Here is a 60,948-nt window from a genome sequence, read left to right as displayed (position 1 = left end):
ACCCGGAAACGTACCAGCTTCAGGATTTTAGTCTGAAAAATTAAATGCCGTGTTCTTTATTCACATAGCTAATCTATGCTTATATTCGATTCGTTTTTCCAGAATCTTCCCTTAAGACGGCTAAGCCGGGATTCTAGAAAAGGGATTCCTGCCTCGCCTGCCGAGAAAACTGCGAACGCTTCAGTAGCTAAAACACCTGTCAAGAGACCCGAAACTTCCGGTGCTGTGCCGGGAGGACTTAAGCAGCAAGAAGAAATGGCCCGTCTTGCAACAGATGCACCTTCCAGTGCGACTCAGCTCTTGCGCCAGGGCGCCATGGGGCCACCACTCTGGCCGTCTCCTCTCAGAAATCCAATGTTTAGGTCCGTTCAGAAATATTCCAAAGGAGAACCACGGAGAGAACCAGTTGTGGAGGAGCGAATCATTCCTAAAACGGCTCCTCAGACCGGAATACGGACGATATACGAATATCCCATTCGTGGTCGGCCGGCCGGACCGCCGGTGAAGGCTAATCCATAAGATGTGAGGCCCGTGGCTCGAGATGCGTCCTGCGAACATCCGCAGGTCCCTGCTTTGCCTAAAGCCTCTTCACCCGGAAACGTACCAGCCCCGGGATTTTAGTCTGAAGAATAAAATGCCGTATTCTTTATTCACACCACTAATCTATGCTTCCATTGCTCCCGCTCAAATGTTCCAGGTGAGGGCATGAGATATGCGAAACCTTTTTATAACTGACAAAAATCGGTTAAGATCTTCTAACACAGATTTTGCTCTCAAATTTGCTCTCCATAAATCACTCGTACTTGATGCGTAGAGGCAAAGTGTAAATGATCTCAATAGAAGAGATTTTTCTTCTGCCACTGCGGTTTATTTAAATTTGGCGATGTTGGAGCACAAGAAAGTGGGTGACGTCTAGTGTTTTCGCATTGAATTATAAGTAGACAGGTATGCACAAACACAATTCGCGCTTTGTGATGCCGCTATTGCGTATAAGGTGCGAAATTTGCATACCCAAAAAGGATATAAACTCGAACAAATTGCCCTGTGTACTACTACGTTGGCTAAAGCGCTGCAGAGCGGGCTGCTTTTAGGATTGGTTGGATGCGTATACGGCTCGGGAAATTCTCGAAAATTGCTAATAAGTATTGCGTGCCGTTATATCATTCCTACATGCGTTGCCTCACCGGTACATCGCATTTATTGCAGTCATGGATTCGGCCACCATCCTGGCCTTGGATCTCACTAAGGCTTTTGATAGAGTTCCACACACCGCCATTCTGGGCGGATTAAAATCTGTAAACCAGGGATAGCGCACATACAACTACGTTCGCAGCTTTCTCACGGCACGCACGGCAATTCTCCAAATCGGACACATCACATCAGACACCTTGAATTTGCCATCGATAGGTACGCCGCAAGGGCTGTGTTATCACCCATGCTCTTTAATCTGGCCTTGCTAAATATCCCCAAAGAATTAAAGAAAGTTCCCCGTTTGCGCTTCAGTATGTACGCCGATGACATCACTCTCTGGGTGACAGGTGGCAGTGATGCGCACATTGAAGAGACCTCACAAAATGGTTCAATTACTGTAGTTAAACGAGCAGAGTCAGCAGGCCTTACATGTTCTCCTAACAAGTCCGAGCTGGTCATTTTGCCACCCAAAAGAGCAGCCCGCAAAACGTCAGATATCTCCATCTCTATCAGTGGTTATTCAGTCCCGGAAGTTCAAACACTAAAAGTTCTCGGGCTCCTTATACAACGGAATGGAACCAATACACAATTAGTCACCCAGTTAACTAAGAATGTTGTCCAAACAATTGGTCTCATAAAAAGGATTGCCAACCGCCGGGATGGGCTGTGTGAGAGTGAGAGATCGCGACTCATTCAGGCCTTCGTGATCAGCAGAATAACATACTGCCTCCCCTACCTTCATGCCAGTGCTGCTGAGTTTCAAAAAATCAATTGCCTTATCACAAAAGCCTACAAAGGGGCACTTCAGATACCCCTGTACTCTTTCACTGCCAAATTAGACCGTCTGGGTATCTATAATAATGCCGAGGAGCTTGTGGAGGCGCACCTTACAGGACACCTAGCCCGCCTATCCACTACCTCAACCGGTTTGCACATCCTAGACCAACTCGAGATTCGTGCCCCTACTTTTCCCGCTCATAAATCCCCAATTACTCGCGCTATTCACTCTCGACTTGTCGTCCGCCCTGTACCACGCAACATGCACCCTGTGTATCATGCGGGTCGCAGAATGCAACGAGCGCAGGCACTTCAGCGACGCCTACCTGTAAGACCAGATATTTTATACGTGGACGCGGAAGAATACCGTCACCACGATGCTTATGCTCTGGCCATCGTGAATCGGCCGGATGACCCCCCGTTATACTGCCTTACAGTTCGCACCTCTTGCCGTGTCACGGCGGAGGAGGCGGCAATTGCGCTCACCCTGTCACAAAGGCCGACCCCCACAATCGTAATCTCTGATTCAAAGACGGCCGTTCAAAATTTCGCCCGTGGTTTCATTTCGCGCACTGGCACTCAAAATTATCGCTCAAAATCCTCCAACTTCCGCGGTAGAACTGCTATGGATCCCGGCGCACTCGGGACTCGGGGGGAACAAGGCGGCCCATGACGCCGCTCGAGGATTCACAATCCGAGCGGGAGCCAGCCTAGTTCCTTACCATGGGGCCCGATCCGCCAGAGACCGCCTAATTGCGTATCATGACATACTCACACATTACCACGTCGCCCGCCGAAAATACCCCCGGCACATCCCCAGCTCACCAATGAGCAAGCGCGCACCTGGCGACTTCTTCAGGTTCATTCCTTTTCCTGCAGGGTGGTGCTCCACCACATCCACCCTTCTCTATACCCCTCACCTCATTGCCCCGCATGTGGCCAGCGCGCCATACTTGCCCACTCTATGTGGGCATGTCCTTCCAATCCCTTCCCATTAATCACCCGTGACGAGCAATGGGAGGGTGCGCTGGGTAGCTCCGACCCGGGCGTTCAGATCGCCTTGGTGGAACGAGCTGCCATCGTCGCCGCCGACCTCCAACCGGCGGCCACCACGCTTCTCTAACCCCAGTCGCTCAATAAAAGTTTTTCTCTCTTCTCTCTTTCTCTCGGCCAAATTGAATCTTTAAACGCCCCATATAATGGCTAATTCGATAGATGAAATGCACGTTGTATACACTGTGGTATAACAAGCAAATTAAACTACCTGTAATAGTGGGCTCAATGTGGTTTGTTGGTGCCAGCTGAATCGAGAAAAAAAATTCCTGAACAGGAAATAGGTAAGGTGGCACGGAGCACCGACAATTAACAGTGCCTTGAGTTTTCTTGTCTTTTTACATCATATTGCTGTTTTCACAGATACAAAATGTGTGACTCCCGTAGGTCCAGGTACCACTGCAAAAATATGAGTTAAGAAACTGTCGCCATGACTGCTTCTAACAACCGTTCCGACGAATTCTGGTGGCGGGGACGCGCGGAAACGTGGATGGTCTCGCTGCAGAAAACGGATCGGGTATTTTATAGCGACAATTTAAAAAAAAAAATGTGCGCTAAGATTCTTCGGCGCTATTTGCAAATGCGTGAAAAATGACCGCTCGCATTTGTGTCGCTCATTTTTTCTTTGTGAGACAAATACTCGTGAAAGTATTTGATGTGAACTTTTAGACAATCAGTGGCTCCAGCATTCGTTACGTTAACAAATTAAAGTGCTAAATGGCATATCCAAGTGCTTTTCTGGGAGGAGTTAAATCAGAAGTAGCAAAACGGAAAAAATCGAATTATTCCTTGGAGCCAATATTGGCGCTCATTAAATATATAATTACGTTGTTCTTCTCGCTTCTATATTAAGGAAACTGTCTGGAAAGTTCACTGTCAGGTGGAAGGGGTCTTTTTTGTTATGTAAGCATGGTTCCTTCCAGTGTCTGGTCGCCATTACCTCACAAAGAAAACAAAACGAGATAACCTGAGGTAAATCATTAATTCAAATTCACAATTATAAGGCTCGTGCCTTAGGCCGAAGTGTTTCTTACAGTGCCGCATGGTAAGCGTAATATTTTCGTATCCTCACATCATGCCCAGCAGCCAGCGCGGGTAACTTAATACTGTGTTCTAACCCGGAACCTTAGTGTATGTATTAACTGTAACGGCATTTAAACTTCTGAAGCAAAAATGATTTTTCTTGGTAAAGTGCCTAAAAAGCGTGTTGTATTCAGGTAAGGTAAGAAGAATTAGCCAAAAATTGTTTTCAACACAACATTAGCCCGCGCGAGGCTCCCAGCTCAGTCAAATCAAGTGTAGGCTTTTTTCTTTTTTAAGGAATGCAACGCTTGGACACTCACCCGGAGTTCTGAGTAGCGTCAAAGTCTGCATTTTAAAATGCAATTCATTTTTAAGCTTCACAATAAGGAGTAAAAATTATTGCTGTCTCAATGTTAGCTGGTAAAACAACTCACTTCCTTCCTGGCCACTCATGTCTACGTCAGAGGTGTCTCTTAATTGCCCGCGCCATCCTGGTGGTCTCTTGTAAACACCAAACAAATTTCAGGCGTTCTAAGGAGGTCCAAAACACGCTTCTTCTTTACGGCTACTACTTATCCTATTTTAGGCAAAATTCGGAGCTGTATTCGAGCTCAATATCTACGTTTATTCTATGTCACGTCGTAAGTGGTGGCGATGTATATATACTTGGCAACTTCAACACACCTGTTCCCTCTGCAATTAAGAATGAACACTGGATGTCAGCTCCCTTGCCACTAAGGTAGGAGAGGTGGTTTTCTTAAAACTGGACATAGTTGGCATTCAACGTTTTGCCTTGCGTACCTACAAAAATAGATTTGCTTCAGCGCTCAGGACACAGCAGTCGCCAACCGCTTTCACCATTAGCGTACACAAATTGTACAGACCTACAAATCTGTGCACAACATAGCGTTTTATTTATGTCTGGTATTGTACAGGATCGTTCTTCTTAGTCCAGAATTCACGCCTGGTACCAGGCGCACCCTATTCACAGAACCCCACAAAGTACACTAAATCACATGTTATTTGTTCTTTTCTAAATGCCTTGCTGAAGTAACCACTATCCCTGGGTGTTCGATATTTTGTTCCACTTTAAAGATAATTTGAAAAGCAGACGAAAATTATTGAAGCCAAATCCCCAGCTTTCCAAACCACATATTTTTACGTAAACGTTTGTTTTTCACTTTTAGAGCACATCACAACACGTTTTTCTTCGACGGTGACCACTCGGCCAGCCGAGGCACAAATCAGGTCTTTCGCCAGTTTTCATGTTTGAACGGTAGTCACAGTAAAATCTGTTTTCTGTCTTAGCGGCCGTATCCGTATCCACCATATCCGCCGTATCCGCCATGACCTCCATAACCGCCATATCCACCATAGCCGCCGTAGCCATGGGGTCTGTGGTGGTGGTGATGGTGATGATATCGGTTGCCGTAACCATAGCCGCCACCTCCGTAACCACCATATCCTCTATATCGTCCATAGCCGCCGTATCCTCCGTAGTGTCCACGTCCGTAGCCGCCATAGCCATGGGGTCTGTGGTGATGGCCGTATCGTCCGTAGCCTCCATGTCCACCATAGTACCCGCGTCCATAGCCTCCATAGCCACCGTAGCCACCATAGCCTCCGTAGCCTCTTCGGTGGCCCGCCAAGACTAAGGCCACTACGGCCAAAAACACCACAAGGACCAACTGTTGGACAAAAAAGACAGAAGATATACAGGTACACTGGTATAACATTTATTAAGTAAATAAAGCTGCCTGTGCACCTGAGATTTCAGTGATTCTAAGGAATGGGTGGAGGTTCATAACAGACGCGGCGGCCGAGGATCATCCTTCTAATTGATTTTGCAGTCACTGAAACCCAGAATTGCGCTTTCCTAAGTGCGATCCAACTTGGTATAAACCGATTAAACGCTGCAATATTTAGAAAACAACCAAAAACGGAAATGTGAATACGATGCTTATACAAAGGTTCTGTAACCTCCACTTTACAACCCAACAGCCAAAAATAGTACGGGCAGAGTTTAGTGTACGCACGAGTACGAGAGAGGTCCAGAAACGCAAAATAAAGCCCCCATGAAAAACGTTACAGCAACGGTGAAGAGCCTATTTGCCACGGCAATATTTTTCGTAATAATGGACGGTTATACTCTACGAAGTTTCTGTAGGGCTCCAATGCTTCATAATGACCATTCGAAGTAGCCTAGTGTCCAAATTCAGAAAATGACGTGGCTGGAATTAAATTTAGGGGAAAACGACATGCTTGCTAGGACATTTCGCAAGGCAGAACGCCCTTGCAGGCCTTGCGTGTTGTCTCTGCGCGCATGAATTATTCAGTGAAATCGTGTTAGGCTTCTTCATTCGTCGAATTCGCACGCTAGGCCACTTAGATCGGTCATTCTGGAGCATTGTGGGGGAGGCTCCCTACAGGGACTTCTTAGAGTGTAAAACATGGCCGCAGTGATAGCGGATAAGGACATGGCGCGAAGTTCTGACTGTTCAGTAACAGTTTACAATCGCGTGAACATGCCAATGTATTTTGCTATTATCGATTATTAGATAAACCTCGTTCATCATTCACTCATGCGGGAACCCTACGTTGTTCGCAATTGTATTGTGCGGCTATTTCAATAAACAAAAAAATGTTTGGGGCCACCAAAGGAGATTCCTCTTTTTATTATAGGTTATCATCAAGAGCTTGTGCTTCGTGCCTAATAAAGCAGTTAAGACGCTATGGTTTAGATTTAACTGTGGACATACTCGTTAATGAATTGTTGGATCATGAAGATCTGTCTGGGCATAAAACATAGAATATTTTCTTATTTTTACTGCCGACGACAAAATACCACATGCCCGTTTAAAACTGACAATAATTAGACATGATACAAGTTCCTGACGGCCTGAAAATAAATTGTTGACGAGAGTGCAGGCGCCCACCCCAAGGAAAACAGAACGACAAAAAATGTGCGCATATGTGTCAGTGTGTAGACATGACTTATAACTGGACGATTATTTTAGCGACATGATTTTATTTCAACAAGCGAGTAAGCACCGTCGGGTATTTGTTTTTTGTTTCGTTTTCTTGTTTCGTGAATTTCCAACCTTGCAACCATGTACATTTTTACTGTGGTCCGAGAACGGGGACGGAAATACGGGCCGCTTATGTGGGCTTTAATTCCGCGTACTACAGTTTCACTTTATATAAAATAAGGGTCAAGAACAAACATTTGAGACTAACACGCGATGCTTGCCCAACTTCTTTTCCGGCCTTTTGATTTATTGCAACACCAGCGTCCCGTTACAACGCCAGTCATCGTTCGCCGCGTCGTTGCAGGTGAGTGCTCGGCCATAATGAAGCCGGTGAGGCGCCTTCATCCGCTCGTTACTTTAGGGTCATTGCGGAATACTTCGACGCTGGCCAAGCCTATCACGTGCTGCACGTTGGACACGCCCGAACGAAGGTCCGGCCGGCGCCTTGTGACATCCTGTTGTTTTCAAAGCCATATGTCTGGGCTCTTGATGGATCAGTTGAACGCCATGTTATAACATATTTTACAGTTTAGGTATATCTTGCCATGCATAACGTTTTCCACGCTTATCGGGTGCTCTGGAACCACTAATGCTTGCAGCTCGGTCTTTTGAAGCAACACAAAAGAATTAAAGTTATTGTCAAAATTTTCTAGGCCAACCTGAGCCTTCTGGACCACAAAAATTTCAACGAGTAAGTTTAACCATTAATGGCGACAGAATTAGTTTATTATAGATAGAAAGAAAGGCGTTTTCTCTATCTAGCTTTCGGGCATAAAACGTTTCCGCATCGCTCGAAACGTAAGCTTGTACATCGAATTTTTCCAGGCCTGTGCATTTCCGTCATGTCATAGAAATGTTTTACAAAGACTGGACATGGTGTCATATTTTTGTCACTTGCTTCTCGTATTATAAAATGTCCTCCAAAGACGTTGCGATAGTTCCGCTAGTCAATTTCGCAGCACGAAAACATGATCCCAAAGCTTGACCAAGAATCATTGAAACTACTTCGCGCACGGCGAGAATGAACAGTGAACGTTCCATGCTCAATTGCAGAGACGTAAACTGAGGAAGGACACAGGGTACTTTGCAGGGTTTTTCCGACTTTCGTAATCACTGTTTGAGAAGTTTTTACGGGACCTATTCAATAACTCAATACTGCAAAAATTTAAATATGGCATCACTGTTACCCTTATGGTATATTGCTATCGGTATGTATTGGCATATTTGAGAAAGGTGACGAAGAAACAGGGAAAACATTAACACACCAAAAAACGTAACCTGCCACTCCATCCAACAGCTACAACGCATTCAATCCTTAGAAATGAAGAGGGTTGTGTCATCTCGTTCCGGTGTGAAAAGCTGCAGAATTCTCACTCAGAAGTGGCAGGGGGATATGTTTGGTAGCTGCTTCAACAGTTATTATATTATTATGCCTGTTAAGATACTACAATAAAAACTTTTGTATGGTATCTATACTAAGTGGACGAATTCCCACTAAGCATGTTTGATGTATAAAACTGTTCTCACGCCGACGCCAAGTCAACTGAACCTGTAAATATTGTAGTGCTCCCTTGAAGGAAGAGCTGAAAGCGCTTCACTTTACTTCATTTTCCAATATTATATTAAAACAATAATGCGTAATTCCCTATCTTCCAACACCTATTATTTATTCCAATAACAGTCAAACCATCATCATTGCTCTAGCAACATGAGTAGGCAGGCTGGTAATGCCGAATGATGCCTTAAAATAAAACTTCATAAGCAAAACTCCGGCGTAAGCTCAAAACTATTCACTAGAAATTGGCCATACTAGGAAGGTAGTGAGGGGCAACATTTTTCGGTCGAGAAAACTATCAGCATGTTTGCCCTGAACATAACTTTCGACCAGTTTTCCTCTGCCACCCCATTTAAAGGCAATGCTGTACTTGTATTACTTCCATCTTACCGAACCTCTTCGCTTTCGCTTTGTACCTGTTAGCGGACAAACTTACCGTAAGTCTCATGGTGTGTGGGATGCCGCTGCACGTGCTGCTGATGTTTCTCGTGGGCGTGCGGAAGGGTTTCGCTTTCGACGCCCCCTCCATGCGAGCATGCCCGTTATATAGACTCGGTCGCGCTCCTTTGCGGCCGTGGCGAGTGCAGACAACGCTCTCTCTTCGGCGGCCCACTTTCATCCTCCTGTACGGTACTTCCCGGCCTAGACCCGCCACGACGTCTTCGACTAGGGGAAGCCCCTCGCCGGGCCCTCGGTGTTGCGACCCGTGCTTCAAGCAGGCATTTCAAAACAATTCACTCGTCCCGTCAAATATTCCTTTCCCTACAAAGTCTGCAGTAGTCATCATTTTTGTTATGTGTGTTTGCATTTGCAATGTACAGTCGGCCAAACTATCGCTCAGGAGGGGCGACTTTTCATGCGTATGCGGCGTATGAAGGAAGGCAAGTTGCAAGCAGGTCGGAGGCCAAGTTGCGAACAGGCCCATCGTCTGCTAGGCTGTTCGTTCCTAAGAGAGTCAAAGTTTGACAAATCGTCGCTCGCGCATGCTAGTTAAACATTTGGCCGGCTGTACATTCCTACGTCGACAAACGCCTTCCTTAAAATTGGGGACCGTCACCTTGCAACTGCTCTGTGTGTACTCTGACAAACTAAACTGAGGTTATGAAAATAAGGCTGGCATGCTTACAAGCTGAGCTGGATATAAGCATGCCGTTTAAACGCTGCGAGGCGGCTAGATATGCTGAAATGAAAGGAAACTCTACTTCCCCAACGCAATATTCTGTTAAATTCACATGTAATATCTGTAACGCAGTCAGATAACACTTCATGGTAGAGACAATTTCAGCGACAGGTCGGTGAAAATACATATGTCTCCTGTAACAAAACAAACTGGTGGTGCGCACTACGCTTGCTACTTTAAAGGAACACTTCGCAAAAATGCATACATTCTTGTCCCTTTATAATGCACACGGCTTCACAAAAAAGGTCAGGGAACGCCACAAGACGCAGTGTTTTCACAAAATGCATTCGTTTTTCGGAGCCGACCACTGTATATTTGGCCGGTTTCACCAAACCAGCAAAAAAAAAAAAGAAAGCTTAGTTGTAGTGAAGGCTGAAGTGGTGCTGTGTCAGGAACGACGGGCAGGAATATAATACAGTGGACTCCGGTAAAGACAAACTTTATGGTTAAGACGGACAACATTTTGGCTCTCTTGTAATGTCACCAATGCAAAACAAAACCTCCGATTAACACTAACTTCTGATCATACACGCAAATCTTTACGATCCCTTCGAGTTGGTCTTGGCGGGAGTCTACTGTATGTGCAGAAAGCACAACGACCAGGAGAAGGGAGATTCTGCTGCATGGCAAGGCTTCATGCCACTCGGCATGGGGAGCATTGAAAACCTTACGGTGAAATTTCGGCCACCCAACATTTACCGCCTATGGGTCAGAAAATTTTCTGGTTCCTAATGCGCGCCATTGCATTGTTTGCCCGACAAAAAATCAAACCACAAGCTGTTTACCTCCCCTGGTGTCTCGAAATGCTGAAGATAACTTGGGACGCGGTAGAGCCTGACAGTAAAGTGGATTCCAACCAATAACGCTGGAACTAAAGAGGAGGATACGGAGAGTGACCTTCCCCTCACGGCCCTTCCTGAAGCTCTTTGTCGCTTGGCGAAAACAACTCAAATGACCACGGGCCGGCCTTTTCAGACGATGACGCCGACACTTGAGAGCCTCCAAGTAACGAGAGTATCCCGAAACCTGTTGACGGATCCAACCGGCAGGCACATCTAGAAATGAAAAATTAGGCGCCGTCGGAAGCAGGCGATGTAGAAGAGAGAGATCAAGAGTCACACATCGAACCGCTCGTCTTGGCTTTGAGACAGCTATCGCCTAATCAACAAGAGGACATGTTCAACATGCCGTTGAAGTAGCTGCCGCTTTGTTACTCCTGGATGCTGAAGTTGTGTTGAAATCAAATCGGAAATGCAAACCCCCTCCCTTATACTTTGGCGGGATGAGCGATGGATGTCTTCAGGCTCCGCCTATTGAATGCTCTGATTTTGATACGCTAATATGAACCTGTCGCATTCTTCAAAATTTTTCTTCAGAACGGAATTGTCATTAATGAGACATGTCTTCATCAACGCAAGCGTCCGGCTTCTGCTTTAAATTGTTTTTGAACTATTGAACTGCAACTGCACGTTTTTCACACTCTTAAAAAACTCAAAAATAGAAAAAAATCGAAATATATGTTTCAGGGAATTTCAAAGCAGGAGAGCGGTAAATATGATTTCAAAAGCTGCATAATGTCGTCTCACTTCGTGAATAAGTATCACGTGGAAGTTCGTTGATTGTTTTGTGTTTTTACACGGCGATTTCGCTAAGCTAACCCCGGAATATTTGTCGAAAGGAACAAACATTCTTGCTTGTAAAGCGTTCGTCAATATGTCATCGCTTGCAGCTATTACTCTGGGTGTGTGCAAAGCTTTGCAAGGCTTTATTGTGCGCTTACGCTCCATTCTATTAACAGCAGAGCTGGCGTAGGTCGAGTAGAGTCGTAAGTCTGGTCAACGTCATGCGTCACGCAGGGGTAGGAGCAGGTTCCCAGACCCACCGGCGGCCTCGCAGAAACCGGTTCTCAGACCCCCGGATAGAGGGCGCAGTGGTTTCGCTAGAGGCAGGTTCGTCTCCAGGCCACCAGAAGAGGGAGAGGGGAGGCAGCTTCCGCCGGTGACGTTCAGCTGCGGATTAGTTTGCACGAACCGTTGAATTTGCTCGGCGACGGCGCTGCCATTCTCGGGCGAGCATGCATTAACATTCAAGCCGACACAAGAGAGCCACAGCTCCATGTTTCATTAGATTTCACGCTGGATGGAACTGTGTTTAATAGTTTTCTCAGCACTATAGAAACTGGCACTGGCTGGGAGGTTAAATCATTAGGTATCTCAGGTGATAAGTTGCACACTTTACCTGAAGCAACTTAAAACATACCTAATCACTGTTACATATTTTTTAATGCGATAGATTGCCCTACGGCATAACAGGGAGGTTTAAAGGTACAACATTGCACCAGTTGCACGCACATCTGGTACATTTTTACATTACGCATCACTTGAATTCAAAATATAAGCATTTAGAATTTTGTGGCCTTGATCCAAGAATGTTAAAACTGGAACCAGAGCCTGTTGCACCTCAAATGAGTCTGTTTTAGCGGTTGGCCAAAAGCATGTCGCTAGTGTTGAAAGCGAACAACTGGGTGACGCTATGTGCGTGCAGGATGAGCCAGTTTTGTATTGTTTAGGAAGCCTGATGTTGCCACGCGTACAAGACTCAAAATACGGCTGCACATTTCTTGTGGTCGACACTTCGATCGCTTAGGCTATAAGTGGACTGGCTCGTTCGTTGACTGCTTGGGGCATTCCCTAGGATCACCTGGAGCAACACCCGTTGCAGTGGCATACATTTCTGTTTGTAGCGCAGTTACATCCTGATACGTCGCAACTGCGACAGCCCACAAATCCAATACAGTGCAAGCACACGAGAACTGTGTGCCTATATCAAAACACTTCCGATTAAGATGCGAAATTCAAGAAAAATCACAACATCTAGAACAGGGCCTCAGCGAACTCCCACTCAAAAAGGCCCAAAGGGGTCTCCTACAATTGCGTACACCTACACAAAAGGGCCGCCTACGCCTACCTATTTGCAATGAAGCGCCTATTGCGTGCTTCATGCCCAATACGTTCGACAAGAAGTGGTGTTTCTCCCTTAGCCGCGAGACGATCTAAAATGTCGATACATAGATATCGATTGCATGGACGCGATAGTATCGCGTCCCGTTTCTTAGCGCATCTGCCCCCCTACACATCTAAGACCGCATTTGTGGAATGGGCTTTCCTATCGCATTAGTTCCGTCTGCCTGAATGCGATGCGCTAACAATACCAATGCGATGCGCTACTGTTGCATTCTTGTCAACGCGTATCAACTGTGGGTGCGCACACAACAATTCGCAGTTATTAAACAGCATGATTCTGTAGCGTTAGCCTTCGTTATTTTTCCCACGGCATTATCTAAAGGAGAATATTCTGTGACACTATCTCTATCGTCTCCATTAAGCACCGGCACCTTTGCTCTCTCGCTCTCTACTGCTATTGTCTCCGTTCCGGTATTGGCAAGGCCAGACTTTTAATGACCTCGCCTTCAGTGCAGCTATTACTCTGTTCTACATCTTGCGATTACACTTGCGATTACACTCGTATTCATGCGCTTCGCTGAACGCGTCTGCTTTGTCGCTCAATCAAAGCGCTGCTGTGACCCTTTCATTATGTGCAAGCGAGCAAATCAAATGTTCTTGTCTTCGATCAAGATTTAGTGTACACGCTCCCAGCGCGTCATTCCGGACTCTGAAATTAATTTGATTGATTGATTGATTGATTGATTGATTGATTGATTGATTGATTGATTGATTGATTGATTGATTGATTGATTGATTGATTGATTGATTGATTGATTGATTGATTGATTGTTGGGTTTAACGCGCCAACGCAACGCAGGGGCTGAGGCGTGCCTTAGTGGAACTACTCTAGGTTAATTTTAACCTCTTGGGGGTCTTTAACGTGAGCCGAAATCTCGTCCACACGGGCGCTTTTGCTTTTCGCCTCCATCATAAAAGCGGCCGTAGCGGCCAAGAATCGTACCCGCGTCCTCGGGCTCAGCAGCACAATGCCTTAGCCACTGAGCCACCGCGGCGGGTGGAAACTGAAATTTCTGCGCGTTTGTTCACTGCACGATTTGGTGAGGTCAGAATCTCTGCGCCAGAATTATAAATGATATCGCGGCTACAATAGACCCTTTGCAAAACGGCCAATCGTTGGCGGAAAAGCAGCAAGCCACTCTGGCAACCCTGTGCACGCGCTGCGCCGCCATCAGAAAGGAAGCGAAAAGGCTGCGAGAACGGAGTTTCTATGGAGTAGCTACCGTCCACCGTCCACGTAATTGCATACGCGTCCCGCGAAGTGGTGTTTCCCACTGCAGGATGGGAAAATAACTTTGCCGCCCTTCCTTCGAAAGAACAGCGGCATATTCACGATTTTTATTCTTCGAGGTCGACCACTGAAAGGTCCTACGAGTACGAGCGATCATACGTCAGCGTGGAGTCCTACGTTAAGCCATCGTCAGTGTTGACAAACAGCAGCAAGCAAAGGTAGGATTTGTTGCTAATAAAGAATAGCCTTAGCGCTGCCTCCTTGTTTGGTTGTCGAGTTTTAATTGTGTTTAATCGATGCGCCCTTGCCCCGTGGTAGCGGCGGCTGGCGGCTATGAACGGGCCATGAAGGGCTATGAACGGTCTATGAACTGGCTATGTAGGGCTATGAACGGGCTATGAACTGTCTCTGCTGAGCGCTCACTTTGCGTATGTTCAAACTTTCAAAATTTCGCGAAAATGACCAAAGCATGCATAAGGAAACTGATTTTGAGGTCTCTGCTAGGGGTCATGTTTGCGATTCACCGCCTCTGTATTTGCGGCGCTTAATTTTTCCGTCGATGAATGCGGTGCTAATGCGGGAGCGATAGGTCGCACGCGTGCGTCAGCAGCGAGCAGAGGCAGTCGACCTTGAGAGGAACTCAGAGGAAGGAACAAACACAGAAGAAATAGGAGAAAAGAAGGGCACGTCTCGACTCGCCCCAGACGAGCCGTTGTGCAGCGGGGTAGATAAGCGGAAGCGATTTGACCAGCGTTAGAAAGGTACCGCAAAACACCACTTCAGGAGAGAAATATGACTACGGCGATGGGGCAACAGATTCGTGGGGCAACAGACTCGTGAAGCCGTGGGCGAAAACGTGCAACCGCAACGGCGTTGCTACAACCTGCTTCCTTTCTAATGGCGTCGTAGCGTTCACCATCAGTGTTACCACCGCTGAATTCTCAGTGTTGTCCGCCTTTTCGCAAAGGGTCTATTATGAACGTTAGGGAGCTGGGTAGGATTACTCAGTGTTTATTCACCGCATTCGTACAGGATTGTACGAACACACTACACTATATAAAAAAAATACTATCCGGCGCCTGGTTTCGATCCCTCGACCCTGCGGGCGGAACGCAATGTACATGGTGCTCTACCCACTGCGCAACAAAGCCGACAAAGAATGGGAGGCTACCAACGCGCCTTATATCCTTGACTCATTTAAACTACGTCAAGAAGCTGCTGATACAACACATTCACTACCACCAATTCCCCAAACACTAAACGTTAACGCAATACACCCACCCCCTATGCGACGCATTTACTCGAGTCCCCCTCGCGGGGAGATGGGCCCAATTTTTTTTTGGCGACCTGGTGTATATAGAGTAGGTAAAGCTGGTGTCTATTGCTGCAAAAATTGCAAAAAGCCACTGGAAATAGTACAATAATAATTCGCTACTTAAAGACATTTAAAAGCGAAACAGTACAAAAATAAAAAGAGGTGTTTAAAAATTGTCTAAATGATAAAAAAACTTCAGGCTGCAAAGTGAGAGAAATATAGGAAAAGTAATTTTGCAGCTTCAGAAGCATCTGATATTACGCCTGCACATAAAGACTTCTCATATTCAACACTGCTCGTAGCCTCCCCAAGGTACGAATAGATTGCGATGTCACTCTTTTTCACTGTCGTTGTTTAAATACAATAAAACTCATATAGGCGTGAAACAAGGCAAACTGCACGTCCACGCAAATCAAGGGCGCTGGCAACGAAGTCGGCATAAGTTCGCGGAGGCACGCAGCCCACGAAGCGCCGACAGGATTTCAACATCGCGAGGTGCCGGTTCAGCAGCCACGCGAAATTAAACTGCTGTGTCTTAAAATTTTGTGCGCAGTTTACATTGCTCCCTAGACCAAGTACTAAAACCAAGAGAGTTCTCCGAACACAGTGATTTAGAAAGCATCACTTTCAATTAATAAAGAGGAGAAAAGCGAAAGGATAACCGCGGAGGCCGCCCCAACGTCAGCGATACTTAGAACTGCCTTACCGAATTCCGTAACTGTCCGCATAAGCTTATCACTGTCGTTACAGTCGTCCTCTTCACCATATTTGTGGATGCTGGAGAGTGTCAAATACTCGAGAGGCTGTGTAAACAGTCACAGCTGTGCCCGTCGGCTTCGCGAATATGTAGAGTCAGCCGAAAAAAATTACCATAGTTGCAGACATCCGCTTCACGTCCTAAATCAGGCGCGCGAAGAGGGTTTCTTCAAAATGCCTTCACTCATACAATGACTATCATTTCTTCTTAAGAGCATTCTGTACGGCCCCTACTAGAGATGAGACTTTTCTGACCACATCCGAAAACGAGGTGCGTGACACAGAACGGAACAAGATATAAACACTACTACGGCTTAAGGAAAAATACATGAGAATGCCGGATGAGCCCACAGTGTGTACGGAGTAAGACACAATAGGCGTCGACGAGGACACGTGACTGCTGCACTAATGGCGGCTGCGGGTGAATTGAAGTGGCCGTTGAGCATGGGGAGGAAGCTGGTACTTTATTATTGAACATTGACCTCAGGGGCCTCTCGGATCCAGCGGATCCTCAATTCAGAAGTCCCATGTCGCTTCGACTGATTCCGAAGCAAGAGGTCCAACGAGTCTGAAGATTCGACGGCACAAAACAGTACCTAATTGACAACGTGTGTCCGCATTGTCCGAAACACTATGCGCACACTTTTTTTATTTTACTTTTTAATGACTAAATAACGCGTAGGTGTTTCGTCGTGACAGAAGATTAATTATATTTTCGGGACTATAGCATTCGACAATCTTTTAAACTGGCAGCGATCGGCCAGTATGATTTCAAAAAAAAAAAAATTAAGTAGAGCATACAAGATCCCAGAACTGGACGAAGTTACCCAACGAGGTATTTGCGATTACGAGTATTGAGATACACGAAAAGTGAAGGCTAAACGTGCGAGGCCGAGGTACACTTTCGTATAAATGATATAAATGTGTGCTGGAACACTGAGGCCTGACAAAGACACTAAATTCTACAAATCCAGAATAGGTCGCTCAAGTATTCGGTAACCGTCACAAGCAAGCCATTAATAGCAATATAACCGTGCACTGTGGCAAAGAGTATCTGTCAATTTCCCCAATAGACACGTAGTAGTTGTATTGTCTTAAATGGTCAAAATAGCTCAGCAACAATCCCAAGCCGCATTTGACCGCAGTATATACCTGCATAACTTACACCAACAAATATTACTAATACATTTTATTGGCTCCGCCCATTATTAAAAGTAAGCTGAAATGGTTGTTAAAGGGAAACTGAAGTAAAAATACAAGTTGTTCTAGATCGACAGATTAATTTACTGAGAACACGAATATACCACTCTTACACGTAGATTTTTTTTAAAAATAGGGTACGAAATAGGTAAACGTAACGACAGGTGCCGCCGCCAGTGGCTATTTGCCCTCAGGATATACCGTGGCGCCACCTACGAGTGACGTCACTTGTAGGACGCCGGGTTATGTTGTCGTCTGCTAGAACACATTTCCTATGCTTATGCGACCGCTCGTTTTTTGTTGTGGCCACCACGTGCCCCTCCTCGCAGTTTTGATGCAAGTTACAGAAAAAAGTTGTCTAAAGACCGAATAATCCGGGCAAGCAATCAGCGTCTCGCTTGTTCCCGGCGACACCGCCGCGGCTAGGTACTTGCTCCCATCGCCACCGACAGCTCGTACGCAGCCAGCTAACGCCAAAGGCGATGCAACCGGTGCCAAGAAAAGTACGCCGTTAATTCATTATGAAATACTTGCGACGTGACATGTACAAGACTGTGTCTGCAAAGAAAATAGACCTTGCAACAGCGACGGAAACATTCCGCTCAGTTGTGATATCACCACGTGTACTCACGCATGCCTGGTAAATGAACGACTACGTGAAAACGGTGCACGAATTGCTTCGCGGCACATGCTTAAAAGTGCCGGTGCGATCTGCATCTCCCTCCTGCATTTCCCCTACAATGTTTTTTTTATATATATTTATGCCCTGATTTGATGAACAATCACTATACTCGGGGACAATTTTCTGTGGCAATGGAGAGAAAGCTACGGGAGGGGGGGGGGGGGGGGGGGGGGGGGGGGGGGGGGGGGGGGGGGGGGGGGGGCGAAGTGGCCGACCGAACCACGACATTTCGCTGCGCAGTTGGAAGTAGTTCTACAAACATTATTCAATGCGCATAACCTATGCAATTAAAAAAACGTATATTTCTTTTTTTCTAGCCTTGCATTGACAATGCCAATAAATCGCCAGAATATAATCGCCAGTAAGCGTTACTTTTTTTAAATTTTCGGTTTTGCTTGGTTGCGGAAATTAGCACTGGTGGCACGACGGTTCCCCTCAGAAAAAAAAATGCGTACTATTCATCGACAGCAGCTACTTTTCCGTCCGATAGCCCGCCAGTTAATTCGCCTCAAAGGAGTTTCAAAAAGCTTCACAACCAAAAGCTGTCAATCCAGACCAAGCAAGTTGTCTGCAACGTGTACACCCAAGTGAGACTGACGCAACCAGGGCTCTGCGTCGTTTCCGCATTTCGTTCGGTTAGCCAGCTTACCAGCGTAAGTGAGCGTACGGCTGCACGGCTCAAGAATGAGGTTTTGCGTGGCACCCCGAAGTCCCCAAAGCGCAAAAGGCTTTGTTTGTCGATTGGAAAACCGCCTGCAGTTACAGGAAAGGCAAGAGTACAGCGGTACGACAGCTTCACCCTTGCTGCTCTCCGACGGAAAGTGCATCAGTACTTCATTCGCAACGAGACGCCAACTGCAGAAAAGATCCTCAGCGATGTGACCAGGGACCCCGACATGGGGCTGCCGAAGCTGAGTGTCAGAACGATGCGTCGGTTTCTGAATGACATTGGATTTGCTTTTCGGAAGCGAAAACGTAACTCTCCGCTTCTGGAAAGGGATGACATCATCGTGTGGCGGCGGAAATATCTACGGACACTTCGAGAAATGCGGAAGCAGAAACGGTACGTGGTTACTGTTTCGATTTGGCGGACAGATAAATGTCAATTCCGGCAATTAAAATAAAAATTTCGTATGTAACATTATTTGACAGTTGAAATGTAACAAGAAAAAATAACGATGGAAGTTCTCGTACAACCAAATATTTTATTGCTGAGAGTTACTTATCAACACCGCTCCGCATGCATACTGGCGTTCATTTTATTTTTTTCATGGCGTTTTTCTGTATCCCTGCCTCTTGTTCGTATTTTGCATGCTATTCTGGTTCAGCAAGTGAAGGGACAAGTATATATGCATCGACATGTTGTAATAATGTATGGATAGCACTCACTGACTGAATTTCGTTAGCCATGCGTGTGGTGTAAATTCTGCGAAATTTTTTTATTTTGGTGTTTTGCGGTGCCACCAAAAACTAAACATACCTGCCTGCGTAGTAGAATGATGTTAGGCGCAAGCAATAAATGCCTTCTCTATCTTTACTAACCCTTCTCTCCAAAGAAAAACTGACACGTACTCCTTTCATTTTCGCAGGGCTATATACAGTAATACCTCGTTAACTCGAAGTCGTAAAAACCAGGGAAAATTTCGAGATAAACGGATTTTCGAGATAAGCAAAGTTGCGCTAATCGCCGGGAAAAATGAGTGCTCTTCAGAAAAATCACTACTACTTACCGGCTCTTCAGCGGCAGTTTCTAATCTTTCTCCTCGTGCAGGATTAAAAGAGAAAAAAATAACATACAAGAGACTTAAACCAGCTGGGTTTTGCCGCACTGCCATTTTATTTAGCAGAGAAAAACTGCCTAATGCTCGTCTGCTTTGCGGTCCTACTCGGGCCTAGGAGAGAGAGAGAGAGAGAAAGACTTTATTATAAGTAACCCGGCTTCAGGGGGAGCACCTCACAGGGTTCCGCCCTGACCTTAGTGTCCAGGGACACGGGACTGGACGATCGTCTTCAAGGTCCTGCGAGCGGAGCGCGAGGAGTGCCGGGGGCGCCGGTGAGGCGACCGGCCTCCTGCTCGGTCCGCCGCTACGTACCCAGAGCCGTCGCCAGCAGCTGAGTTACCGCGGATTGCGATGCGAAGTCCTTAGCCATCAGTCCTAGAGTCACCCACTCGGGGATGGTCCGTGGATGTCCCCTGCGTTCATGTTCATCACATCCCCATAGCACGTGGGGTAAGTCCGCGATCACCACACCACACACACTGCACATGTTCGACGGATAGAGTCCAGGGCACACATGATGCGCCAAGGCTGGGGTGAGCACCGATCCCGTCTGGAGTTGGCGGAGATGTACTTCTTCTTCTCTAGTGAGACTACGATGTGGTCGGGCCATCTTTCGCCTTCGCGCCCTGTACCACTCGAGCACGTCACTGTACCCAGTGATAGGGCTGAAGTCGTTCTCGTGGTCGTCGCGGCTGGCAACCGCGTCCCCGTCCGTTGTCGAAGGTCCGTATGCCGTCGCGCGGTGTGCGAGCTCGCGCGCGATGGTGTCCTCCAGCTGCTTGACGCATCGCATCAGTCGATCTTCCCCGCCGCTCGGTTTGCGCAGATGAACGGAAATCACACCTCAGGGAAAATCACGAGCACTGCACCCACAGTCAGCGAAAAATCCGTACCGCGTTGTTTGCGCAAGATGAACGGAAACCACACCTCAGGGAAAATCATGTGCACTGCACAAAGCGAACGAGACAAACTACGCCAAGCGTGGGCAGAGGGCCTCCCTGCTCAGCGCATGTGTCACATGACGTGCCACAGGGTTGCTTGACAAAGTTGATATGTCGCTGGGCTGAGACTTCGCGCACTTCGCGTTCGCGGAAAGCATCGACGTATGGCAGGCGCGGCTAAATATGAAAAAAAATCGACGGACTTCAGGCGTGGCAGCATCGCGCGAATCTTGTGAAATGGTCCGGCGGCGGAATTTTCGTTCCACTCCCAGTCAAGATTTCGAGTTATCCGCAATCCGACCCAAAAATACTTCGAGATAAAGGGAAAAATATACATGGGACGTATAGGAAAATGTTCGGTGCCGCGGAAAATTTCGACTTAGCCGATTTTTCGAGATATGCGAGTTCGAGTTAACGAGGTATTACTGTATTATCTCGACGAGACTTGGGTCAATGCTGGGCACACCAAGGGCACGGTGTGGGAGGACACCACTGTGTCATCCCGTGAAGACGTTTTTCGCAAGGGTCTAACTACTGGGCTTCGTGCACCAAGTGGCAAAGGTGGTCGGCTCATCGTCCTTCATGCTGGAAGTGAGAAGGGCTTTGTGGACGGGGCATGTCTCATTTTCGGTGAGTCAAAGAGTGCTTCCACTTATTACCACAGTGAAATGGATGGCCCACGCTTTGAGAAGTGGTTTGCAGAACACCTTCTACCCAACATTGAGCCACGCGGTGTTATTGTCATGGACAATGCTCCGCACCACAGTGTTCGGACCGAAAAGCTGCCCTCGACGTCATGGGGCAAGGCCGACACTCAGTCTTGGTTGACTGCAAAAACCATACCGTAGTGTGATGACCAGTTGAAGCCCGAGCTCCTTCGGCTGGTTAATGAGAACAAACACAAGTTTTTTGGATACCGGATTGAAGCCCTGGCCAGAGTTGCTGATCACGACATTGTTCGGCTTCCTCCTTACCACTGTGAATTCAACCCTATTGAAATGGTGTGGAGCCAGGTTAAGTGGTATATTGCTGCCAGCAACACCTCATTCACTCTCGCTGAAGTTTAACGACTACTCAACGAAGCCATCGCCCTCGTGACTCGCGAAAACTGGGTCCGGGACTGCGCTCATGTGGAGCGTCTTGCGAAAGAGGCCTGGGAGCGGGATGGTGCAATCGACACCAGAATCGACAACGTTGGGATTCCGCTAGGTTCCGACTCCAGCAGCTCTAGTGACTGCAGTGACAGCGAAATGAGCGGCGTAGAGGAACTGTGATGAAACCGGTGTGTGCTGACCTATGTGGTGCTGGTCGTGTGTGGTGAGTGACAAGGTGCTTTGTTTACGGTTCTAGTGACCGGAAGCTTGGCAGTATGCTCGGTTGGTGCTGTTTCTGTGTGGCAACTTACAGAGCCCCCTGTTTAACTTTTCGATGCCCAGCAGCTTGGAAGTATGCTTTGTTGGTTATGTGGTACTGACCTTGTGTGGCAAGTGACGAGGTACTTTGTTTTCCTTTCTGGTGGCCAAAAGCTTGGAAGTACGCTCTGTTGGTTTATGTGGTGCTGCTTGTGTGCAACAACTTACAAGACGCCTTGTTTACCTTTCTGATGCCCGCAACTTAGGAGGTAGCTGCTCATACAGTGCTGGATTTATGCAGCACCAGGCAATCATTAGGAGTGCTTGTTGTCAGTATGCGAATTAGGCTTCAGGTTGTCGGATGTGGGTGGCAGCTAAGATGCACTTGCTGTACCTTTGTCATGCATAAAATGAAACCTGACGACGAACGCTGGTAGCAAGCAGTGAGGAGTGGCACGTCACGAATCCTGTTTCACACAGAAGAAATGCAATGGGAAAATTTGATTACAACCCAAGAGGTTGTAAACAGCCTCTTCAAATAGCAGTTACCTGTGCTGGAAATGACAAGACTGAAAGAAATATTTTACAAGAACTGCGAGATGGTAGTGATGTCCAGAAATGCATTGTTGAGTTGCCTATCATTTTTAATTGTTTCAGTCATCCGAAAAAAATATACTACCATCAGTTGCGCATTGTAAGTGAGGTAATCATTTGTACTCACTTGCTCATGTTTTGTTGGTCTTTTTGACTACCGAGGGTAGATTGCTGAAGTAAAAGACCATTTCCGGCTCAAATAATTTCTTTTAAATGCGTATTTACTGGGTTAAATGGCGAGGAGTAATACGAATCGTCAATGCCTCACTTTCAAATGTCGAAACGCTGTGGGTTTCCCTGCTACCAGCCTTAGCTTTTTTAAAAAAACTAGATTCCCGAGGCCCTGGGATATGAGGTCGAACACCCGAAAGGTAACGGCATGCTCTCATGAAACAGAATTTACCGAAATGTTCACTGCCATGGGGATGGGCAGTGTCATTTTGTCATGTTTGTGGTGCAATGTCTGGTACCACAGAGCTCATGCGAAGAAATGAACTGTAGCAAATGCGTATGCGTCACGCCGAAACCGAAACTAGTTTTTCTGGGAACTACTTTGGCGCAGTAACACAAAGCAGTTTGCCCCCCCCCCCCCCCCCCCGCGCAGCTTTGTCTCCATTGCCACAGAAAGTTGTCCCCGAGTGTACTACTCTGTTCTGCTATGTTTACTTTTCGCAATGTATGAATGGTATTAACGCACGTTTTCAACGCCGTCGAGCGGGTTTAGACGTGCCTATGTTTATTTTTAATTAAGGCCTTGCCGTGGAAATTAATAATTGCAACGCGGCTTTTGTCTGTTAACAATGAACCGGCCCCTTTCACTAGCATCAATTTCGAGAACTCACAACTGCTCACAAAGACGCGGCTGTGTACGAGGCGAAACACGTCGTTAGGTAATTGGGAGTTTTAGAATAGGGGAACCAAGCGTTGGCCGCCCCCAATAAGATAGGGGAACCCAAAACAAAACGGTTGCGCGCGACGAGTTTTCGAAGAGGGTCTTCTCCAACAGATAGCTTGCCGTCGGTTTCGAATGCGCGGAGTTCGATGATGAGAACTTTAGGCTTAGCGTTACAGCAGATATTTCATCGCCGCTATCGTTACAGTCACGAATGACAGTCCCTAACACAACTTTGCACCATACTATCACCCCCTTTCTCGTATGTGGAAGCTTGTATTCACGGTGACTGCGATTTAAGCGATCGATGATCAAAATACCTGCCACGGCCTAGGCCGATTTTTGCGCGCAGTTATCGCCACCCTTCGGCCGCTCGCCGCAGCGTGCGTAAAACGGGCCGGCGGTGCCGGGACTGACGCCCACGGCCTGTCGGCTGTTATTTGAGCATCGCTTTGAAAATAACAGCTAATGGCACTACCTAGCAAAATTTTTCACCACACTAACATCCACTTACGCGAATGTGGAACTCGTTATCCGCGATCAGTCTGATTTTAAAAAGGACAACGAGATGTTGCTGCCGCGACCTGCGTCGGTTCGAGCCGCCGGCGGGCAGGCACGGCGGACTGTTTGCGGAGCGCGTCTGCGAGCAGTAAACGCTTCATGATTTCCTGCTTCATCCATTTCTTGCGAACAACAAGCGATAGCTAAAAATTTAGCTCGGCGATCCAACGATCGCCGAGCTAAATTTAGCCGAGCTAAATGTTGATCGGGGAAACGAGCCGCAGCTTACGCTTACACCGGCTTCGGTCGCATACGTCCGCATACAACACCACGCTCAAGTCGTTTGCGGGCAGCCTACCACGGTTGACACGGTTATAAAGTCTCCATGAGGAAAAACTACGCTTCGAATCACGAACTGAGAATTAACTTCACACGCCGAAAATTAACACGAAAATACACTTAGAAGGCAAGCCCTGAACGAAATGTCACGTGCTGCAAGCCAACTATGCGTCAAGGTCGGCAAAGTAGGAACGGGATCCTACAAGTGACGTCGAAACGATCGCAGCGCCGGCCTCTCCAGTGGTGGACCTCGCGGCCAATACCGCGCAACTTGCGCCAGAAGTGCTTAAATCGTTCAGCGTGCGCAACCGATTTCCTGGTTGTATGGCACCACTCGTCCATACTTTGGGCGGCCGTACCGCTTTTGGAGGAAGCGTGCGAGCTACGCACGAGCGCTCGGCTCGACGTCAACATCCGTGGGGCATCAGAAGGAGAATATGTTTTAAAGCGAAGCTTGAGTGGCCGCACAGATCCCGTTGTACGCCAATACGCCCTGCAGGAAAACCAACTTTCTATGACGAAGCTGATGAAGGATCGTTGGTGAAGTGAAAGAAAAACAATTAAAGCCATTCCACTCAATTTGCAAGCTGTCGGAAGTGCAGAGGAGGGATTCGCCATAATGGAACTTGTATAGCGCCGTTATCCGCGCCCAACACATTTCAAATGTACCCCGTTCACAGTGCTCACGCGCCTCCTGTCTGAAACTGCGCCAGCGGAAGTTGTGTTCTTTTTGTGCTTGCTCTTCCTCCCGCACGTGCCGGCGTTACATCGACACTTTTTTTTCGCTTACTGTCGCAAAAACCAACTCAGCAAGCGTACCGAACTACATGAACGCTGGTGCTGCCGATTAAGGACATATATTTTGCCTCAGATGTACCTACAGTTTTCTTTGCGCTATAAACAACGGGTGCCTCAATGATAGGCTCAGGGAGCCCCGCGCAGCTGTGGGTGCGCAGATGGGAGCTGGCCACCTTGCTGACCATTGCCGAACGGGCGGGTGCTCGCACAAATTCATGCAGACGAGCGTCTTGTTTAGATGTCGTTCTCAAACTGATAGGAAAGTCTTCGAGGCCTTTGTGATTAACAGGAAGGGCGAGAACTGCGTCCGTGCCCCATCTTTGGCTCTTTCAACTAGAGAAATCCACTTTTTTCTGAGAGAAGGGGTGTCCCTTGATCAAGCGCAATCGGCTACTGGTGTGCACACGTGTCAGTAAAGGTCATGCCCTGTAATGCGACCAGGCGTTGTGTGTGCTCCAATGTAAAAGTGATAAGAGCGAGTGCAAACTTTGCGCCGTTTCATTTCCGCAGAATCATGTACTTGTTTGTTTGTTTGTTTGTTTGTTTTTCGAATCATGTGCATATATTTTATTTATTTATTTATTTTCAATACTGCCAGTCTCGGGCGAGACCATATCAGGTGGGCATTCATACAATTTCAGCAGGAACAACAGCGATGGGCCTAACATTGGCCAACAAGAAAAAACAACAATAAACCGTACAATAAAAGGGTATCACACACTTTCACTTCACGTGCAGAACCGCTGAGTTGTGCAGCATCGTCAATGTTAAGGTTACCCTCATGGAGCCCTTGCGGGGTGTTACATAAGGGGAAGGTAAAAACAATGGTATAGACGCAACAATGGTGTAGACACAAGAATACAGACAACAATACGGACGTACAGACATGTAAACAATGTAAAGACATAGACATACAAAGTCTTCGCGCACTGTAGACCACCGAAGTTTAGTTACGAAAAGCATCAAATTCCCTCCACCCCGACATCCAGTTTACGCTTCAAAGCGAACGCGATGGCTCCCTTCCCCCCCCCCCCCCCCTGTTTTCCTGTTCTCTTTTGCAAAAACCAAGCTATAGGCTAGCGTGTGTTTCGTCTTTTCTTTCTCCGTCCTGTGTTAAAGTTCGCTAGAAGTATGAGTTCATTAACGGGGAGATTAATGACAAACGCTCGCGGTTCAGGAGTTTCGAATGCTTATGACTACATAAACCGTTTGGCTTTCGAAGCCTCTGGGTTACGCTGCGACGACGAAACACCGTGTGGCTATACTTGGGTCCAGCGAGCGAGCTACGACGACAAGGCGAACGCCTAAAGTGCTCTCCACTTCAAACGAACGCTTCCCGTGGGCAAAATCGAACCTGGCTTCCTCGCGTTATGAAGCCGGCGCCTGTCCGGTTGCTCCATTTCGACATGGTAGAAGCGGTTTAGAAAATTCAGGCGACAACGAAAGAATCCGTCACGAAAAAAATGGTGTTGCTCTTCTTGCCGTAATGCTGTTAGCCACAAGACGTTAAGCCAAACATGCCGTTTCGAGTTTCAGAACGTTAGGCCTAACGTCACATCTTGGGGTTCAACACCCCAAACCGGCAGCCACTCAAAAAACCGCTCACTGAAAGCCAAGCAGCAGGTACCTATTCGCACCTGCACCCCAAACCCAAACGTTAGGCCTTCGGAGTGCACACTTTTCGAGTTTCTGTGGGTAGTGTTGCCTATCTAGAGAGTAGCACATAATTGCAGTGTGCGACTGGCCAACCAGAGAATCCAGTACGAGAAGGCTTCGCGTTGAACCATCGTCGTCGGTAGACGGAAGGCTGCATGATTTTGTTCATCAACAGAGCGTCAATACTGATCGCGGCTCCGATGAAGGCCAATTTTGCTTAGTGGTCCTGAGCTGCAGAAGACCTGGATTTCGGGAAAGTGCGACTGATCTGACCAAACCGCTCGGTACGTGGTAGACGTATATTCAGTTGCTCCTACGCCGGTATACATCACCGCTGCCTCGCCTGCTTCCGGATTACCCTGACAACAGCGACTGCAGTCACTGTTTGCGTCACGTCTGGTCAGTGTTTGGTTAGCAATTTCTCCGCAATCGCCGCATCTTTCGGCAGCGAATCAACGCTAAAATGACTATTGGAAGGTCAGACTTTCGTTTGAAGTCAACTTGCTGGTTGCTTTCAGTGCCCCTTAGGAACGGCTATGGGTTAAATTATAATCAGAGAAGACGAAAATTAAAGCTAGTTGGATTTCTTGACGCGTTATACCTTTTGACGCGTTGTACCGTTTGACGCGTCGTACCTCTTGAAGCAAATTTGACCTGTTGGCTCGTTAGACCTTTTGACTCAAATTGTACCTTTGACTCGCTGGACCCCTTCACTCGGCTGACACGTTACAATTGGTCCTCCTGACTTGTTGGACTTGTTTACCAGAAGCGGTTTCCACTCCACCAAAGTTTCTACGCAGACATTGGCGCTACTCGATTGACATTGCTACTTTTAATCGGGAAGCAACCTAGTCGATTGACATTGCTACTTTGCATCGGGAAGCAACCTTATCGCAACCCGGAATTTTACAACTGAAAGCTTATGCCGAGTTCGTTCATGAAAGCATTCTTCTTTCTCCAAGAATACTGTTTACATGAAGCTTTCACGGAACAAGTGTCATGTTCCTTGAATGCTTTTTCTGCTTAATTTGTTGATTTATCTTCTTTTTTGAGTCCCTAATAATAAAAAAACCGGAGGTTGGCCGAAACCTAATATTAGTCGGCTTGGACAGGTGAATAAAACAGACGAAACACCAAGCAAAGGTAATGAAAGTAATCCAGAAAGGGATTTTCATGCTTTACGTGTGATCTCCGAAGTACGCACGTAAAGGTCTGATGGGACGACGTGTGTTTCAATTGGACGCTTACGTAGTAAAAGGGAGAAAACGCCAAGCACGGGACATGAAAGAAATTCGGGGAGAGATTAAGGCGCGCTCCCAAACGCTTTCTTTAAATCCAGGCATGCTTAGATCCCCACTTACATGACAACGTTGGGATTATCCTTTAAATTTTTCAGTAGACTCTGGATTTTTTAAAGAGCCGACGCAACGCAGGCGATGGGGTGCGCCGTAGTGGAGGGCTCCACGGATTTAATTTCACGATTTTGGGATCTTTAACGTGCGCCGAGATCTCGTACAGCCGGGCGTTTTTGCTTTCTTCCTCTACCAGAAAAGTGGCCGCCACGGACGGGAATCAAACCCGCGTTATCGTGCTCAGCAGCACAACATCTTAGTCACTGAGGCACCACGGTGGGTTTTTCAGTGGACTCTATGGCGACGTGTGTTCCTGCAAAATGTCGCTAGTTTATGCATTTCTTAGGGTCAAAGGCGCGATCGGTCAGTATATCCCCATTGATAACGCGACGTATTCATTTAAACCACAGGTAAAGACAGTCGTTACCACCTCCTGTTCAAACTGCCACTTGGAACACAACGCACTGGACATCGTGAGGCGCACCCTATCACAAACGTTTGGCGTGCTATATGTTTGTTTGAGTCACAGCCGAACGCTCAGTCAGTCTCTGAGTTTGAAGGCTGCCTAGAAAGGTGTACGGCCATTGCGTGACACGGGCAGGGCCGGGGACAACGCCGGAGTCATTGTTGCGGAACAAAACTCGCTCGCTTGCGTCGACAGAGAGTGAAAGGGGGTGAAGTCAATGTTTGCCCTTCCGGCATCACCGCCCGAGGCTTCCATTTTCTTTTATCTAGCTTGACTGAAAAATACCCTCCGCCATGCACGTTCCGGATTTCCGCTTGGTGCCTCTTTGAAATCGCGTCTTTGAGCGATATATATTAAATGGAGAGAAATTGACCCGCGGTATTTGTTTCATTCTTGTTCGCAGTTAAAGGATCCCTGCAAAATTTTTTTTCCTTTTTTTGAAATCTTAAATGCTTGCAGAACGTAGTCTCCCAACACACCCAGTACTTAGATTAGGGGGTCGCAAAGTACCTCAGTCAAGAATTACTTAAGCTCTCTGCATCGAATAAATTGTAAACTCGCTCAAAAGATTTTTCTCTCTTTCCCGATCTTGACATTCTTCGACGGCTTGAATTGCGTCACTAAAACCATGTAGCGGCTGTTTGCCGGTTTTCCTTCATTTGCAACAATGAACGCTTTTCGGTGGCAACTTAGAAAAAAAACACAAAAGAAAAGCAGTAATGGCGTATCTAGTGCGACCAGCAAACCACGCAATGCCGCTCCTTTTAAAGGAGCGGCATTGCGTGGTTTGCTTTAAAGGAGTGTCCCTTTAAAGTGTCCTTTTAAAGGAGCATATTGTGCACCTCTGCACTTCATGGGCGTGAATTAAGATAAACCCTTACGCCTCAAGTGTCATTGCTGGTACACTTCGCCAACGCCTCTTCATAGAACGATGTATTTATTAACGTCGTCAGGTAAATATAATCAAGTTAATTATCCAGGACTAGATGCAGAGGTAAAATGGGCCCGCCAAAACAAACAGGAAATCTTGTGCGGCGTCCCCCTGGCAGCAACGGTCTTCAATTCTGTAAAAAGCACTCACTGACAGCGATAACTGGAGAGGGAGGTAACAAAAAACAGACAAGCAAACAAAAATAGCAGAAAAATAAAATGGAGGGAAAAAAGAAAGAGAAAACAAACAAACAGAAAAGACGAAAACAAACAGACAAAAAAAATACAATAAATCAACATGGGTTCTAGCTACATGCGTGACATTTTCCTCATCACCAAGAAGCAAATTAAAGGACAAACAAATAACACACTGTCACCGCGCACACATACATATTTCAGCAGAACTCTAATCCTAGAATAGCAGCAGGCTCGTGTTTCCGCGCAGTGGAAGAGAACAATTCTTCATGCAATTCGTTGAAGGTAGCACGTACATAATACGGCCTTGCAACCATTCCGTAAGGAGCACGAACCCTTGCCGTTAACATACCCCCTCCCTGCATCCGTGGAATGTAGAACCGTGAAGAACACTCGGATTTTTGTGGAGTCCATAGACACATGTCACGTGTTCCCACATGGAACGTGTTCCCACGTGTTCCAACCTCCCGGTCGGAACGGCGGTGGTTCCATCCCTGATTACAACGTTTAGACGATCAAGCTGTTGGCGGCTACGCAATATTTTCACGCCATAACAGGAGCGTGCTTCTAAAAAGAAAAGAAGGAATCCACTCAGAGTGCGTGGTGCTACAACTGGTTTCTCCGTTCCACGCAACAATACAACCTTCGTCTAGCAAGGCGTCCCAATGTTCCGACCCCCCGAAACGTCCATCGACGTGGTCTTTTGGCGGGGAAGCAAAATGTGGCCAGGAAATATCTTGGCTCTCTCCACCACGCGATGTGGAATCTACGGGTTACCGGAGACAAGTGTGCATGGTTTTGCGGCATTCTTCTGACACCACGAAGCGTTATATGTAGTGTTTCAATGAAATTCTAGTTGACTGTGCACGGGAGAGTCTATGTATGTAAGAAGGACTTGCTGCTGGGCGAGTTGGTATGAACTTTGCGACACGGTTTTATCGCTAAAAATGGATAAACGCAAGAAAGAGGACAGCACAGGCGCTACTGATAGTGCCTGTCCTGTCCTTGTTCTTGTGTTAGTCTATTTTTAGCGTTAAAACAATGACGCAATTTCTGTGTCTGGTTTGAAGAACAAAAAGATAAGGCCCACGGTACACGTTGGAAGCCTGAAACTTCTACTGTCACTGTCTGACACCTTACGGGGATGCGCTAATTGGACTGATTTCGTTCTCTAATTATGTCCCCACGCCTACTTAAGGCTGACGTAAGTTTTCTCTTTATGTTGTGAACTGTGAAGTAGCAAGTTTACTGACATTTTTAGCCTCAAATGAGGCTACGTTGCGTATAAATTGAAAAATAACTGGAACACAAACCTCTGTCATTGATCGCTTTGTTTTTTGAGCGTGGAGTTATCTGTGTCATGATTCGAGAGGAAAGTGGCGGTGCACTACACTGATTAGAATATATACAACCTGAAGAAGCAAAGAAAGTCGCTCCAGGAGCGTTATCTAACTTATTTTTTCTGCGTCATGCCGTTAATTCATGCGCCAAGTCAATTTCTCAGCAGAATTTCAGCACCTTCTCGGTTTTGAAGGTATGTTGCGGTTGCTGGGAACACAGAGACTTGCACGGGAAAAAAAAACGTGGACTTTCACGAGACGACAACGCACTAGCAACTGATTTATTCGCGCTCACCAGGCGTGAGATTAAGTTTTTAGAATCATCTTTCTAATGACTGCATGGGGACCCGCTTCGACCGCCGCTATCTTTTTATCTCTTTTTATCAGTTTATTTCACCCGTGTGACTTCCCTACTCCATCTATCTGGAATTTGTTGTTGCATTCTGTGTTTTCTATATATGTTTTTGTTTTGTTCCGAATGAATCAGCTGTTAGTGCGACGTCGTCTCGTGGAAGTCTACGTTTTTTCCACGTGCAAGTCTCTGTGTTCACAGCAAGGGCAACGTACCTTAACAACCATGTTCCAACAACTAGCCCAACATCACGCTTTACTGACCTTCTCGGGCAAGTTGAACCGCATAGACAATTTATTTTCTCATGGCGGCAGTTGTCTCAGGGTGCACAAAAATATGAGGAATGTAGGAAAATAATTAACGGACACAGCAAAAAGTGAATACAAAAAAGGTCACACACATGACACACACATGCACACATTATCACATGAATAAAGTAAGAAACAAATGTAGGTCCTCATCGTCATCTCTGTGACCTCAGCACAGGCGTTGTTTAGGTGGGTAAGATTTCTTTTTTTTTCCTCTGCAGAAATTAAGTCAGGAGTATGGGCGTTGTAATCGTACAGATGACTGCACACATTTAACCACCATACCTGGCCAACTTAAATTTTACGGCGAAACCATTAGCAAACTCAGCAGGTCGGAATTCCCGCGTTACCGGCACATGGAAGAAATACAAATTGGCCGACGGCTCAAAAAAAAAAAGAAAAAAACGAGCGTGATTAACTTAATCTCACCTAACGTGAGATTAAGTTTTTAGAATCATCTTTCTAATGACTGCACGTGAACCCGCTTCGACCACCGCTATCTTTTTATCTCTTTTTGCCAGTATATTTCACCCGTCTTACTCCCTCTCCTCATCTATCTGGAATTTGTTGTTGCATTCTGGTTTTCTATATATGTTTTTGTTTGTTCCGAATAAATCAGTTGTTAGTGCGCCGGCGTCTCGTGAAAGTCTACGTTCTTTTTCGTGCATGTCTCTGTGTTCTCAGCAAGCGCAGCGTACCTTCAAAACCATGTTACACCAACTAGCCCGGCATCAAGCTTTACTAAACTTCATTTCAACTTCTTCGGGCCTGCATGTTCCTCACCTCAGTCCCCTTCCAAAGAGATGTTTCTTTGTTGACCACATTGCGGAATCCAGATGCCGTACTAGGACGCTGCCCTACGCCATCGAGGCAGTTTCGCAAACTTGGGTCTAGGTGGGATTCAAATAGGGACCTACACAATTTGAGGGTAGCACGAATCCCCGAAGCCACTACACCTCGGCAACTCTATTGGGAATGCGTTGCGGCCTTCGAATTGGGAACGTGTGTTAAAAAGATGTACTGGGGCCTACAGGAGAAATTAAACCATCCTTCTTGCAATAGTAATCCTTAGATTAGTAGCAAAGTACGTTTCCGCTAAGTCCTGATTGGTTAACTTGCAAACCCGGGCTATTTCCCCCCGGTCTATTAAAGAGTGGAACGCCCTACCCGACACTGTAGTTGTCGCCCCCACTGAACTGTTTTCCGTTGCACTCTGGCAGCACTTCCGCATGAGCACAACATGGCTTGAATGGTTTTTTGCTCTTTTTTTTGTGACCTGCTGTTATCTGCATTTATCCGCTGTTTCCGCTATAATCTCTGTATGCGAAGCCATGGCAGCACTTCAGCATGATCACATGATCTGAAACGTTTCTTTTCTCTTGTTTTTTAGTTTGTCGCTGTCGTCTCTTGTTTGCGATGTTTTTTCTTTGCATTTTCTTTCCTTGTTACCATTATGCCGTGCCTCTGATCCTTTGTGTTTATTTTCCTGTATCACACCCCCCTACAACAATGCCTTTTGGTGAATGTAGGTATGTTAATAAATAAATAAATAAATATTTCACGAGTCATGCTAACGAAAAGAAAACAAAAGATGCAAAAAGAAAACGATAAAAGTAGACACATTGAACGCGTTTGAGCCCTCAGCGTAGAAACGTGGTTGAATGAAAATGTTCCAAAGATCTACATGAGTTATTTTAACTTAGTAATTACAGAAACAGCAATTAGGTGGGTAGCGAATCACGGCCCCATTAAATGACTTCTTTTCTTGGCGATGCGAATGAACTGAGATATAAATAAAAAAGACGCAAATGTAAAGGATAATCATAATACTTGAGAGGACACATTCGGCAATTGGACACTAGCACCTGCGCTGTCACTACACCGCAAGGACTCCTTATGCGGCGACTTTATTCTTGTAAGAACTCTGCAATGTTAGTTTGCGTTTTTTATATTCCGCCTTATTAATGCCGAATATGTGGTTCAACCTTAACTATTCTCGCGTTTACGAGCCTTGATACCAGCTCTTCTAGCTTGCAGATGCCTTGCCTTTTATTTATCCTGTTCACGCTGTTGGATATGGCACAAATGCTTTCGCATCGGCTGACAAAAACGAGTTCCAAGTCGAGGGCGACGTCGCAAAGGCGCCGCCAAAACAGCTGCACAATCTGGTAGGGTTTGTTATGCTACTCTTGGCGTAAAAAGTTCCCAAATATACGGTAAATTTACGTGACGAGGACGCGCCAGCTTGGCGCATTTTTGCAGTTGAAATCCTCCAATACATGCTCGGATCTGTAATGCAGGAAGATCAACGCTGTTGCATGTGACGGTAGTTCGCGATAATAAATAGGTCGGCTGGGCATTTATGTTTGCTTACGTGCTTTGAAGCCGCATGCACTTCGACCATGTATGGGCGACTTTCTTCCCAGTTAGCCTCCTTGTCCTCCTCAGCGTTGGATGACCCATTCACGCTTCGGGAGTTTGAGAACGCGCTAAGTTCTTTACGCAAATGATGTGCACCAAGGCCTGATGAAACCACCAATCAAATGCTGTTTAATTTGCCTGCAGAACGCAAACACGATCTCCTCCGGTATTTCAACCAAATTTGGGAGACTAGTACCATTCCTTCTGCGTGGAAACTCGCTTGGGTGGTAGCGGTTCTTTAAACCTGGAAAGGACCGAACGGTGGTGTCTTCATACAGGCCTGCTTCCCTCACATCCTGTGTGGTGAAGTTGATGGAGAAGCTGGTTTGTGCGAGGCTAACCTGGTGGCTAGACCATTATAAAAAACTACCACACTGCATGGCTGGGTTTCGACGACGCTTAAGCGCCCAGGACAGTGTTCTGGACTTTATAAGCCATGTCAAACCTAACCTAGTGCCTGAACTGTCAACGATAGCTCTTTTTTTTTTGACGTTTCAAAGGCCTATGACTGCGTCCTTCGACAAGCAACAGTATACAGACTACATGCAATGGGCGTGTCAGGAAACCTTTTTCGCTTCGTTCACGGCTTTCTCACAGACCGGTACATGCAGGTAAGGTTGGGGAGTGTGCTAAGCGAGAAAAGAAGCGTCACAACGAAGGTACACCAGGGTAGTGTTTTGTCTCACATTCTTTTCAATGTGGCTATGGCTGGGCTGCCTGCAGCACTAAAAGACGTTCGACAACGAGCTCACGTATCCGTGTACGCTGGCGATGTTTGCATCTGATTGTCCGGATTTCAACATAAGCGACTGGCAGTGATGGCTCAACGGAGAGTTCATACGATGCAGAAATATTTGCCCTCCATCGGACGGACACTCTCGGCCGGGACGTCCTGTTCTGTTCTTTTCCCTGGGATCCGGCGATGGTCCACCCGTGTTTATTTAACATTGGGCAGCCTGGCTATCCGTCAAGCTATCCACGTGCGGTTCCTTGGTGTCACCCTGGACAGCAGACTGTATTGGCGACTGGCAGTCCACATGACTATTTCGGCTCTGCTTCTCCGTGTGAACATTTCGAGAGGATTACTGGATATAAATGGGGGAATCACCCGGCGTACATGATTTAGCTGCACTTAGCAGTGATTGTGAGTTGTATTCCTCACCATTTGCCTCTGATCGCCCATTCAGAATCCCAGTACGAGCACCTCGAAGCGTTTCATAGGAAAGCGGTGAGGACAGCAGTTGGAGTTCCTCAAGGAGCGGCGAACGAGAAGGTCATACCGGAAAGCCGCTCTGCTACACTCCGCTTCATGGCGCCACAGAGGTTTCTGACGCCAATAATGCGTCTAGGGAAACCAGTGCTGGAAGAGCAATAATAAGGCGGCTTCAAAAAAGGACGGGCTCTCGTGCGAACACTGGTATTTACACTCTGAGAATATTGTGCCATCAGTGGCCGGGGAAACTTCTCATCTCAATTCCGCCATGGTCTTACGAGAGCCTTCAGTGTCAGCTACATGTTCCTCATATCAGAATCAAGCGAAATACGCCAGTCGAAGCAGACATATTTTTTGTTCTTGAACATTTGGAAAACTCTTATACCAATCACCTCCAACTTTTTACAGATGGCTCAGTCAATCCGTACAGTGGGTCAGTGCAGCGGCGTATGTCCTTCCTGATAAACAGGTCTCCTGGGCAGCACGCCCGCATCATGTGGTGTCCTCCACCGAATCCGAGTGCATTGCTATCGCGGCTGCTTTGAGGAAACTTAAATCATATACGCCGCCGGAAGTTGTAATTCTTACTGATTCAAAAGCAGCACTACAACTTTTGCAGCGCGGGATCCCCAAAAGGGGTCTGTCACCGTTCCTTACCGCTTGTGCAAGAACTCGGCAGCAAGGGTTTTAATGTGCAGTTTCAATGGATGCCATCCCATGTTGGCGTCAAGGGCAATGGCACCACTGATCGGTTGGCATGGAATGCGCTGCAATTTGCACCGACTGTTAAGGTTTCCGCTGATCAGTGAAACCACTTCAGGCGAACCGTGGTCGAACATTTCAAGTCCTTTGATCCCTATCATCAGCCTTGCGTCATAAAGGGACTTAGGAGATCGGAGGCAACGTTGCTGTACCGCATCTGAACGGGCTCAGCGAAGACCCCAGCATGACTATTCAAGGTGGGCCTCGTGAGATCGCGACTGTGTTCGTCATGTGTTGTGATAGGGGATGTACACCATTATGTAATCTGTTGCCCAGAGCATGATGTCCAGGGGACTGTAATGCTCTCAGCAGTTAAAAGGTTGGCAGCCCCACACAACACCCTGGACCACATCGTCTTCCCAAGGGGTCAGTGGATACTGCACAGGGACGTGTCGCGCATTGTATTAAGCTTCCTTCAGGAGACGGAACTGGCGAACTCGTGGTGAAAGGACCTTAGCATGAACTAATTAGGAGGAGCTTGGGCGGAGCAATTGCTGGCATATATAGCTAGGCTAACCCCGTCTGATTCCACACAACAACTACCACCACCACCACCACAAGTACTTTTGTATTCACGCGAACAGCCTCGCACCCTGTGCTGCCGCCATTTTTTCATTGTCCTATGCCTGCAGTAGAAATAACAGAGGATGGTGTCCTCAGTCTTTTGCATCAACTAAACGTGAAGAAATCACCTGTTCCTGACCAAATGTCCAAAACGTTTTTGAGTAGATATGCTGCATGGGTAGCTAAATGTTTACATCAGGTTTACGTTATATCTTTACGCACTGCGACTTCCTGATGATTGGCGCTCGGCAAAAATTATTCCCGAGCATAAATCTGGATCTCCTCTAGAAATAAGCCAGTTTCCTTAACGAGCACTTGTCGTAAACTATTTGAGCTTATTATCTATAAGGCCATTATTACTTACATAGAATATAATCATTTGCTTTATTCCAAACAGCATGGCTTTAGATCTGGTTTATAAACCGTTACCCAATAGCTGAAAAAAGTGATAAATTATTTAGTACACTCAATACAAATAGCCAAACCGACGCCACATTTCTAGATTTGTCAAAGGCGGTTGAGGTCGTACCCCATTCCGATCTCATCACAAAACTACTCTCAAGTGGCATTGAACGAAAAGTAGTCCCATGGATAGCAAGTTAATAAATAAAAGTGTGTCGTTTAAACAGTGTCTCCGAAGAGTTGGACGTGTACTCTGGAGTTCTACAGCGCTGTGTGCTGGGCCCTTCTCTTTTTGACAAGAAAACGTGGCGCCATCAATACGAGCGTCAATTCAACAAACAAAAAACACAAAGTGTTCTTATTGCCCTGTTTCTTCCGACTCATATATTTTTTCTGCAGTTTGCGCTCACACCAGATATTTACTCATGAGGTTACGACGATACCCTGTCACAGCCCGAACAGGGGTAGTTAAAACTACCAGACTTACCGGTCGCAGTGGATGACAGCCGCAGCAAGGTGCTTTCACCTCTCTGACAGCCCTGTGGCGCACGAGCACTGCGTTTTCACGATTTTGGGCTCGATAAAGAGGTAGCTTATATCTTGAGCGAAATGCGATGCGGTTCATCTGTCACACCCGACGTTCGCATGCACATAGCGACGATCTCCGCTTTTTTCATCGCTCCGTTCTTTGACGGGCCCGATCAAGATAAGGTCGTCGGCCGAAATCATGCACTCTTCCTCGCCAAGACAACGCGAATAAACGCTGCAGCGCGAATATTAGTACGGCAGCAAGCTAAACCGCGACAGCGGACCTGTTTTGCGACGCCATATTGTTTAGTTTGACTGATGCTGCCAGACTGTGTCGCGGAACTTGGAGTTGCGAATAAGGATTACTTTGGAGCGTGCGCATACAGAGTGGGCCCACCAGCGCTGTTAGAGATTGAAGGTGAGCTGGGTTTCGGGAAATTCATTTTGTGCCTCATATATTGTCGCGTGCTATGAACACGCAGTTGTTGAGCCTGAGTCCTCGGCGGCGGCGACCAGATGAGTAGGGGCAGCTGGCGCCTCTTTCCGTAGAGCTCGAGCACAGGGTTCCAAGTGCGAGCACCAGAGCTGTGAATGATGATGATCCGAGAACATGCGGACTGCTTCTTTGTCCAACTTTAACCGCTTTGTTCCCGCGCTGGACACCGGTGCACTAAACTACTACTTCGTCTTCCCCGTCACCTTGGCGCCGCAGTTAAGGAACATGTGAAAATATCTGCACTAATTTCTAACCGTTTTTGAAAGTGGAGGAACTGTATGATACATAAAAAAATGCGCACAGAAAACAATTTTTTTGTATTCATTTTTATTGAGTTCTGCGTTATTTATGGTACCAGTACGTATTTTGTTGTAGTTATGTTTATTAGCGATAATTTTGCATAATTATGCAATGGCCCCTCAGTTTTGTTGTGAATTCAGTAAGCGTATACGACGTCAACGAAGGCGCGAAATATCAGCACCCAGCATCTTTTTTCGTGGCTGTTGAGGTTCGCATGAAATCAGACCTCTCTTTCATATCGCTGATGGATAAGCAATTGCGATTTAATATTCGCGACAAGAACGTGCGGGACTAAAAAATCAAAGTATTTCTGAGAGTTGAATCCGCAGAGAAGGGGCTTAAGCAGCATTTATGTGTAGAAATCGAATTACAAGAGTAAAGGGCAAATGAAAATGTTTTAGTGTCAAATCGTTTGACATCAAAGTTGCGTTCACCTAGACTCTCGCTTAGTGGTGACCGTAGGGAAGAAGTCCCACGAGCTGCCCGTGCGCTCAATCATGACGGCGGGACGGTACGAGCGTCGGTAGAAGTACAGAGCCACGATAACCATGCCTACTACAAATGTCAGCGTCGATGCCACAAGCACTCCGATGAGCACTGTTTTGCCCTGCAAGCGGGAGAAGAACCGATTGCAGCAACAATAAGAAATCACCCAGTGTTTGCTTCTCCGCCGAAGCTCGTTTGCAGTAGCACACGAAGATGTCACTTGGACAACCTTGTCTGAAGTCATGTTCTCGTTTACTGCAGGTGTTTCTTTAAGAGACCGACAATATGAAATCTTTGGAGTGCATTTGGTTACGCAGACAATTTTATATAAACAACCTTCTCTCTCTCTCTTTTTCTTTACGTGGGACGGGAAGGTCGTGGTCGTAGTTTTATTTAGGCATCGATGTATGATTTTAACTGCATCATCGTCAATAGGTGACGGGGCAGTAATATCACCGCTCGTTTAAAGGTGCGCTAAATGCGAAATAGAAGTTTATTTTGGTTGATAGATAAGCTCACTCAGATAACTAACAGATAACTAATAAACCATTCTTGCTAGAAGCATTTTCAAAATCAGGCAGAAAAGAGCGAGAACCAGAGCACCTTCTTTGTCAGCTGTAGGCATTCGATCTGACCATTATTTTTGTGAGACGTTTGCTAGCTATGTCTCAAAGGAATGGAAAAATATTTTCAGTACGTTGGAACCAAGACTAGCGGGTTCGATGTGCCATATGTGTACCCCAACGGGTCTGCCTACTCTGCTCCTTTTATTCATTAGCAGGTTCGTTAATACATGTTGCTTGCAACACTCAACTGCACTGCTGCTTGCAGACGATATAAAACTATTGTTCAGGGTTATCACGTGCACATTGAGCCTAGCTGCGATGCCCCCTTCGTTCAATTTGAGTTCAGCGGAAACCTAATGACCTGAACCAAGATTCTGCAAAGATTTCTGCTATTGCGGTCTGTCTAGAATTTTTTTTATTGATCAGTTCTTTCTACCTTATACCCGATAACTAATGTAAGCACCGCACGTTATTTGGGTGTAATGTGGCATCCTGACCTTCGGTCCAAACCTCATATTACCTATATACTACGTTCATTTCCTCCCATTCTCCGCGCAATTATCCGTGCAACAAGGAACTAATCAGCACAATAATGCTCCCAAAATGTATGCGTAGTTGCTATCTCAAAGCTAGAGTTTTCCTCGCCAGGGCGGGAGCGGTTGAATAACTCTTCATTAAAGTTTTTGGGGACGATTAAAAAAGCAGGTTTTTAAGTATCTTCTATCGCCACAACCTCACATGAAAAAGGTCCCGCAATGACGTGCACCAACCAATTAATGACGGTGAGTTAACCTTCATCCCCACAAGGCATGATTTACCTTCGTATTTTTGAATTCGTTAATGAGAAATTTGATTCCCACGGTTTAGTAGGCTGTGTTTGGGCTTCAAGTGCAACCCGGCCACTCTGCCTCTGTTTGATGTATATCACAGAAAAGCTGTTTTCACTGCGTGAGTACAACATGCATATAATACTTATTCCTCTTTATCCCACTTCATGCTTAGCCCTCTTTATACATGTAATGCTGCTCCCTCTTACGCAAAAACAGTAAACTTTCTAGTTAGTTTCAGTTTGTTTTCTGCCCTCGAAGCGTGCTTCTAAGAATGTAAGCGCTTGCATATATGTACTTCTCACGAGTCTTGTTCGTGTTTTCATTATACATAGGGTGTCCCAGCTATAATGCACCGAGATTTAAAAAAAGCGCAATGGCATTACTCGAAGAAAACCTAGCGCGTAATGTTTTCAGTAGTGTGGAGAAGCGCACAATAATCGTTTCGTTAGTGAGTCTTAACTAATTAATTGTAATTAATTATCTAACTCGATAATTACTGTCCTAATCACTGGAGTGTCAATGTGGCACTTGTAGGTACCCACGAAGGGCATCTAACTGCGGTATTTTTAGCTACGAACTTAATGTCTACTCATTTATTCTGACTGATAAAGAAAACCTGTGAAATATGAACAATACCGCGTGACGGCGCCTCCACGCGTATTGGGAAGCAGCGTCCCCAAATAAGCTGATTGAAAGCAACTGCTTCGCCTTTCACCCGCCCGAAGAGGCAGCGCATCACCTTGATAATGGCATGCATGGAAGGAACAGCAACATCAAGATTCGCGGGGCGCGTGTGTAGATAAGGCATAAACTCGGTCGTGATTTCTTTTTCTTTCTTTATTTCATTCTGGCTAACTCAGAGGCAGCCTGTTTGGCGGTATTGATTTACAATGCGCGCGGAGGAGCCATGACGTGGTATTTTTCATATTTTGCAGGGTTAATTTCTTTATCACTCAGATTAAAAGTGTACGCAGTTAGTTCATCGCCGAAAATACCGCAGTTAGATGACCCTCGAGGGTACCTACAATTGCCTTATTGACAATTTAGTGATTATTAAAGTACTTCTCGAATTAGATAATAAATTACAATTAATTAATTGAGTCTAATTAACGAAAAATGCTGCCCACTTCTCCACAGTACGGCAAACATTATGCACTAGGTTTTGTTCGAGTTACGCCACTACTCTAATTTTAAAGATTGGTGCTTGATAGCTGGGACACCCTGTATATTTGTAACGTTTAACCTTGTGCACATAAATCAGCGTTGTAATATACACTCTGCCGAATTGTATTTGTGTCATTCACTGTAGTTCGTAGTATTGCCCGTCTTCCATTTATTATGTTCATTGTGTATGATTGCATTTATGTACGGCAATACCTAGTAGGATTGAAGGTGTCGCTGGCTCTTCCAAATCGCTCAAAAAGATAACGTAATGTACGAGGAACGGCAGAAATACCCAACCTTTAAGTCCTCGGAAACTCCAAAGGTCTAGTGCTCACCTGCTTGTCGGTAAGTATGCGTTCCAGACACTTGTCCGACCACTTGTAGTAGCCTGGGGCACACTTGCACACGTTGTCCGTGCAGGCGCTTCCCTCGGGGCAGATGCGGAACGCGTCACACACGCCGTTCAGCGTCGTGTGGTGAAGGCACACGCTGTTGTTCTGCTTGTACGGCTCCTTGAAACAAAGAGTATATACAAACGACACGCATTCCACCGGAGCCCACAGCTCATTCATGACGAACCTTCATAACTGTGATGGCGCAAGCTCTGTACGTTATTCCCCATACAGTGGCCTTGCAGTTATGTAAGGCGGAGTATTATGCGATTAAATCTCTGTGCGCCTTTACTTCGCTTCTTAATCAATGTTTTCCAAGAATATCTTCCTACGGGCACGTTGCATTCAATGCAGCGGCGTTCACAACACAAACAAATGCACTGACGATTACTGTATTGCCTAACACGAAGTTTGTGCGCAGCGCGAACTGCAGTCTTCTCGGCGACAGCGCATAGCTGCTTAGTCTCAGAAAGTCATTGCGTGATCAGCAAACCCACGGCGGCGCATGCTATACTCTGCCATTATCTGGCAGCGTTTCGCCGCCGCTGAGCATGTCGTTGCAAATCATGTTTGAACTTCCCGCGCAAAGGTCACGTGGTTCGGATGAGCCGCAGAGGACGAGCGTCTGGTGAAACCTTGAGTCTGGTGAAACCTCGCACGTTAAAGATCCCCAGGTGGTCAAAATTAATCCGGAGCTCTCCACTACGGAGCGCCTCATCGCCTGCGTTGCGTCGGCGCGTTAAACCCTACAATCAATCAATCAATCAAATCAATGAAACCTTGAGAGTGAGGACGCTTCTCGTCAGCTACGCATGGCGAATGCGTGAGGGAGAGAGAGTGAGCCATACTGAGCCGTGGCGGCGCGCTAGGAGATGACGCCTTAGCAGCGCATGCAGCCATCTCCCTCACACTTTCGCCAGACGCCGCTTCTCCCTTTTTTTTCTGCCTGGGGTGTCTCCTTGGCTCGCTGGTTACGCGGACATGCCCTTCACCTTGACCTTCGGCGCCGCCGCCACCGCCGCCAAACCCCCGTTCCGGGCGTCAAAATACTGCGCACCAAAATAAAGTGCGTTACAATGTTTTTATTTGCCCCAAAAAATATGTCAAGTTTAATTATTACCAGACGCTTAGGCGTTTTACCCTGTTTTTCTCATTTATTACGATTACTGCGCATGTCTATACTGTTAAATTCTTGGAATGCTCAGCTAACTTCAATTTAGCCGCCACCCGCTTGTTATGGCTTTGGGTCCTTAGGGTTTATTAAATGAAATGCAAATCATACTGCAGGCTGCTCCTTTTTACGTTCTCGGTGCATTGTGTTGGTTTAACTCTGCTCAATGCAGGCAAATGATGCCCCGATCTACAAACGTAGGCAGTTTCAGAGAACTGTTAACTCATGCGTACCATTTTTACGCTGCTTGTCTTCATTTCGCATTTTTTGTAACCGCATTTGGCTGTAAGCAGTCAAGTGCATCGAGTTACTTCATTTTAAAATTTCCCGTGGTTTCCTTTCGCCAATGAAATATGTTTGCACGAATATGCTAATTTGGGGCCTAAACTTCGTCAATTAAGAAACTTTGTGCATATACCGAGCGTTACACGGTTGGGCCGTTTTTGCGGATTTTTCCGTGTTTCTATGGTTATTTTCCTGGTTTTTATTCTTTTCGTTTTTTAGAAGGACATATAAGATGCTAATTTCTGATATCGCAAATCACATTTATACGTTTTCTTTTTGCGTTTTGTGTCTTCTCGAATTCAGTTTCACGAATTATCTCCATTTATACTGTTGTCGCGAAATAATGTGTTCACATATCCATTGATGCATTTTCGTACGAACGCAGGACGTTAAACGGTTGGGTCGTTTTCATGATTTTTCATTCGTGCATCCGTCGTTCTTTCCCGGACTCGCTCTTTTTTTCGTCTTCCCTTTGTCTGTACTTGTAAAATATGCGTATTTTCGATTTTCTAAGTTCACGTTTATTATTACGTATTTTCCCTATTTTTCGTATTACAGAGAACTCCCGTTAAGACAAACTCGGTTTAGACGAATTCTCGTTTATGCCGAACCACGCGGGAACGTTTGTTTGGTTTTCCATTGACCCAATGTGCAAAAAGTCCGCTTGAAACAGCTTTGCGCGTACTCTCCGGTTAAGACAAACAACTTTCGCAATGACCAGTACTGCTGGCGATGCTGGGTAGCTAACATGGCAGTCTTGGCGGGGTGCAGCGGGGCATTCACTCGACCACAGTGAAAAACAGTAAAAGAAAAGCACAGAGCGAAGCGAATTCGCGCCAAAGACGAAGGGAGGGGGCGAGAAACAAGGACACGGGGATAAACCTACCACTTCTCCCACCCTTCAACCCGGCGAGCCAGCAGCAAAGCAAAGAAAAAACAGCGAGGGCGAGTTTTGCGGCCGCTCTGCTCTGGAGGAGAGAGCGTGAGAAACAACTTTATTGAAACCAATTTTACGACGTCTTCTCCCGGCGTCATCGACGGGAGTGGTTCCCTATTCTTGAGACCCATATGCCTCTCTGGCCTCTTGTGTCCTCGCAACCAGCTTGATTTGGTCTTCCAAAGTGGGGCTGATCAGCAAGGTCTTCCATCGCTCGGTGAGGGAGGGGGTAGTGGAAGAAAGGTTGAGGGGTGTTTTTGGTAAAATCCCATTCTCCGATTATGTGGCGAAGCGTGCCGAGTTCTTTCTTACAAAAGGGGCAATTTCGGGTGTAGCGTTCAGGAAACATCTTATTTTGAAGGATAGGTTGTGGAAAGGACCCAGCCTGTATCTGTCTGTATATTGATTGTTGGTCTCTGTTCAGTGGCTTGTGTGGGTCACAGAACCGCTTTCTTTCTTCTTTGTAGTATTGCGTTATGTCGCTATGAATAGTGATGGCGTGTGGCTCTGACTCATCTTTCCGGTATTCCATTTCTCCGGTGAGTTGGTGGGCTAGCTCATCGCCCTCCAACTCGGAGTGTGCTGGCGTCCATATGTGCTCCACCTTTCCGTTGGTGGGAGTGCGGCATTTTTTGAGTACTTTAAGTGCTTCGATAGACAGCCAACCCCCTCTGTAGCGGGCGTATGCCGTTAGGGAATCCGTGATTATCTTCTTTACTTGTGGTTGCGTTAGTGCAAGCGGAATTGCGGTTTCTTCGGCCACTTCTGGATGGGACACCCTGATGGAGGCGCAGGGGACGAGTTCACTCTGTGTTGTTATCACCAGGGTGGCCCTTGTGGTGCCCTTAGGTATTGTTGCGTCGGTGTATAACGTACTGTAATCCTCTTCTCGGTCTATTTCCTTTGCGATGGTCTTTGTACGCACTGCTAGGAGGCCATAGTTGTGTCCTGGTTTCATGTTTCGGGGTAAGGGTTTACTTTCTATACTGTTGGCCCATTCGGGTAGACCGTCTTCCTCTTTACTCTCTGCTTCTTGCCATCCTACCTTGGCGAGGACTTGTCGGCCTGTCGGTGTCTGACTGAACCGGACTCTTGGTTTGATAGGTGAGCTTCGATTCTTTCTTCTACCGTGTTGTGTATTCACATGCCAAGGAGTCTTTCCGTTGATGAGTGCATTGGTATTCCCAGCGCCGTTTTGGTGGCTCTTCGTATGATTGCGTTGAGCTGATCCTTGTCTTCCTTAAGAAGTTTGAGGTAATGTGTCGTGTACCCTATGCGTGACAGAATGAACACTTGTACCATTGTCAAGGCATCTTCCTCCTTGAAGCCTCTTCTTTTGTTGGCTACCCGCTTGATCATATTGATGATTTCATCTGTCGATTCTTTGAGGGTATTGAACGATGCCTCTGACTTTCCGTTGTTTTGAAAGATGACTCCCAGGGTGCAAGCGTGGTTGGTTGGGTCTATGTTGGCGCCGTTTAGGGTGAGACATATGCTGTCTTTTTCGCCGTTCTTGCGTCTTGGTTTAATGATCAGAAGTTCTGATTTCTGCGGAGGGAAACTAAGGCCGCACGTTTTTGCGTATTCGTGCATGGTCTCTGCCGCCCTCTCTAGGGTTTCCTCCATCCAACCCTCCGGTCCTGCTTGTGGCGTCCAGTTTGTGATGTCGTCTACATATGGGGCGTGATCTATTCCCTCTATTTTTTGAACAGACTCAAAAGTGGGAAAAGTGGCAGGTTAATGAGCAGCGACGAGGGTACAGACCCTTGTGGGGTTTCTCTGTCTCCCAGGGCTATGGGTCTACAAGGTACCTCCCAAGGTAATGGCTAACAGAATTTCTGCCACCTTAGATTTCAGTCAACCTAAAGAACAAGCAGGGTTTCATAAAGGCTATTCAACAATGGACCATAATCACAGGATCAATCAGGTGATAGAGAAGTGCTCGGAGAATAATGAAACACTATATATAGCCTTCATGGACTATGCAAAAGCATTTGACTCGGTCGAACCCTCAGCAGTCATTCAGGCATTACAGAACCAGGGTGTAGACGAGCATTATGTAAGAATACTAGAGAATATTTACAGTGGGTCCGCAGCTACTACGATATTCCATAAGGAGAGCAGTAAAATACCTATAAGGAATGGCGTCAGACAAGGAGACCCAATCTCTCCGATGTTATTCACTACATGTTTGCAAGAACTACTCAGAACATTGTATTGGGAACAGGTGGGAGTAAGGGTTAATGGAGAATACCTCAGTAACCTCAGATTTGCTGATGATGTTGCCTTGTTAAGTAACTCGGGGGAAGAATTGCAAAGCATGCTTAACGCACTGGACAAACAGAGGAGAACCGTGGCCCTGAAAATTAATATGTGAAAAACTAAAGTAATGATCAATAACCTCGGGACAACGCAGCGGTTTGAGATAGGTGGCGAGGCAGTGGAAGCAAGCGGTAAGCGAATATATCTACTTAGGACAATTTGTGACCCCGGATCTCAACCATGAGGGAGATATCGTTGGAAGGATAACAATGGAGTGGAGTGCATTCGGCAGGCATTCTCATATAATGAATGCAGCCTGCCATTATCCCTGAAAAAGAAAGTGTATGACAGCTGCATCTTACCGGTACTCATCTACGGGGCAGAAACCTGAGAGACTTGGAGCCTCACTAAGAGGGTTCAACTTCAATTTAGGAAGACTCAGCGCGCAAGGGAAGCGAAGATGATAGGTGTAACGTTAAGGGACAAGAAGAGAGCGGAGTGGGTCAGAGAACAAACGCGTGTTAAGGACATATTAGTAGAAATTGAGAAGAAATGCGCGTGGGCAGGGCATGTAATGTGAAGGCAAGGTAACCGTTGGTCATTAACGGTAACAGAGTAGATTCCTAGAGAAGGCAAGCGTGGCAGGGCGCGGCAGAAAGTTAGATGGCCAGATGAGATCAAGAAGTTAGCGGGGATAAATTTCTCAGTTATCGCAGGACCGGGGTAATTGGAGATTAATGGGAGAGGCCTTTGCCTTGCAGTGGGCGTAGATAGGCTGGTGATGATGATGATGGTGATGAGTAGGCGTTTAGGATGAAGATATTCCTGTCTCCTCCCACTCTTCTGCTGTCGATTTCTATGAGCGTGTGTTCGCAGCCCCGTTGGGCGATGATGGCCGCCACGGTGCTACGTACCGTGGTTGCTGTGCTTCTTTCTCCGCAGTCCATGTATGTGACGCATCCCGTGAGTTTAGTTTTGCCATTCGTTTGTTGCAGTGCTATGATGTCTTGTTTCTGTTCTAGTTTGTCTATATGCAGCTGTAGTTATTTTATATTACTTTTAGTCCCCTGCGGTTGCATTGTGGGATTGTTGCTGGCTCTCTCTGTTTTTCTTTACTCTTTATTTTTTATTTCTTGGATGGTGTATTTCCGTGCCGAGCTTACTCATTTCTTCGCTTATTTCTTTTTTTACTTACTTCGTTTATTTCGTCGCTTATTTCTTATTTCTTGTTTGGCTGTTCTCTCGCTAGTCACTGCCTTGTGTTTGAATTTCGCCTCTAGCGTCATAAGTCTCACTGCTAATTGGCGGCATTTGGTTTCAACGTTTTTCAGTCTTGTTGTTACGTCGTTTACTTGGTTGGAGATTTTCGTGAGCATAGCTTCCCCGCTCCCCCCCCCTCATAAGAACAAAGAGGTCAGTGCTAAGAACTCAAGCAAATGATAGAAGGACATAATGGTCAGATAACGACAATGATGGAACGCATAGAAGCGCTCAGTAAATCCAAGAAGGAAAGCAGCGGTGATAGCATAGCTAGGGGAACAGTAGCCATGAGAGACACCACCTGCTCCACGCAGGTAGATCCAGTGCAAACCTCATCACCAATGCCAATCCCGCCACAGATGCATGTCACGCCGCAATGACACAAGCAATGACGCAAAATACCAACAAAGAGACGACAGCAGTAGCTATAGGCACCGGTCACTGCTCAGAGGGCGCGAGGAAGAAGTACACCCAGCGCCGCCCCGCGGAAGCGGGAGCTAACTTTGGGTCGGTGAGAGCCAGACGGCAGGGCGCGCGTTCATGTATTGGCACCTCTCGGTTATTTGTTTTTGCGATTCTGCGATTGTTTTTGAAAGGTGTCTCATGCTTGAAAACTGTTCTGGCAAATAGTTTCCCCATGTCTCAAGTGCTTCTGTACGATTTCCGGACAATTATCGGGCTGAACTACTACTGCCGGCCTCGCGTGCGCGAGAAGTTACAGAGATTGTACGTTCCGGCACGCGTGCACGCCGTGAAAGAAATTGATGGGACGCACATCGTTGCGAAGCCCCAATATCAGCAAGGGAAGCTTATTTACAGCGCCGATTCAGGTCAGTATTAATTTTTTCTTGTATCACAGCCTAATAAAGTGGCCACAGCGTATACAACGGCACTCCACGACAGAATTGTGTTTGTGTTGTTTCCTGTTCGCGCAGCCACACTACAGTTACTTTTTCTGTTGCCCTCGTTCAGCTCGGTTGGTGTTGTCACTAATTAACAACGTATTCCAAAAGTTATTAGCTGATGACAAAGTAAACGCAGTATCACACGGTTGCAAATCTGCTGCGGAGCTGCGGTTGTCTTTACGAAGGTTCCGTTTAGTTTCAGCTTCTATCTTGCGAGTAATGTTACAGTCGTCTTAGTGGCTAATTGTGACACAGTTTGTTCAGGCCGTTCAGAAATCTCAAAAAAGTTTTTCCTCCTCCCCCTCGTCCTCTGCTCAAACAATAATAACCTCAACTTTCAGAGTACGCAAAACGCATTAAAGAAGTCAGCACGAGTGAATGCAACCTTGCCTTTGATAGCTTGCCACGCTCTCGCTTGGAATGCGTGGCCGAACTCTGTACACTTCGGGGAACAAAGTACGGCAATCAGCGGAATGCATATTGACCGTATTGACATTGCTTCTGGCATCACCCGCGAAGTGCTGTAACCATATTCTTGTGCAGCCTTTTGGCATCCATTCGGTGCTGTGAATGTCGCTAAAAAAAGGTGACTGCTGATAAAACAATAGGGGCGGAAGCCGTAATACCTTGTGTTATGGAAATACTACGACGGCATGTGATTCATCGCAGCGCGCTATGTATATGAAACACTAAAAGCAAACGTTTTAGTTTTGCGGCCCTTCATGTCTGCGCTGCGAATAAACAATCATCGTACTCATAATTTTACTCCTTCCACTGACAAAAAAATATCATGGCTTTCTTACTACGGAAATCCATTTCTTGCGACGCTTATTCTCTACGGATGCCCGAGAAACCTGTACAGAAGGATGACAGGCTGCCTTTCGCGATTGTGGCAGTCCGTCACGCAGCAGTAGCGCCGCTGCCATTAATTCTTTCCTGCAGCATTTTCATCCTTTCAGACACTGCAACTTACAATTATAACTGTTTCTTAAAAACTTTCGCCACACAACGTCGAACCGCACGCAGCGCGCGTTTTTACGTGCGCTGAACGGCCGGTCGCGACATCCACCGACCCAGAGTTGCTAAGCTGCAGCGAGAGGCGGCGCTGCAGTCGCGCGCAAACTTCAGTGTCCGGTGCCAATGGAAGCAGGGACAGCGGAAACCGCCGTTCCTCCGACAGTCGAGACGGTCATAGCTATGCTCTGGAGGAGAGAGGACGCATGATTTTTGCGTTTTTCCTCCATTCTAAGCCTACTTAATTCACCGTCTTGAAGCAAGATTCACTGGGGCGCATTGCGGATTTTTTTTTTTTTTTTTTTTGGAGGGGGGGGGGCGGAGGGAGGGGGGGCTTGTGATAAGAGGGCTTGTGATAAGAAAACTTCTTCTAAGACGAATGAATTATCATGGCTCCTTCGAGTTAGTCTTAACGGAAGTTTAATGTATTTCATTTTTGCAAAACTCCGGTCGACCAACTATTTCGATTGACGCTATTATCTCAACTGAATATGTTAACTACGTGGATCCGGTGAATTGAACTTTCAAATTAGGACCTGGACTTAGGTCCTGCGGAAAATAAAGTTTGTCTCTCTCTCTCTCTCTCTCTCTCTCTCTCTCTCTCTCTCTCTCTCTCTCTCTCTCTCTCTCTCTCTCTCTCTCTCTCTCTCTCTCTCTCTCTCTCTCTCTCTCTCTCTCTCTTTTAAACGTGCGCAATACTCGCCCTTTGAACTGCGTTAGTTTTTGTCCTCTCTTGGCATAAATTCTTTAGAGATTTCGCTTAAATGCACTGTTTCGTTTATTCTTTTTTCCTGCACATTCTGAATTGTTGTTTTGCTTTAAATTGTGATTTGACATACAATACAGTGTAGTGTGTCCAGTTTTTCCCATTTTCCTTTTTTCTTTCCTTTCTTTTTTCTTTCTTTTTGTTTTTCTTCGTTCCATCTTTTTTTTTTCTTTTTTCTTTTCTTCTCGTTCTTTTCTTTTTATTTAGTCTGTCTGGTAATGTTACGACATGAGTTCTTGGTTTGCATTTCTCTGTTGTTACTTTGGCTCTGTAAGTGTAACTCTGAGACTTGTGATTATTTAAATTGTCTTTAGCTGCTTTCATTGTATTTTTTCTATGTAATTATATATCGAGGGTCCCGGTGCAGTATCAACTATGGGACCCTCGTCTGGATATATCTTCACATGTAACCTTCTTTTACTAGTTACGAATTTTAATGCCAATTCATGGCGTTACACGGTTGGGCCTTCGGTGGAACTTGGCAAAGAATTCTACGCGTTAAAACCGCACGTGTGTTTCTGTGAAAAGCTTGCCCTCGCTGCTTGGAGCTATAATACAACGTGTCTCTTCGCGTTTCTTCTGTCTTAGAGGAGGGGGACGGCTCCTGGGCGTCCCACAGGAATACCTCTTTCAGCATGCAGTACACTCTGCGCTTTCACCGATTGCTGCAGAGCCAAGCATCAATGCGCCCTCGCTATTTCAGTATGTGCCGTACCGACCTGGCATACACAGAGGTTGCGGTGGCAGCGCTGCGTGCGACCATCGCAGTGTTCGTCGAGGAGGCACGGCTCGCCGAGCGTCTTGCGCAGGAGGCAAACCCTCATCTCTTCGTACCGGGCGGCGTGGTACGGGTCGCAGACGCATAGCCCGTGACCCAGCCTCGGATCGCACACGGTGGCCTCGCCCACGCACATCCTCGCGCCGCCCGATGCCGAGCCGGCTTTGCACGGGTCGCCGAAACCGCTGTGAAGGAGGTGGGAGCCAGCTCGGACGCCCGCAGAGAGAACCACGGCGGCAGGCCTCGATCCCAGCAGTTGTATTCGGCACGCGACGTTAACGCGCTCACCGGGCCGCAGAGTCGAAGCGTCCAGGCGCATAAAACTCAGGTGCAAGTCAACTTTCTGCATATCGGAGGACCAGAGGGAACGGGATGCGAGCTTTTAAAAAACGAAATATTATTTTGCATATCTTGGCCTTTTCTCCCATCAGCCTCCATTAGTGTTTAGTGGTGTGACCTAATGAAAACGTGCACTGTGTGGTATTTGAATTCCTGCATCAGAGAACGGAAGGCAGTATGTTGGTTAGTTATTTGCCAAGTTTTGTCACAATCGCACTCGGTGTTAAGGGCAACCAATTACAACTAGTAGTAAGTAAACGTGTTAGTAGTAAATAAAAGCACTCATATACATGTTGTGGCCAAGACCTGCATGCTCGGTATTCACAACAAGGTTGAGTAACACTGATGCATTAGGTAATTATCTCCCTCAGAAAAGTTAAGGCTTAGGTCCACACTCAGTAGGACTAGAACTGCGAATGCCGATGACACTTGAAAACTCACTGAACATTACTTCGTGGACAAGAATTTCTTTCAGGATTTGTGGAGCTAGTGGTTCGTAGGTTGTGATATCTGGATTCCGGCACCTACTTCCCCTGACTTCAAGCTTTACCGCGGCGCGGCAAAAACATGATTACCGGCAAGGCCCTTTCCAATCGCGAATAACTCTTCCTAGTAAATTTCTGCTGTTTAGACGTGTTTATTTCTTTGAGCTGATCTTTACAAATGCAACCTACGCGTGAATTACATTTATCACTCTACTGTGGCCGGCCGTCTAAAGTTAATGAAGGTTTGGAGGTTATGTCTTCAGAGGGTCTGCGGTTAAGGGAAGTGTTGCGTGGCGCGTGAGTCAAACAATGCAGGTCAGGCGGCTGTCCAGTCACACGGGCTAATCAAGTGAGAGCGTTGAAAACGTTCTCTCTATACGGTGGGGTCAGTAAAGCAGGGCGCCAATAACGTCAGGCGACCAGTTTGCCTGAACCGGGTAATGATCGATAGAAGCTACTACGGTGCTTTCGCCCACAATCATCTCCGTTCATTTTCTCTTACGGAAGAAAGGGAGAGAGAGAGAGAGAGAGAGAGAGAGAGAGAGAGAGAGAGAGAGAGAGAGAGAGAGAGAGAGAGAGAGAGAGAGAACGTGCATTAATCTGCAAAGGCAGGAGTGGGTCCGTAGTTCAGGAAGCCGTGTGTCGACCGCGCCGTCGTACTTATACAAAGGGTGCTTGACCCTCCAGGCGACCGCTAGCCAAAAGCATCTCGCACTGCTCAGGGGAAAGGGGATTTGAAAGGGGTGGCATGTAGGGGTTCTTTTTTTTTTTGCAGTTTACAATGACATGTCGGAGCGCACCCAACTTATTACAAAATTAGCGTTTGGTTGCGTAATGTGTCGGGAACAACAAATGAAGTTTTACGGGATGCACGAAAGTGGCTGTTTGAATTTCTTCACTTCGACTAAGTGATGTGTAAGGGCTTCACAGGATGAAAGTCGCCAGCAACGACTTCCCACCACCTATACTTCGCGTCGAGCGAATCTATTAGACTCGTTGAATTTTATCACCCATTCCTCTACGCAGATTTTGGGGTTCCCTGCCTACCTGTCGTGAAAATAGGTGTACGCTCTGCAACTTTTACGGTCCCCATGTTTTGGGTATTCCGCCCATTAGCTCCGGCTAAGTACGGCTGTTCCTACTGTTCGAATACTTTAAAAGGTACGTAAGATACTTTAAAACTTCCCACCGTTAGCAAATGGGGTTTTCTTTCGATGGGCTTTATAAGAAAGGGTAACTAAATACTGGTTTGGCACTGTTTTTTTTTCTAGTGAGAAGGGTGAGCTAGTCATAACTACTACAGACACCTTTCCGAAGCGTTCCTTCCCTACTTAATTTTCAGCATGAATTGTTTCTCAGAATGTAGATCTGCAGTAATTAATGAGTGTAATAATTTTGTTCTTCAATTCCTAACCTTAAGTACCTTAATATAGTGGCTATTTTACGTTAGTTTTGATTTTCCAGGTTTACTTTTGCTCGTTTCTAAAAGGCTTCCAAAGATTTTTCTGCCGTCACCTTTGGCAGGTACTTTACATAGACATCTAATAGGCAACGCCATTCGAACATCTTTGCACAATCCCCCTTCCCTCCCATTCCCAGCGGCGGCGAACGTAACTTCAGGCTACAGGAAATGTATATACGGGGGTTTCAGTTGTATCATTTTGTATTTAGGAAACTTGCGATGCCTCTTATGGAGGATTAGGTTACCAGTGCTGTATTATTATACATATTCAAGGAGCTGCTCGCAAGTTTCCGGTATTCTGGTCTCACAATAATTTTATTTTGGGATCGGCAATGACTCTCAAACCAAAGCGTAACTAAGGTGCCATTGCATTCAAGGTCGTTGAAAGCTGAATAATTTAGTTTCTGGGGACTTCAGCAGTGTCAGCCTCACGAAGTGACGGCGCGACAACGAAAGAGGGTATGTTAGTTACCGCTGAGTAGATGGGAACGCGGATGGCGTCGCTGACAAAGCTTTGGACGACGGAGTGGTTGCCGAGAGACCAGGCGAAACCGACGTCATCCCCAGTGACTGCGATGCATGTGAAGTTCGAAAGGGAGTCCTGGGTGAGCACACCCTGCGACGTGTCCAGTCTGAAGTAGGGCAAGTGATTGGACACGTCCTTCCGGATGACGTCCTCCAGCGCGTCACCGAGGATCGCCTCTGGGCTCGAAGAAATGCAGGCGAGGAGGAGCCAGCCGCGCCTGTGGGACATAGAAGGGGCATGCACATATCTGTATTTCGTGAGTGATATTGATTTCGTGTGTACATCGCACGAACTTGATTTCGATGTCGAGTATTCGTTGCACTCATTCGATATTAGTGACCGGTGTTTTTGTGCGCTGGCTTCATATTGATTCCCTGTGTCGTGTGGACTCACTTTATGTAAAAGATTCGTGAGATTTAGGCTTCGAAAGCGACAGATTTGCATTTCGATTAAAAATTTCATCTTGATGGTTAAACGCATTATTTTCCAGGGTGAACCATCTTATTTGTAGCACCGGTTTGTGCTGTCCTTCATCATCATCGTTGTCGTCATCTTCGTCATCATCATCATCATCATAATTCCACCTATGCTCACTGCAGGGCAAAGGCCTCTCCCATGGATCTCCAATTATCCCGGTCCTGTGATAACTACGACTTATTTATCCCCGCAAACTCCTTTTTCTCATCGGCCCGCCGAACTTTCTGTCGCCCCCTGCTACGCTTGCCTTCTCTAGGAATCCACTCTGTTACCCTTAATGACCAACGGTTATCTTTCCTTCGCATTACATGCCCTGCCTGCGCCCATTTCTTCTTCTTAATTAAATGTGCTATACTTACAAACAAGCAAAATGCAGTGATTTCCTTTTGCATAGAAAGAATAACAGAGCGTAAGATTGTAGTAGTTTGCTATCAAGTGAACTACGTATAGGCAAGTTCATGACAGCCCGGGGGTTACTTTGCCTGTGCTCCAGTTCGGTATTATACCTGGTATGTTGTTATTAATGATGTAAATTAGGTAGGGAGTTATAACCTTCTTCTAGACTTGGTGGCGGACCTGTGGCCTATGAAAAGGAAATAATCAGCTGCTGAGCTCTGGTTTGTCAAATTTGCGCAAAATGTGCCAATATTTTTAGTAGCTTACGGAGCGAAACATACTCGTTTGCAGGAATATTCCCGGCCTGTTACTCATCAGTGTCCCACATGTATAAAAAGGTACGACACTACAGCCCCACGTATCCTTGCGTCCCAGGAATGAGCACGAAGTTCGGCCTGTGTCACCTGGAGCAAGGCAGCGGCGAAATTACGATGCTAAGCCATTTAGGCTTTCGGTGTACCAATGGGCAATGAAGCGCGCGTCAGAAGGTTTAAGTAACATGAGTACACTCAGATTACTTCGATAGATTTCATGGTGTTTTTATATGAATCCCAAGGCCAGCAATGAACACCTCGAACATGCCCGAAGAACAATTTCCGGCATATTTGTTCTTTCTGGTGACAAAAACAGGTTGGTTAGCGCTGATGCCACTTGCTTATGAACTGTGTCCGTGGTCTCACCTAGGAGGCCTATAATGAGTTACTCTACTAACTTTTCTAGTAATGCTCCTTCCTGCCCATCAGCCAGAAAAATTTTAAGGCGTATTTACAGGTGTTGCTTACTTCTTTTTTTTTTTTTGAGGGGTGGAGGAAGTGGTTGTTAGTGTATTCAATGAACGCTGCTCTGCCACACAACCCTAATTGAACTGCTAGCGCAGACCCATTCGCAAGAGCTAATGGTACCTTTTTTGTAGTCATTTTTTAGTACAGTAACGTTGTTAGTTATACTCTGGGAAATGTTTTTCTAAGGTGGTGGAAAATGTTACGCTTTACGTAGCTGTCAAACAAGGGCAACTGCCGCGCTGTCCTACATGCATGTCACCTGCAAGTCACTTTTTGAAACAAAACATACCTAGTTAATTACAGTTCTCTGCATTATGTTTGAGAGCTTTAACAGAGTAGTCACCTTTAAATCACAGTTAAAAGTTTTCGAACCTTAATTTTTAAGAAATCATTTGAAAATCTCAATTTCAACTCAAATTTGAAAAACACTTTTTTTTTTAAATCTGATATTTTCAATTGACAGAAATTTTCAATTTCGGAAAGTCACCAAGTCATGCGAAACGTAGTTTGTAGGACTACAGGATGCTTTGGAAGGCTCAGGCTAGCAGTATAGACCGTTCCAACGAGGGCACCGCCATCTTCCGTGCGCAGCGATTGGCAAACGATTGGCTTGCTTGGGTGTTTGCTCCGCGTCGTATGGGCGGCAGCTCCTTCCCGGCAAAATCATCGTTATGGCGCGTTGTGCGCTCCCTTCCGTAATATACTTAAAATGGGGACGTTGTTCCATAGGGCCAATGTAAGCGATCTGGCCTAAATTTGCAGCTTTTTTGGGCCGTGGTGAAGCTGAAATTTACCTCGAGGTAGAGTGGTTTACAGTGGGTAAATGACGGCGAGTCGAACATACATCTTGCAATACCTTATCTCAAGTTTTTTTTTTTTTTTGTGTGCCTAGGATCGCGTCTAGTAGCTATTTGTATCGCTTTGGTGCGAAAACGTACGCTTATTAAAACTATCTAACCGTTAAGCACGCGGTGCCCATGGGCAAGAAGAAGAAGCGTGTGTCATTGTAACAGACTACTGGCTTAATATCCCTGTTTGGTGCAACAGAAGTAGTTTTGGGTAGACTTAGTATTTGGAATACTACATAGTTTGTATTAACTCATCGATATGTCAACACCCCATCCTCACTCACGCTTCTGCCAACTACAAAGTATAAAAAAGCTTCCTCTCTCTGGAATTCCAAGCTGACCTGCAGCACAATATACCCGTGCAACCAATGTACGACATAAATAAAATAAACAAAACGGCTCCTGGAGGGCGTTTTATAAGGGCTCATTAAGCGTCCGCTGTTCGGCAGCGAGACAAGCGTTCGCTTTGGCGTTGCTTAGTTTATGTTGCCTAAGGCACATTAAGACACATCCCATTTATGCAATAGGCCCAACTATTGGCTGGATGAGTGACTGAATAACTTTATTTTGCCCGAGCCCGGGACGGGAGGAAGGGAGGCGGAATACTCTTCAGTGCCCCCCTCCTAAGATTGGAGAAAAGGACGACCTATGGAGGTAGTAGTCACTGTGGAAACCGCCAAGGCCAGCGCACGTAATACTTGGAACTGGACATGCCGCAATGTGAGCGCAGCAATGGTTGAGATGGAACTCATACTACCTGCGGCACAGGCAAGTTTCAGTGACCCATCTCAGTTTGGAAAGAAGGCGCGCGTAAAAGCTAAATCACCGTTATTTTCTATTCATATGCGGACAAGTGCCAACCGCTGCAAGTTTTCGAGTACAGCTATCAAGTGGTAACTTCAATCTGACGAGATATTAGAGTTGTGCAGCTATTTTGGCCCCACTTATTCCTCTTGGTAGAAGAGGCATTCGAACGGCGAGAAATAGAGCTATAGAATGAAGCATGATTGCGAAAATTGCGTCCGTTACCTCGAAAACCCGACTCCGTACGCGAGACCCCGATGGCATTTCGGCAGGGAACGATCGATTATGTTTTCAATATGTTCCCTACGAGCAGTGACTGGCACGGCTGACCCCTCTGACCTCGCCTCCCAGCGTATCCACATGAAGGGCACTCGCGTGGCCACCGCCGGCAAATGTATCGCGGAATAGAGGAAACGCCCGCAAGGCGTTTGCCCAGACACCAGCATCTAAGGCTCACTTTAATAAAGTTTACCCATCCCTCTCCTCCCTGCCCCATTGTGACGCTAAACTGTCGCAAAGAAATCCGCTGTCCAGGCACAGAGACGTACGAATAAAATTTTAACTAAGTGTACTGTTGGGCGAGTTGGTAGTTCATTGTAAAAAATAGCTACAGCGCAGATAGAAATAAGGACACAGAAAGACGACGGGACGAGCATTGACTTCAAACTGAGTTTAATACGAGAAACCCTGCACCTTTTATACGCACTCTTCATGTTAACTCCAGTAAAATACTAACAAAAAAACAAAAACAACAAAAGAAAATAAACGTATAGTCTCTGGTATCACATCACCATATCAACAGGCGTTCACGCACTTGGCACAATCTATAGAGACACCAAATTAAGTCATGCCCGAAGTACTGCACTTGTTCTAAAGGAAATCTGTCTCTCTTTTGGACAACGCAATTGACTCCCGGCTTACACATACACGGCCATGACTTTCAATTTCATGTGCTTCATTACTTCTCGCGTAGTTTGGATTCCGCTTCTTCGTATCACCTCGCACATGTCAAACTGAGGTTTCCACCCAAAAGATTTGCAATGCAAGGCTAAGAACCTATCGTTTCCTTTTTTGACCTTGTTGTCGTGCTCCCTCAATCGGTCAAGGCATCTGCCAGTTTGACCGACGAAAACTGACCCACATTTCCTAGGGGAAGACGGCGGGGGGCTGTTGGTTGCAGCGCGGCTACGATTAACCTACAGGACGTCAACAAAGCTGGTTCTTCGATTGGAAGAAGTCTGCACATATGGACGTTAATGTTTTGAAGGAGATTTCTGGTACTCACAACCTGTATGAAAGGCCCCCATCCTTTGATTCAAAACATCCGAAAAAGAAGCATCGGGTTGGGATGCGTTCAGCCATCGTCGTATTCTTCATCTTCTTCCATTTATTTTCGTTTTTGGACAGGGTTGTTCACGCAAATGTAAGAGATTGGCACTAATTGTGTTACTCAAACCATCTTAAAATTTTGCCTGCGTGTGAATGTACCTATTGAAGATTTAAAACAAAACTTTTACCTGGGCAGTACTATGTTTTTAACCGTTGCTTCTATATTCACAAATTTTAAATGAAATTACGGCATCACAAACTTCCCGTAATAATAGGGACCTCTCTCAACAAGGTTTTTGTATACTTCGTATTACATAGAAGGCCCGAAGTCCGAACTCGAAGTAGTAAGAGCCGGGAAATATTTCGACATAAGTGGATGTTCGCGATCAGCAAAGTTGCGCGAATTGCCATGAAATATCGAGTTCTTTGAAAAAAAATTACGCCCACCTCCCCTCGCGGGAACCCTGGTGGGATGCGACGCTGAGGGGGGTTCAAGCGCAAGCGGAGAGAAACCGTCGACCGAAAGGCCGCCGGAGAGCGGCACACCGGTTATATGCGCAGCGCGCCCGAAGGAGAGGAGACCGCGGAAGAGAGAGTACTGCACATGCGCCGGCGCCAGTGCGTCTGCCGCGGCTATGACGCAACAAAATCCAACACAATGCACTTTAATCCAATCCAATCCAAATCCAATCCAATCCAATTCAAGCCAAGCCAATCCATTCGAATCCAATCCAATGCCCCTCGCGAGAGAGGGGCATCGGAGAGGAGAGGGGGTTAGCGGCGGAGAGCGCAGCTCGCGCGGCGAGGAGAATGGGGGAGAGGCGGACGACAACAACGCCGACGACGCTGCATAGACAAGGCGAGTGAATGAAATGCAGTCGCATCTAAAAAAAGTCGCTGCTACTTAACAGCTCTTCAACAGCAGCTCCCAATCTTGTCTTTCATAAACGTGTCTTTCATAAACGTGTGCACATGACGTGCCACACGTTTGCCTGACGAAGTTGATATGCCTCTAGGCTCAGACTTCACGTTAGGGCGGGGAAAACATCGGTTTGTGGTAGGCGCAGCTAAACGCGAAAAAAAAAATCGAGGGAATTTAGCGTGGCAGCATCGCGAGAATCTTGGGAAACGGTCCACTGCGCCGAAATTTTTGTTCCCCTCTAAGTCATGATTTCGATATAATCATAGTTTGGCCAGAAATACTTCGACATACAGGGCAACAAATACTGGAACGTATAGGAAATGGTTCGGTGCAGCGGAAAATTTCGACTTAGGGGATTTTTCGAGGTATGCGAGTTTGAGTTCTCACCACAAAACGACGCTTTCTATTTGTTTGAAAAGAAAACACTAGATTAAACGTCAACTATTAGTTTCTCCCGGAGGGGCGGGGTGTCACCTGGTACTTAAAAACAACATCTATCGGTTGTCACCTTCTGCTAAGATGTAGACGTATCGCGTAGTTTGGCCAGAAATACTTCGACATCATTAGGCCAACAATTACTGGAACGTATAGGAAAGGGTTCGGTGCAGCGGAAAATTTCGACTTAGCGGATCTTTCGATGTATGCGAGTTTGAGTTCTCACCACAAAACGACGCTTTCTATTTGTTTGAAAAGAAAACACTAGATTAAACGTCAGCTATTACTTTCTCCCGGAGGGGCGGGGTGTCACCTGGTACTTAAAAACAACATCTAACGGTTGTCACCTTCTGCAAAGATGTAGACGTACCGCGTAGTTTGGCCAGAAATACTTCGACATAATTAGGCCAACAATTACTGGAACGTATAGGAAAGGGTTCGGTGCAGCGGAAAATTTCGACTTAGCGGATCTTTCGATGTATGCGAGTTTGAGTTCTCACCACAAAACGACGCTTTCTATTTGTTTGAAAAGAAAACACTAGATTAAACGTCAGCTATTAGTTTCTCCCGGAGGGGCGGGGTGTCACCTGGTACTTAAAAACAACATATATCGGTTGTCACCTTCTGCTAAGATGTAGACGTATCGCGTAGTTTGGCCAGAAATACTTCGACATAATTAGGCCAACAATTACTGGAACGTATAGGAAAGGGTTCGGTGCAGCGGAAAATTTCGACTTAGCGGATCTTTCGATGTATGCGAGTTTGAGTTCTCACCACAAAACGACGCTTTCTATTTGTTTGAAAAGAAAACACTAGATTAAACGTCAAC

The 60,948-nt window shown here is 46.4% G+C and overlaps 1 protein-coding gene across 1 annotated transcript; it reads right to left on the bottom strand.

Annotated features, from left to right (window-relative positions):
- Window positions 1-4,946: 4,946 nt before the first annotated feature.
- LOC144180425 (uncharacterized) lies at window positions 4,947-9,204 on the bottom strand. Its single transcript, XM_077708768.1, has 2 exons — window positions 9,065-9,204; window positions 4,947-5,732 (listed from the first exon to the last, which is right to left on the bottom strand). The coding sequence occupies exons 1-2, from the start codon at window positions 9,155-9,157 to the stop codon at window positions 5,349-5,351; spliced, it is 477 nt and encodes a 158-aa protein (XP_077564894.1). The 5' UTR covers window positions 9,158-9,204; the 3' UTR covers window positions 4,947-5,348.
- Window positions 9,205-60,948: the final 51,744 nt, after the last annotated feature.

The sequence above is a fragment of the Haemaphysalis longicornis genome, unplaced genomic scaffold (assembly GCF_048455015.1).
Source record: "Haemaphysalis longicornis isolate Haplotype H1 unplaced genomic scaffold, Haemaphysalis longicornis Haplotype H1 scaffold_4, whole genome shotgun sequence".
Classification (NCBI taxonomy): domain Eukaryota; kingdom Metazoa; phylum Arthropoda; class Arachnida; order Ixodida; family Ixodidae; genus Haemaphysalis; species Haemaphysalis longicornis.
Note: the sequence above shows the minus strand (reverse complement) of the source record. Positions and strands in the feature narration are given on the sequence as shown.

Bases quoted from the DNA above. Each gene is read 5' to 3' on its own strand.
- LOC144180425 (XM_077708768.1), bottom strand. From the start codon at position 9,157: ATGGAGGGGGCGTCGAAAGCGAAACCCTTCCGCACGCCCACGAGAAAC. The intron at 5,733-9,064 runs GTAAGTTTGTCC...TTTGTCCAACAG, and splicing joins CACACACCATGAGACTTACG to TTGGTCCTTGTGGTGTTTTT.